The sequence below is a fragment of the Ruditapes philippinarum genome, unplaced genomic scaffold (assembly GCF_026571515.1).
Source record: "Ruditapes philippinarum isolate M1 unplaced genomic scaffold, ASM2657151v2 ctg3770_1_1_1_1, whole genome shotgun sequence".
Taxonomy (NCBI): domain Eukaryota; kingdom Metazoa; phylum Mollusca; class Bivalvia; order Venerida; family Veneridae; genus Ruditapes; species Ruditapes philippinarum.
In genome coordinates, this window is record NW_026858656.1 from 52,771 (window position 1) to 124,859 (window position 72,089).

At 31.6% G+C, this 72,089-nt stretch overlaps 2 protein-coding genes across 2 annotated transcripts; one reads left to right on the plus strand and one right to left on the minus strand.

Moving 5' to 3' along the window:
- Nucleotides 1-225: 225 nt before the first annotated feature.
- LOC132753861 (uncharacterized) lies at nt 226-46,805 on the plus strand. The gene is made up of 8 exons (XM_060744400.1): nt 226-341; nt 38,967-39,384; nt 40,575-41,581; nt 42,383-42,586; nt 42,849-42,976; nt 43,676-43,818; nt 45,123-45,205; nt 45,802-46,805. Exons 2-8 carry the CDS (start codon nt 39,282-39,284, stop codon nt 46,087-46,089), a joined length of 1,956 nt encoding a protein of 651 aa, XP_060600383.1. The 5' UTR covers nt 226-341; nt 38,967-39,281; the 3' UTR covers nt 46,090-46,805.
- A 3,547-nt stretch (nt 46,806-50,352) lies between these two features.
- LOC132753863 (protein FAM234A-like) lies at nt 50,353-66,007 on the minus strand. The gene is made up of 15 exons (XM_060744401.1): nt 65,852-66,007; nt 64,113-64,535; nt 63,648-63,782; nt 59,646-59,837; nt 59,089-59,231; nt 58,278-58,452; nt 57,526-57,670; nt 56,979-57,143; nt 55,915-56,008; nt 54,772-54,966; nt 54,214-54,345; nt 53,540-53,660; nt 53,008-53,178; nt 51,728-51,815; nt 50,353-50,657 (listed from the first exon to the last, which is right to left on the minus strand). Exons 1-15 carry the CDS (start codon nt 65,856-65,858, stop codon nt 50,441-50,443), a joined length of 2,403 nt encoding a protein of 800 aa, XP_060600384.1. The 5' UTR covers nt 65,859-66,007; the 3' UTR covers nt 50,353-50,440.
- Between the last annotated feature and the right edge of the window lie 6,082 nt (nt 66,008-72,089).

Here is a 72,089-nt window from a genome sequence, read left to right on the forward strand (position 1 = left end):
TGCAGCCATAAACGTGTTACCTTTTCTTTTATGTATTTCAGTTCAAGTTGCTCTAGTTAACCAATCACAAAGTATTTATGTTCTAACTTTCTTTTTCGACATTTCTTTATTTTAGCGTTTACACTAGCATTGTTTGAAGTTTCGGTACATAAACACTTGAATGTATAAGGAAGTGATTTGTGTAACCGACTACTTGTGGGGATTATAAAACTATACCCATTTATATGACCTGACATAGTTAAATGATAAGGGATTGTAAAGTTTCAAACGTTATTATTTCTTTGGGTGGACTAATTTAAACAATGAATAGCATTTTGACAACAGACTTGCATGGCATGAAGGTAAGTCTTCTTTATGTGATGTATTCTATATTTGATTTTAATAATTTTTACAGTTTGACCTGAATAATTGGAATGCATTTTTGAAGTCGGTGAATGAATAAATTGTTGTATTTGCATTGCAGATAATGGAAGAGTGAGATTAATTAACGTACGTCAACTTGTGTTTTCCTTCGTTTATAGTATGATGAAACTTCACACCTTTTGCTTGGGTATACTTTAGATAAAATGTGTTTATAACCATTCTCACTCTATTTCACATTATTTTAGTTCAAAATATCTGGATGAAAGAATGACACATACACACACGAAGTAACGAAGTACTATAGTTTTTTACGATTGTATTTTTACTGTTAAACATTTGAAATTATTACATAAGTTAATTACTGAAAGGGTAACTCGTCAATTCAACTGGGGAAGCATTTTAGAATTTCGTTTTTGAATGACATATACTTGACGTTTTGACTTGTATTTTTTCATACATGCTAACATATAACGCTAGGAAGATGTGTGTTGAACTGGGAGCATTGTGTTATTTGCATTTTTTCCAATATTGGTTTTAATTGTTTCAACAGCATTCAGTCTAATGATATAAACGAAAAGCTAATTTTACGTTAAACAGTCACTGTGCTATTGTTTGACAAAAATAGTTATTATGCCCCCACAAAGTGGGGAGCATATAGCGTTGCACTTGTCCGTCCGTCCGTCCGTACGTCTGTCCATGCCGTTTTGAAGGGAAGTGTGCGCGTTTCACTACAGTATCTTAAACAATAATTCCGTCAGCCGTCGAAGTCACTTGTGGACACGCAACTCCTCTGAAACCGAGACTGAGCAAAGTTTGTGCACTTGAAACTTCAGGTAATGAGACAACGCTGTAATGTGTAGATGGTGAGGTACAAGAACCGGAATGTTGTCGCTGCGACAGACCACTCTAATTAACCAGAATCTATATGGCTGCGGTGGTTGTTTGATGTTTTACTATATTACTATGTAGATAATTTTGTGAACAGACATACTGCACTCTAAAACCGGTGGCTAGCTCGTACAGATTTTGCTTAAACTTCCAGGGATGAACAACCTTAATGATCAAATTTAACAGAATTATGACCCTTTGTTTAGTTTTTTCACTATATACCATATAAATAATTGTACATATAAATTTTACATTTGTAATTTAATTTAACATGTACATAAGGTTACCTGTAGATCATTTTAGGTATATGTACAGAAATGAAACAGTGGAATGAAAATGTTCCACGTAAAAATCTTGCATACAGATATGCATGCTCTTGTTTACGAGCACATCTGCACAGTGGGGGGCATCCGTGTCCTTTGGACACAGTTCTAGTTTGTCTCATTTTTAGAGTTATTAACAAATGTCGATTTTTATACTTGTGTTATATTAAAAATTGTATTATACATTTTATATTAATTATTTTATTGTTAATATCTGAAACATATACATTGTATTTTTAATTTCGGAAAGGAAAAGCTTGGTTACTTAATTACAAGTTTGATTTTAAGCAAGATAGTTATATTCCCAAATGTATAGATCAAATGAAATGAATTATATTCAATATTATACTTTCAATACAAAATTCTATATTCAAAAAGTACTTTGATTCCATTTGATAAATTACATTGTATGAAATACATTTATAACTTAAAGAAAAATTCACATTAGAGTGTTAGTTGCATAAATACCTAGTAATCCGCAACATATACGAGGGTGGGTTAATATGTAATGTAATATGGCCAAAACATTTAACAAAAGAGCAATATTTTACAAAATAATCAATACAGGCCTTTCAAACCAGTCGACGGACAAATTTTTTTGAAGTGTTTTTTACATGAAGTTACTCGTGTAAGGTATTTTTGAATGTGAATAGAATTCTTTATAGGTTGACTACACCCATGACTTTGGAATCATTTGAAAGTAGATTGTTTAAAAGCATAAAATAGTTTAAACAAAGACAAGAAGAACGACGTTGATAAGAAATATACTTCATATTGCATAACATATTGACCCATCTTCGTATTTAGTATCTCATCTACAAGGGAGTTAAAAATTTGAAAATGGTAAGGAAAAAACCACTGCTTGTCACCCAACACGCAAAATATAATATACACTTTGCCAATCATACTACAGTAGTTGTAAATGTCTGCTTTGGTAGTGGTAAATGTCTGACAAATGCAAGCTCCAGTAGTGATAAATGTTAGCTTAGGTAGTCTATGAACATGCATAAGTCTACATAAGCAAAACCTAACATCATAATTAGAATTTGCTACAAGTTCAGGCATGATATATGAAAAACTGTAAGTATTATATACTAGATATCTCAGATAACACAATTATTCATTTTAATTATCTACAATTAAACAAAAAATCAAGGAGATGGTCATTTTTCTTATAAAGTTCATGATAAAGGCATTAAGGCATTTATCTATTTAAAATTCCTAGTTAATTTACCACCAATAGTTATCTCAATAATTCAATAATTCCTTTATGTTCCTCGTTTGAAATAAACTAAATTAGGGATGAACTTGTCCTTTACTGTGACAGATGTTACTGCTGCATGTTTTGTGATGTCTACCTTATTAAATTGTCGTTAACGGTAACCGTTATTATTTTCCCACCCCTTCTCCCATTTATGACCCCCACCTTTTCACCCTTATAATTCCCATATGGGCCCGGTTTATTTTTTATTATCTCAAACATAACTTGTCCCTCTCCTCCTTTCGTCGCCTTTATGTCCACTCCCGATTTTGGTTTGGTGCCTTCTGGGTGTCCTGCTGTGGTGGCTTGGGTATGCCTGGGCTTGCATTCTGTGAACGTTGCCTTTGCCTTGTTAATCTGTATTCTCGTCTTTACGTGACTCTGTTCAGAAGGTTCTCTTGCTGTTGTAGATACATACGGCTTTGAAATCCAAATGCATTGATTTTTTGTTATACACACGTGACGTCAAAATGATTTCTTTACAACGTCTAACAAGCTAGTAATCATAATTGTCAATACACAATGTGTCAATGTTAAAGTTTACAATGCGAGAAAAGATTTATTAAAAGCATTAAACATAGGCTAACTAGTATTGATAAATATTTACCTGTTTGTGTCATATATGAAGACAGATGTTGCGTCAATTGTTAATGCAAGTTCGTGAGAACTATGTCGGAAAAAGGGTTAACAAGTCTACACAGGCAATGAGTTACAATAAAGGTGGATATAAAGTGTAACAATTGATTTAAAAAGGTGAATATAAATATTTTAGTAAGGAAATTAAACTGATCTATTCCTTGTATTTCAAACTCTTGATTCAGAATGTTATTTGGTGCAAATTTAGCATAATTCTTAACAGCAAACTTTGACCATTGGCATCGTATGATGTTTCACTACTAGAATGTACAAACCTTTAATCTGGCGACGGCAACTAAATATACCCAGTTGGCCAGTGCTGACCAAAATTAGCCCGAACACTTTGTTATAGTAAGTCAGTAAATTTTTTTTTTCATTTATTTATTTACTTTTTTCACTGAAATATATAATGATGACCGCGTTCCAGATTAACAGGTTGACAAGTTCATTAAGATATTTAGCTTTGTAAGGGCAATACAATAAAACAATATAATATTATACGATAGCACTGCCTCATGGTTATATGTTCATAAAACATACATGTTATATTAATATTTTGCGAAAAATTCCCAGTAGCATAAAAAATATATTTTGTATACGGTTCTTCTTTCAGAAATGTATTCAAAAACAATGTGTATGATTTCCGCCGGACAACCCTTTCATTTTAGTTTCTTGTCATTATGCTTAAAACAAGAATTCACTTATTTATTAATCCTCTTACGCTTATGTTAACATTTGATATTCATTTTTTACATGGCATCAACGGCCATGGTTTATGTACTTTAATGTAAAAGTCAGTATGGAAAATAAAAGTTATTGTGTATCTCTAGAAATGAAATCTTATGTAGTCAAATATTCAAATGACACAAGGGAGATTAAATGCTATTTGAAACGTGGGTATCAAATAACATAAATCAATCCTAAGCGTCTTGAAGTTTCCATATAAAAAACAATAAACGTATCATTTGAAAAAAATGCTTATATACATAAAATGGTTTGCTTACTTAGGAGTCATTGATTTCAGCACTTTAAGGTTTTGAGCACGGTTCAAGCCGGTGCTAGTGGGTGTGAGGGATGTTGCACCTTTTCATTATTCCTCATGAACAAACTCAATCAAACCGAATCTACAATTTTCATGTTATTTAGCTAATTTTAATGCTTCGGAGGGATCACTTTTTCCAGATATTGTTAACAGATGATGCGTGTAAAAATATACATTGTATTCGTTATCTACGGTATATTTAGCAGTTCTGAATAAGAGAAAATAAAACGATATAATTATAATTTATATGCTTTCTTTATTAGGGTTTCTATATCGGAACATGGCCCAGCTGTTAATATAGCACATGCTTGAATGTTTATAATGCTCTATATGACATTGAATTCGAGTGTAAACTAAATCGCAGATGGTGTAAGAAAATCCCTTTTCATATCTTTAAATCATAAGAATATTTGATATTCATATTTCATAGATATGGAGGAGCTCTTAAAACGTAACACACAAAAACATTCACTACACGGAACTGCATCGGATTTTTTTACTTTAAAATTTGATTTTTTCAAAATGCTAGAAACAAAAAGAAATGGATGTTAGACCATTTAGAATATATGTTAAGTTAAAAAAAAACACATTAGAAACACAACACGCCCACATTTATTCTATCATTCCATATAAACTGGAATAGTTTATTTTATAACTTGCATTAACTTTAGCTTTCTGAAGTTAAATATTTTCATTAAACTTGGCACTTGGTATTTTATTATCATTCCATTGTATATAGATACCATTTGGTTAAATGTACAATGTCTCAAAAATATAATTTTGAACTTCCCCGTTGAATGTTTGAAGCGAACTTGGGGTTATAGCTTTATCATTTATTTTCTGTAAAATGATCACACAGATGAAATACAATAAAACAGAGAAAACGGAATCTCTAAAGAACGCACAAAACGTTACAATTGAACATGTTGCAGACTAGGTTTATGAGTCTGTTCATGGACGGTTCTGGAATGTGCTACGCTCCCTAGCACCGGCTTAAGCAGAATTCAACATTTAAACATGAAAATGGTAAAATTCTAAATTTCAAAACATCTGCAGATGTGCTCATACGGTGGTTATCATCGAACCGTCAATGTAAAACTTTCGTGCCATTCCATGAAAAGCGGTGTATGGTCCCCAAGTAATATAGAAAGTGTGTGCCCTAAACGAGAAAACAATGGGCCGGAATAATTGTAATAATAAATTAGTCTATGTTCTATAAAATCCATTAAAATTGAGTTCTACCTGTTTCAAAGAATCAAGTTTATTAAAGTTGTTAGACGTGTTTTTCTCTCTGTGAGACAAAGCATAATTTATTTTGTACAAATTGGATAATTTTACATATAATTTTCTCCATGTCTACTAATGAAACAATATCGAAATGTCAAACTTAAGACTTAAAAAAGCAGGAAAACGTAAAGCTTTTAGTTTACCAGGATCACAGAATCAATTACCCCTTGAGAATCTTGAGTGTGCACAGCCATATTTCATATCTACTTTTAAATACAATAAAGTAAGGAATATGTATTATACAAACAGTCATAAATGATATATCACCAGGTAATTTAATTATAATGACCAATACACGACCATGAGGCGCGCGGAGCAGTTACTCCTGTGTTCGCTTACTCAGCCTATCTCCACAGAATCATGGGTGATCTCATTAATTAAACATGATATCAAAAGGATTAAATAGACGTTACCTGAATTATACAAAATAGAACAATTTGTCACAGAGAACTAATACTTGCAATACGACGTGCAAACTATTGTACATGATTAAGAGGGAAAGGTAAATAGTTTGGAAATGGGCTCTCTTACATAAACAAAGGTCACATGATTAGACAAGAAAAAAAAACATTCAAGAACTGAAACAAAAAATATGTATACAATCTCCCCATATGTACAGAGACGCACGAAAAGTTCAGCAGGATCACGAAACAAAAATAGTTGGAAATAAACTTGTATTGAATAACAAACCATTCAAGAGATACACCAACGGAAAAGTGCAAACTATTAACCACGAAAGAAGACACTAATAGGTCATGTGAATGATATAAAACTGTTATTATGGAATATACAAGAATAAGAGCGACAAATTCAGACTCAGATTTCATCGTAATACTTAATAATTATAATATCATATTTTACAAGAGACATAAGTCATTCAATACTTACAATGTTTGAAATGCTAAACGTGGTTTAGTGCGTAGTTTAGCAGCGGTGATATTGAAACGGGGACAAACAAACAACTCGTATAGTCATTTACATACGCGTTGCAAAAGGTGTACAATGTTTATTAACATTTTACATTCTTTTGAATTTTTTTGACTTCTGTTATTACGGAAACACTTTCGCCGGGGAAGACAGTAAATTGTTTTGATAAGTTAGAAATATCGTAATATTCATTAAGCTTATCCAAGACAATGTCAGTTCTAGATTTGTTAAGGCGATCCAAATCCAAGAAAATGTCAGTTCTAGATTTGTTAAGGCGATCCAAAGTATGTAAATGTCTGTAAATGTGGCAATTAAATATATGTACAAAAATTCTGTATAAATACATGTACAAAGAGAGATTAATTTTTCTTTACTTCGTCAATGATTTTGTTATTAATATAAATAATAATATTGCAGGATCGTTTACCATCAAGAAATAAAACAGTTTGTTATTTTGTATACAGACGACGCAGTATTTTTTGCGTAAACGCTGAAAGCCTTACATATCAATGCTCGATGACTTACAACTATACTGTTTTAACTTGGGTATAAAACGTACAAAAAAGACTAAAATAATGATTTTTGAACAAAGTATGATTTCAAGGTAAATGACGAGTTATGAGAAATAGTAACAGAATTTAAATATCTAGCAGTGACGCTATTCAGGAACGACGATCATTGGAATCGCACCCTTTTCCCCTTCTTCCTTCTCTTGAGGAAGCAAAAGATATTTAAATGTTTACGAAAGGTACTTAATGTTATGAATATTGTTTACTTAAGAAAATATACAACATCCTGAAAATTTACGCTACTAACGAAAATTCATAGAAAGGGAGAAAATAGGGCCTACCATAATAAATCTATTCTTCATGATATAGAGATGTCTAATCTATGGTTAACTCATAATGATAATAAAATTAATTACATTTCCATAAAAAGAACAGAATATTGGACATATTTATACAGTGCATTTAAATAATACACATTAGAATCCATTTATGAATAAACTGAAAAATATGTAACTTAAGAGGTTAATATTTCGAAATGTTGATTGTTTGCCATTGAATTTTGTCTGTAAATTGCTAATCATTGGACATCTTTTGCAACACATATGTAAATGACTATGCGAGTTGTTTGTTTGATTGTTATCGTTTGAATATTACTTTTGCTTAACCCTGCCCTTAACCTCGTTTAGCATTACAAACATTGTAAGATCTTAAGCAGTATTAATGACGTTGATGTTTACCTTTTCCACTTTTTTGTAAAAGATGATAATTTACAAAATATATAAGAATGTAGGGCTTTTTTAAATTAACGTTTAAAAGTATGTATAGTAATATTGAATAGTGTTTATATATGTAATAACTGTTTTTCTTTCTTCTTTACAATGTAGTTTTTTAAATTTTAAGACATATAATATTTTATCATTACGTAAACGTTAAATCGAATTATGTATTGATGTGTTCACATTCAGATGTGCATTCTCACAATACTATGCCATCAATTATATCCTTTTTAAGAATATTTAAATACATCAATTAACTCTTTTATGACAAAATTTGATTTTTTTTGAAAACGAATCGTATAAATATCATTCAGTTTGATTAAATGGATTAATACATTTCGAACTTTGTCGAGGTATCTCATTTTTATTATGCCTACAAAATAGGTTGCACTTGAAATTGTCCTAGTCGATCCATGCATGCGTATGTGCATGCGTGCGTGTGTGCGTTCCCATGTTGTTTCAAATATGTAGCTGTACAAGATCTTAAGCTAGAGTCAACAAATTGTACAGGAATGTTGATCATCATGTAGAATTGTGCATCTTGGGGTTTTGCTTCTGGATTTATTCAGTATTTTTGATATAGTACAATCTTAAATTTTTCAAATTCTGTCGCGCACAGCCAAATAAAGTATTTGACCTAGAGTCATGAAACTTTGCAGAAATGTTACTCAGTTTGTGTATAGTTAGTGTCATTGACATAAAAAGAACATGCAAGTTTCAACTTGTGTCGCGTGTACTCCAAAAAGTATTTGGCATGGAGTCATGAAATTTTACCATAATACTGAGCAGCATATGTGGTTTTGCTTGTTTTAATTTTCTTTTAAGCAAACTTTAGAATATATAGTTGCGATTTAAATTCTTACAGCTCATTATTAATTAATTTTTGATATTGGACACGTTTTCACTTCAAATGTAAGGCTAATATGAAATTCACCACGACATTATGAACATAAAACAAGGCAATTATGCAAAAAGTACGGCCTTTTTAAGAAAACTTGGCTTTTATGAGATTAGAGAATTTGGATTGGCTCTCAAGCTCGGCTATTATGAATCTTCTTTTCTTTTTATTGAAAAAGTCGCCATCATTTTGAATTGCTGCAAGGTAGGTTTCCGATACACTTTTAAAACAAGAATCTCTTTGGAAGTGAAACATGACTGTGTTAAGTAGGGACTGTTAGCTGTTGTATTTTTTGTTCAACATTCTTGTTTGTTAAAATGTTATATTGATACTATACACATATAGAAATGGCATTTTCTTAGTAACACTCTTCTTCATGGTCTTAATGAACAATAAATTTTATTTCATTAAAAATTTTTACATTAGTTATTATTTGTTCACCACTGCAGTAACTACTTAACCTTTTTAGATTATGTGTAGTTAATTTAAAAAAAGTGTCAATAATTAAGGGTTTAATGATGGCCATTATAAAAACACTTAATTATTAACATTATAATATTGGGCAAAACCAAGATGTCAACATTGGAAAAATCAGATGTTGTTTTTTATCCCAACCACTTGTGGGGGGGGGGGGTCATGTAGATTTCGCCTGTCGTACTGTCCTGCTGTACTGTGAATTAATTTCCTATGAACACATTTCTAGTTGTTATTATTATTATTATTATTATGATAATTATAATCTCTATCATGATGATAATAATAAATGAAAATAATATTAATAATAATGATGATAATAATATTTTCTATATTTACAACTGAAGATATGATTAAACCATAGTTTTGTAACTTTCATGCTGTTATGTATATCATATCAAGTTTATCTAGTTAACATGAAGTCATTATGTTATAACTTTCTTTATTTGGACATTACTCATTATTAGCCTTAACAAGCGTTTTACGTTTCAGGTATATATCCGTCTATAGGGAGGCATTTTGTTTAACCGACTTTTTATCGTTTTTACATGTAAATATACAAATTCTCGACCTGATATAGATATGAGATAATGGGTTATAAAGTTTCAGACGTTTTAAAATAAAACTTTTATTTGCTGGATAAATTAAGACAATTAATACCATTTTGATAACAAACTCGTATGATATGAAATTAAGTCTTAATGTGCAGTAATCTATAACTTCATTTTTAACCTAGATTTTTGAATTGGGTGAATGCATATATGGTTGTATCGGTAGATGTTATATGTATATGGCTATAATTTATTGTATGATGAAGCATTTTATATAAACATGAATTCAAAATTCATAACTACATGTAACTACACATGCGTTCGTTTTGTTTTGCTTTGTTCCATATGAATCTCTGTTTTCAAATAGTCTACTTATGACAATGTTTAAAGTCGACACCAGCGTATTATATATGTAAATTTAGTTTTGACCGATTTTTAAGGACGTATCATATTGCATTAAAAATGGCTATATTTAGCATGAGTGTGTTATATTTCTAAACATTACCATTCAGGAATTATGTAAGGAAACTTTATAGCTTTTGAAGATAGTGTATTGTTACAACGAGATAACCCACATGAAAAAGCTCGGTTCATAGCTGCTTAATTCAAACGTTTGATGACAAACTTGAAACATATGTTATATATATCAGAAAGTACAAAATAGGCCATACAATCACAATTTTGTTTCTAAGTACTATATGTGTGGATCTTCTCAATGTTGAAATCATTTGAAAATAATTATATACAATATAATGTTTTTTAACTCGGTTTTAAAACTAACTGCAAGAAAAACGAGGTGAAAACCAAGCTATCTGAATACTTATGACAATGTGCTTAACAACGATAAGACATTTCGTTACAGAGTACAATGTGCGTAATGTTTAGCGTTCCTGAATGATAATATGACACTTAGGAGTTGAACAAGACACTATTATTCATGTAGAATATCCAATAACCACAGGCATTAGCAAAACTCAACATAATAGATATTATGAGGTATTTTACATTGTTGAGTAAAATACAATTTTATTTGACAAGTACACAGCTGTCATACCTATAAAGGATGATGCACTAGCCGAGTATGGCTGTGTACGAGTCCAATAGAATCAATTTTGTTCTCAACAATATATATTGACCTGTTTATGTCACATTTTTTACAAATTTTGACAAAACTTTGTTACTTCAAATACAATATGGAATTTGTATGAATCTTTTTTACCCTGAAAATGAAAATGAGGCTACATGAAGTATATTTTGTAATTTGATTTAAATATTTGGACACTGAAGCTATATAGGATACGACATGCATTTGATAAAGATATGTTTGACTCTGAAAATGAAAATGAGGCGATATGATGTTATCAACTGGCATTGTTCATTTTATATAGATTTTTTTCTCTAGAAATAGAAACTATAAGATTGAATCCGATAATGATTTCTATTGACCATCACACGCTGAATGTTCATTAATTATACTGGAAATATTGTGGAGAAAATATGTTACAAGACAACACATAATAAATGGCTTAATACAAGTGTTATGATAAGATACACGGTACATTCAATAACACGAACACTTTTTATTTTATTTTTTATCTTAGACTCAAAAAACGTTAAGAGTAGCAGTTTTATTTGTTAAATTCATGATTGAGGCCTTACACATTTAGGAAATATTTTAAACTGTTATTAAAACCTTTAAATAAATAACAATTAAAAAGGAATTAATTGAAAGAAGATTGGCCACTTTAAAATTCCTGGTTACTTATTAAGTTTAAGAAGATTCTACCACTTAGATTTTTCAATTAATTCCTATATCTTTTTCTATTCAAATGGACATAATTAGGCATGAACTGGTCGTGTTCCGTGCGAAATGTGATGTCTTCATGTGATTCTATATAACTTGATCTCGTGCGATTTTGAAAAAGAAATATGTTTTTAATGTTTTTTGTATACAAAATTTGTGTCAAAATGATTTCTTTATCAGGTTTTAATAACTTACAATGACAATTAACCGAGTCTGCAATTCTTATGTTATTTTGTTGTGATTAATGCTTCCGAGGGATCACTTTGTTTCCAGAATTTTCATTGCACATCTTGAAAACTTGCAATGCGAGGAAATATATTGATTACAACGTAGGAAACAATACAACAATGACTTGCTTGTTTTGAGAAGTATATTCGCAAAAGTCATATAAGAGGACAGAAGCTACTTCAATTGTTATAGCAAGTTAGTGATTATTACTGAAAACATACGGTTGACAAGTATACCGAGACAAATAGTTAGAGTAAAAGATAAATATAGCGTGTAGTAACGGATTGATATTCGTACAAAGTGGATATAACTATTTTAGTAAGAAAATTAAACTTATTCTTGTTCTAGTATTCCAACAGCTTGATTAAGAATGCCATTTAGTGCATATTTGACTCAAACTTTTAAAACAAACTTTGACCAACCCTATTGACATCTGAATATACATACATATATGATGGCATTATCACCTGTTTAAATGTTTATAATACATGCATGTTGTATTAATATATCAAGATTAAGAATTACAATTATCAAGATATGGTCAGCAAACCCCATTTTAATATAACACTTCACATAAAATGTATTTTTTTTTAAATGCATGAATTTTTTTTGACGATCCTCTCATGTACGTTAAAGAACTAACTTTTTGTAGCAATGTGCAGTTTAGTTTCATCTTATGCATTGCCTTATTTAACATTTGATATAGATGTTGAAATAAAAGCAACGTCCATAGTCCGTGAACTTCAAAGCCCGTCTTAGAGTGGGAAATATGAAAACAATTGTCCGTATTTTGAAATGACTTCAATTGTATTATTTGATAAAATTGTCAGTTGCACCAGAAACATAGTAAAGCTTGACTATAAAGACAGAGTAACTAAACTTACTTACAAATCGTCTATGTAAAAATATAATCGTACAACATATACGAGAATATAAAATGTTAGTGTTCTATAAATACATGTTATCTATATAAAATCATTGATGAGCTGTTACATACAGCATATGTTTGACGGTTATTGAGGTAAGGAAACTTGTCCTTATTTAGAAATGACTTACATTAAGGTTTTTTAAAATACAATAAGTGACACTATAAACATAGTAAACATCATTGTAACGTCTGAGTATATAAACTAACAAACATATCGGCTATGTAAAATATATAAGAGAAACAAAATGCATGTTTCCTTGAATAGCAAGTTATCTAACGACTAACATATAGTCTATGTTAAAAAAATTCGTACAACATATTCATCACTAAAACTAAGAGAAAGCAAAATGATAGTATTCTTCAAATGTATATATAGACACTCATTGGTCGACTGTAACTTACTAGAGCATATGTTTCACTTTTACAGAGGCAATGACACGATGGTTTTCGATAACAAATCAACTTAAGTGCATATGGTTTAAAATCCTTTTTCATTATATTATTAGTGTAAATTATAAGCATATATACTATACATATTTCACAGAAACAATAATGTCCTGAACTCTTGGCTTGGCCGTACCGTCTGATCATGGTCTGCACTATTCGTTTTTCCGTTAGTACATATGTTAGGGATTCTGCTAAATTGATATACGTGACAGATAGACAAGCCAATTAAGGATACATGTTAGTTAAGGGTTTAAAATAAAATTTAATATCGCATGTAAGTGCATGTACACTCTTTAGTTAAATAACATTTCATTTTGCTTGGTAGCGAATACAAATGTGTTTACTCGTGACATAAATATTTTTTCTCCTCTGTATATGAAAAGTATATGTAAAGACTTGTTTTAACAATAAACAGTAAAGATTTTTTCTCAATTTCTATTACCTTTAAGGTAATAAGGTTCTATTATAACTAAAACATTTAAAAGTATGTCATAAATACTCTTTCACACTTGTAAACGAGACGATAAAGCTGGGGATTTCTTTGTTTTTAGGGGGTGTTTGTGTGTGTCTACTGCCTTAATTGTCATTTTTATAATTTATCTAGTTAGAACTGGTATAAGAATTCGACTTCTTCAAGTCAGAGATAAAAAAAACACGTGTTTAACCTAATTGTTGGATTATATAATTTGGGTTAAGCGTTAACAAAGTATCTTAAACATTACATTTAAGTGCATGTAAACTCTAGGTTAGGTTGCATTTTATTCTGTCTCGGTTTGCAGTGAATGTAAATCGGTTAAAAAAAGACCTTGGTCCTTTGTTTTGAAATATTCATGAACTTGTAAAGACTTATTGTGCAACAAATCGCTATATTGATTATAGTATTTTCCACTTGCATTAACTTATGCATTATGTCGTTTAATAAGAATCATAAAACTAGACACTTGATGACCCGTTTTACCTGAAATAAGCCAATTCCCCTCTCTTTTATTATATATTTTTTTACAATGAACTTATTTAAGATATCTGCATATCATACGACAGACATACAAATCGTACCAAATTTTCATAATTGTGTTTTCATCAATATCAATTCAACATTTAGAATTGTTACATTAAATATATATAGATAGAGATATATATTTAGATATAGATATATCCAGATATATTTATATATATATATAATGAATACGGTAACATGTTTTATGTTTTCAATACAATAGTTATTTATATTATAAAATTAGACCATTTTCATATTTTTTTGTGTTTAAAATTCAGGTTTTGTAATTAGTACATTTAAGTTACATAATTGTTATATGATTAAATGTATAACTTTACCTTAAGTCCTTCAAAGAGTTCAGTTTACGGAAAACGAATATTGTTATTTTGTATCAAACATCTTGTAAGTTTCACAGATGTCAGACATTAATATTTAATTTTGTATTTAAAATGGCCCTATTTAAACTGTATGTCATCTGTTCAGAAATTGTCCATAGGTCATTCAAAACATATTGTTCGAAAGCTTTATTGTACATATATGTGTTATCATTATCTTGGTAATCAATCCGTATTATCTATTTTTGTCTCGGCCCGGTGAATTTTTGTATCTTTATTCTATAGTAAATCAGTCACATTTGAGGCTTAATTCTGGATTTCACTGTTCTTAATGAATTATATACTGTCTTCAACTTTAAACATTAACACTATCTAAGTCAAATGAGGCCCAAAATGTAATAGGTTAGCCATCTACTTTTTTCAGAAATGTTCATTCTGTTGTAACACTGTTTAAATTCACCACTTTAAAAACTCCTGACTGCTGGTGGGTAGTACATCTTTAATCCTTTTAGAGAATACACAAAAAAAACTTTTAAAGTCATCATATAACACACAAATCTACACACATGCAATAAATACACTTTAATTATGACCAATCTAACTAGAGATGACTTAAATTGGGCCACTTTAAAAAAAATAAAGAATATTTTCAAGACTACAACGGGTAGGGTCTAATTTCGTACCGGGTTGAGACCTTAAAGATTTCAAATATCCAGACATGCAATTGAGTGACAAACGTCTCTTAGATGTTTTATACAAATCATAACTTAGATAACTTTTAAATATCCATGCCAGCAATTGATTAGAAAACTACTTTGTTTAGACTTTAATTGACGTGTTCGAAATTATACTGTACATGTATAGTTGTGTAAGAAGACCTTTATCTTTTAGTTCCAATCAGATTCCAGTTCTTTCATTCATTTAGATTGACGGCCGCTTTCATCTCGGTGCCAGGTGGCACAATTTGTTGTCTTTTATTCACATATCCGATAGCATTTATGCTTTCTCACAACACTATTGTGAGCACCGGTCGTTATCTCTTTATAGATTTCAAAAATACCGCAATTTATTGTTTTATATCATAATCTATGCACACTTTGAAAATTTGTGAAAATCAATCGGTTGAATATCTCGACAGATATTACTTTAAATAGTTTCAAAAATGTAAAATTATTTAAAAGATATTGAAATTTGTTGGGGTCACGCATTATTATTATCATTATTATTATTATTATTGATTCTATCATTAGTATGATGATGATGATGACAACGATGGTAGCATTGATAGAATTTTCTTAATCTCTCATTTTCATTCATTTAAACATAGGCTATTTTCACATCTTCTGATTGTGATATAAAACATATTTTTGGTAACTTTCACGCTGTTATGTATCATATCAATTTTATCCAATTAACCAGACAAGTATCAAATATGTTTTAACTCTATTTATTTGGAGATATCTTTATGTTGGCCTTTAACAAACGTTTAAAGTTTGGGGTATACAAACACGTGTAAAGGGAAGCATTTTGTTTAACCGACTTTTTATCGGATCGTTATATATAACAATCTTGACCTGATATAGTTGGCAAATAATGGGTTGTGATGATACAGACGTTTTTAAAAAACGTTTATAGGAAAAATGAAAAGGATTTAGAAAGCAAACCCTCATGATATGTAAAGTAAGTCTTTATGTGCTTTTATCTATAACTTCAACTTTTACCTAGATAAATTAAATGAATACATTGTTGACTTTAGTAGATAGATTTAAGCTATAATGTATTGTTTAGATGTTTCAGACATTTTATGTTTTATAATGAATCTTTGTCTTTCACTCAAAAATCAAGTAAAATGGTATTTATGCATGTTTGTTTTGTGGTTAAGGCCTTACACCTTTTAAAATAAATTTTTGCACGCCTGTAATTATGACCTTGAACTGAAATAATAAAAACATATTAATTATGTGTGCACGAACCACTTCCTAGTTAATTCATTTTTCCCTTATTCAATTATGAAAGAAATTACCACTCAGAGATTTTTATTAATTCCTTAATATTTACTATTCAAATGGACATTATTAGGAATGAGCTCGTCGTGTTCCGTGATAAATATGACTGCTTCAAGTGACTGTATAGCTTGATGAAAAACAAATGTATTAAATTTTATTGCTATACAAACGTGGCGACAAAAATGATTTCTTTATTATGTTTAAATAACTTAAAATGACAATTTGTTCACACATTGTATCATATATGTAAAAGCTTGCAATGTGAGAAGGTATTGATTTCATCGTATGAAACAATAACATACTAGTTTTGAGACATATATTTGTTGATGTCATGTAAGAGGACAAAAGATATGTCAGTTGTTAAAGCAAATTTATGAAGACTACGGATATTATACGTTTGACAAGTGTAGTGAGACAAATAGTTAGAATAAAAGATGAATGTTGCGTGCGATAACAGGTCGATATAGTATTTTTAGTGTTAAGAATGCCATTTAGTGCATGTTTGACTCAGATTTTAAAAGCAAAATTTGACTAACCCGGTTGAAAACTTAGAATGTCTAATGTGTCACTGCAAGAGACGATTAACACTTGGCAGGCTGGCAACTCATTAAACATTAGCAGACCTCTGATTCTTTTCTCTTTTTTTTCATTATGTTCAAACAAATTTTCTTTTAATATTTTGATAAATTGTTTAAGGGAAATATATTAAAATATGACTGTACAGGCTGAGTATATAACCTTACTGGAAGATCGTCTTTGATAAACAATATTTGAACAATATACAGGCGAATGTACTATAATGATATTTTTATCTATAGAATCATGCCTACAGCACATGTTTGATTGTTATTGAGAAAATGACTACGCACTGAATGACAGTGATTCTGTTCAATAATAAGTTAAAGCGCGTATGGTGCATAACATCTCTTATGAAAAATAACAAATCATAAGCATATCTGATCATTTACAAATGAAGTTCTTAACCCTAAGTCTGTCTTCCCGTCTGATCATGACATGTGCTGTTCGCTATTCTGTCAGTACTTATTTGAAATATTTTCGAAAATAATATGTATTCCTGTCTAGATTGAAAGATTAACAAGTCAATTAACCCATTACTTCATGAGCATTTTGTGAAAAATGGCTGTTTTCATTGAAAAGTCTCCCGTTACAAGTTCAAATTGCTATAATACTATAAAAACTGCTTCAACACTAATCAAACTTGGCACAAATGTTGACTGGACCATTGTCCTTGCAACAACATGCTCAGGCTTAAATTTTCTGTTACCATGGCAACGAGGGGACATCTCAAAATTGCCAAAAATCACTATTTTGCGTTGATTTTTTCCATCAAAATTGATTTCAAAGTGCTGCAACTTCTCAATGGATTGAGATAGAGTCAAATGCTTTTCAGCGTTGGTTACACGTTACCTTATGATCAATCTGGGGTCATTTACAGCCTCTCACAAGTCCAAATTTTCTTGGCGATGAGGGGGACTCCGCCCCCCTTCAAACCCCCCAAAACAGAAGGGGGCACATCCCCCTTCTGGCAACCCCCTGATGTATCTTTTGGTTGGGGGGGCCGCGCCGAAAAAGAAGTCACTTTTTTTAACAACATTTCTCAAAACAAAAACAAAGTGTTGGGGGCCTAAATAAGGCATTTTTTCATCATTTTGAGACAACAAAAAGGGGGGGGGGGGTGTGAAAAAGGCGTTTAAAAGGCGTGTATATGAAGTAATGGGTTAACAGAAAATGATGAAAATACTTGAAATTACCCTAAATCGCGTTTTTTCATGTTTAAACATGGCCTGTCATATAAATTTGAAGAAAAAGTGTTGTTTTGTAGATTTTTTTTTTTTTTTTTCATTAACCCATTACTTCATGAGCATTTTGTGAAAAATGGCTGTTTTCATTGAAAAGTCTCCCGTTACAAGTTCAAATTGCTATAATACTATAAAAACTGCTTCAACACTAATCAAACTTGGCACAAATGTTGACTGGTCCATTGTCCTTGCAACAACATGCTCAGGCTTAAATTTTCTGTTACCATGGCAACGAGGGGACATCTCAAAATTGCCAAAAATCACTATTTTGCGTTGATTTTTTCCATCAAAATTGATTTCAAAGTGCTGCAACTTCTCAATGGATTGAGATAGAGTCAAATGCTTTTCAGCGTTGGTTACACGTTACCTTATGATCAATCTGGGGTCATTTACAGCCTCTCACAAGTCCAAAATTTTCTTGGCGATGAGGGGGACTCCGCCCCCCCTTCAAACCCCCCAAAACAGAAGGGGGCACATCCCCCTTCTGGCAACCCCCTGATGTATCTTTTGGTTGGGGGCCGCGCCGAAAAAGAAGTCACTTTTTTTAACAACATTTCTCAAACAAAAACAAGTGTTGGGGGCCTAAATAAGGCATTTTTTCATCATTTGAGACAACAAAAAGGGGGGGGGGTGAAAAAGGCGTTAAAAGGCGTGTATATGAAGTAATGGGTTAAGGATATGTGTCAGATTGCAAGTGAAGACAACATTTTGAACATTATGTTTGAGTGCATATAAATTAAAGGTTGCATTACCTGTCATGTACTCCCTTGATGATACTGATAGATTTTCTCGTGTAATAAATATTTATTCCTCATATTTTCAATGTCTGTTTAGGAAAAGAAACAGCATATTGCGAGGCTGAACATTCATTATAAGGTCACATCGGAAAAGTTAACAATAAACAAAGAAAATGAATGTAAAATGTAAATAATTTATCTTCCTTTTCAAATGAATATACATTGTTGGTGTCTTGGTTTTGAATTGAATGATATTTATTTTAAATGTGTAATATATTTACATTCTCATTTTTAGAGTGATCATCTTGACTTTTCCAGCAAATTATCTCAAGGTCAGGTTGTTTATAGTAAAGCAAAACCAAGTTTCCAAATTGTATTATAATATTCTTTTCAATGAGAAGGCTATGGAATTACCTTCAACAAGTATGTCAGAGCGTCAGTTTGCATAGTAAAAATTTAATCTTGAGATGCCATATGTTGAACAAAGTGATGGATTTAATATAAACGCGACTGGAATACAATGATAATGGGATCCCCTGATCAGCAAATGATAACGTTCAAGCTATGTATTTCATATTTATTTAAACAATACTTTACCAACATACAAAGTAAGTTATCTATTTCATTGTTGATATTAATTTATTAATTAATTAATTAATTAATTAATTAATTTATTTATTTATTTATTTATTTTTACTTATTTATTTATTTTTTTCTTTTTATTTATTTAATTATTTATATATTTATTTATAAAAATCTGTGAAATTTTCGTACGAAACGATAATGACCATTTTCTTCCACATATTTATTATATAGTCAAACACATGTTATACATTATAGAACCGTTTCACTTTGTAAGGACTTATAATGCAACTCTTGTCAAACTTTTATATTTAAAAGAGTTAATGAATTTTTCCATAACTGACTGACAGCAAGCCTTATTGATAAAACAAATTATAAATAACATATTATTGCATGATAATTGTAAATAAATATATATTGCCTGTATTTATGCAAACAATAAAATTCTATAATAGCAATATTTCACAGTTTGGAGTAATGACAAACTAAATTACCCTGTTATATCAAGCCAAGTAGATAAAAGTTGACTTGTTATACCATTATTATTATTATTATTATTATTATTATTATTATTATGTTGTTGTTGTTGTTTTTCTACTTCTTCTTTTCTTCTTCTTCTTCTTGTTATCATCATTATTATTGTAAACTTATTATTAACCTATCCATTTCATTTAAGGTATTACCATCCTAATGCATTACCTCCGCTTTGAAGAGTATTCAGATAGGCTAGAACTACTGTTAACTACATTGAAAATGAGGGCCGTGGGTTCAATCCCCAGAAGGGTCAACTTTTTTTTCTTTCTTTTTTCCTTTTAACAGTATTTATGTAACTCTCATGTTCCATTTGGAAAGAAAAAAGTGTTTAATTTTGATTTTTTAATTTATTGGCTAAATTATGCTACATCTAGTAATAAATATGGTACCTGATATTTTCAAAGTGTAATAAAATCAAAACTAGACGGTAAAAGTATTTCATATTTTACAAGATCAACCAATATACTTTTTTAAAAATTTAGTGAAACTTTGAAAACAGGCACTCATTTGGGTAAATTTTAAGGATTTTTTAAATAAGGCTCCCTAAGTAGGAAAATGGTCAGACACGTGGTAAAAATGGATGGGGTAGGGTAAAATTTTTTAAACAGATTTCATAAATTTTGAGTAGAAACCATAATTTTGCCAACTTGAATTGTTAGCTGAATGGTACTATTTGTTTCTTACCAAAAATTAATGGGAAAACATTTTTCATTAGAATGTTATTGCAGATTATTTAAAGGTTTCTCATTTCTAAAAAAAGGGCCCTCATAACATCCTAGCTTGAGTTCAGAAAAGTGGCCATAACTTGATTTCCGTACGGTAAACTTTGTTTAAATTTTGCATACAGGTGTATTTTAAGGTATATATCTGACCTATAATGTCAATTTTTTAGTTCCTTATAGTGCCCATTAGGGTAGTAATACCTTAATGAACATGTGAGAGTAGTGCACTTTCTTATGTCATTGAAGTAATACTTTTGTAACTGTAACAAGTTTAATACAGTTGTATGAGTAAAACGAAAAATGAAGATGATAAATAATGTGTTCACTACCTTGACTATCATTAGTCATAATTAACCTAGTCATGGTACTAGTAGGTGAACTTATAAACCAGATTTCTCTAGTTAGGGTTAGACAACACGTGTTTAAGGAAGCGTTACTAACCTTTTATATAGGAATGTTACAAATATTTTTAAATATCAGGTCCTTGACACAGAATATATATCAGATATAATGTTGTTACGTTTTGTTCAAGCATTTACTCAAAATGTGCAGTTCATGTGTACTAATTGTTTTATAAACCAGTCATTTATTTAAGACATTTAATACTTTATTTTATTAAATGTATGCCGCTATTTTTTTAGAGCATGACATTATAACCAGGATATTTCATTTTATCACTTGCGTAACTTGAGCTTTCTGTTGTTTAGTATTATCATGAAACAAAAGAAAATCAAAGCATCGGAAATTGTAAATTTTCCACCGATTTCAAATATCCATGTATGTTGTTGCAGTGAAAACCGAGCCTACAACAATTCCAATTTTAACGTTTTGGAATTCCTTTCTCATTATGTAAAGATCGATTTCTTGCTGTTGTTTGCGGGCTTTGAAAAATAAATGTTTTGAATTTTCTTGTTATACACATGTGACGTTAAAATGATCTCTTTGTCAGGTTTAAAAAGATAAGATGGAATTAAACACATGGTGCGTCCTTACAAGAATGTATTGATAATATAAAGCATTGAGTGACTAGACTTGAGACATTTATGTCATAAAAGAGGACATAAGCTACGTCATTGTTACAGCAAGTTCTTCATGAGAACGGTTAACATATGGTTTACCAGTCTATCGAAAGAAATAATTACAAAAAGAAAAAAGAAAAATAAAGTGTTTGATTACGAATCTGAAAATGAATTTAATTTAAATTCAATTTATCTGCTTTTAGTGTTCTTAAATCGTATTTCAGAATGTCATTAAGTGCAAATTGACTTGTATCTTGAAAGCAAATTATGACTTGTCCTGTTATCATTGGAAACGCCGCAGCTGCACAGCCAAATATATGGCAAATTTGCCTTATTTAATATTTTAACTTAAATTTTGATATTAACATAAAAACAAAGTCAATCGTTCGGGCACATCAATGTCCATAAAAGTTAAAAGCCATTTATCCATTTTAAGAAATACGATTTTTTTTTCTAGTTACATATCTAAAAGATATTAAAGAGATAGACTGTTATTCGAAACGTTGGTATAAGATAACTTAAAGATAAATTGAGCTTCTCAATCATGATTTTTTGAGATCAAAAAACCAAATCGTTTATAAAAGATTGCTTGTAAATTAACTCTGTTACTTTCTCTTTATGTTAAAAACAATTTTGCGAATACATTTTATAAAATGGTTTCCATTAAAATATTTTGATAATAGTATAAGTTGCACCGGAAATATTTTAAAATATTATTACTTATTGTACTGTGTATATAAAGTTGCCAACAGGTCGTCTCTGTAACACAATATAAGTACAATGCAGTAAGCTGTTAAAATGAGAGAAAATAAAATGAGAGAAACAATAAAATGATGGTGCGCTTTTATGCCAGGTTTAATTTATAAAATCTTTGCCCAGCTGCACATGTTTGACTTATTTATATATTGAATTTGCTTGAAATAACACTGATAATGTTCAATAACAATTAAAGTTATATGAATTAGACACTCTCTAAAATAATATGATATTTAATCATAAGCATCAGGCATTCTTATTTTACAAATACATAGATGATGTTGAATTAGAATAGATTTAATACAAATTTATTTACCAAGATGGATGAAATCATATCATGCGAACCTCTGGCGAGCATAAGATGTTTAATTAATGAGTTCAAAAATTTAAATATCAAATCTACACACTACTGTCTAATATAATTTTCTATTTTTAATATGTATACAAAATAAGAACGGTTTATCGTTAAAAAAGAGTCATTTTTGTTGACGTGACATCGAAGTGTTATTATAGAAGTGTAAAATCGTCTTATTAAATGGTCTCGTTACACGCCCGCGCCATGGTTTATGTGAAACCATAAGGTTGTTAAAGCTTCATTAACAATGTTACTTGCAAAAACGACTTCCTAATTACCGGAACATTTACGTAAGTATTGAGTACATATCAACTCTAGGTGAAATAAAATCTCATTATGCTTTTAATTGTAGCTAATACAGATTGTTTTTTTTATTTTAAAGATGTCTATGTAAAAAGAAACATTATATTTTACAAAAAAAAATGAAAATATTCATTATACGAACTAGCGTCTTTCAATTCAGATTATTTTAAATTATCTAGAACATTCATGAAATGAATTCATTATATATCAAGCTGATTGTTTGCATAGTACTATTCTAGACTTGAGATACCATGTGCTGAGAAACTTATTGACCTTTATATGCTGTGGAACTTGTTGGCTTTACATGCTGCAAAACTAATTGGACTTTATATTAAAGACACCTTGAGTTACATAAATTCAAATCCTACGTTTAACAAATAACAATCTTTTAGTTATTTAGTTTATGTTAATTTATACACTACAATAATATTCCAGCATACATTTATTTCATTGTTTATATTTCATATTTGATTTATTTTTATAAGGTTTGCTTATTTCCTTTGCCTGTTACATAGGAACAGTGTTGTAGCAGTAATTGTACAAAATATTTAAAGTATATATTTACATATAGCTCTGAATTCTACATTATTTTCTACATTTGATAGAAATGTATTTCTAAAAGGTATATTTTCAAGTATAAGTGAAACTATATTATATATATATATATATATATATATATAATATATATATATATATATATATATATATATATATATATATATATATATATATATATATATATATATATATATATATTATATATATATATATATATATATATATAATTTAGTTCAATTGTGTAGGAAGCTATAAACTTGTAACCACACTCTTGAATCCGTTCCTAGAACCAACGAATAAGCGAAGAGTTTAAATTTGCGCAACGAAAATAAAGGTTTGCCTCTGCCGGTCTTTGACCCTCGCGGCTAAATGTCCTTTAGACTTTAAAAAGTTTCATATGAGAATGGTTTTCTTGCAGCGTCTGTATTAACCGACATTTACATGATTAACATTTTTTAATATTTTTTTTCAAAATGAAATAGAAATGATACTTAATATGGGAAGCATGACCTAAATGTATAAAGTTTGTCATAGTGGCATAAACGCTGTGTCTGACCAACCATGAAGTTCACTGAGTTATTACTATAAATACGTTTTATATTGCGAGAATGAGGAAACTGTGAATCTAATTATAATACGACAATGAACATTCTTTTACACATTTAATTATAATGTCATACACGAGTTATACATTATAGGAACGATTTTTTTTATTTAGAAAAATACTGCAACTTTACTCGGCTTTCCATTTCAAGCGATCATATTTAAAGGGTTCATGATTAGTTTACAACATATTAGCAGCAATGTGTTATTGTTTAATTAATGATAACCTATTTAAATATAATTATATTAACTACATTTGTCCAAACACTAAAATGAAATTATTTAATTATTTGTTTTAATCAGATTTGAGTATTGACGAATTGAAAACACATGTTATGATTATCCAAGTTAATATATGCTTAATAGTAAAAATGTTGTTGTTGCTGCTGCTGCTGCTGCTGCTGCTGCTGCTGCTACTATTGTGTTGTTGTTGTAAACGTATCATAGTCCTATCAAATTCTTTAAATAAATTAGATGTTTTTTCACAATTTTTAATTCTATTTAAGTTGTACTTTTGTGACGTATGTCATACTCAAGTTTCATACAAGTATATCAGACAATCAAGCAAATAAATAATGTGTTACTGCCTTTACGGCCATTTGTAATAATTTATCTGGTCATAACTGGTACTGAGTGGTAGGTTAACTTTAAAATAGGACTTTTCAGATGTGAGACCATTACTGGGATATTTTAGTATATACTCAGGGCATTGACACAATTATACAGTTATCAGAAAATAGGTTATAAAGTTTCGTGTTTAATGGGGCTGATTGATTATGCAACGAATATCATTATTTTTTTCTTTCAAACAAAACTACGAATAACCTATGTTTGGCAAGTCTACCGAAACAAACAGTTACAATCAATAAAAAGGTACAGTGTATATGGATTTAAAAAGGTAAATATATATAACAAAACGAAAAGTCCGTAAATGTTCTTATAGTATGTCATTTAGTGCAAATTATACTTACATCTTAAAAGCCAACTTTAGCCAACGCTAGTGGCATCGATGTTGGGAGATTATATGATACGCTGCGAAAATGGATTGCTGGTAGCAACTGAATTTGGTAAATGTGACATGTGCAGCCCAAACAAGATCAGCTGGCACAGTCTTGCCACCTGGTCATGGTTTGTACCACCTGTAACTCTATCAGCATTTATACGAAATTGTCCCTAAAACGTTGAATGGTTTTGTCCAGATTTAAAGATTAACAAGTCCATTAAGATATTTATCAAGTTATTGGTTAAAGAGCATTTTAAACGATATATATATAAAACAACAAACTTATTACCTGCACTATAGCACATATAGTGTTGGGTGCATGTAAACTCCAGGTCATATTACATTTCATTTTGTTTTTTGTTTTTTTGTTTTTTTTTAATAGTAGCGACTGAATATAGGTTTTCTCATGAAATAAATATTTTTTTTTATCTATTTCAATATCTTGGTGTAAAAAAACAACAGTTTTTTAGCAGTAAAATGTTATGTTGAAAAATATTCTTTATATGAATGTTGATCGATCTTGTTAAATCAATTTTACAGAATAAATATAAAATAGTAATAACTAATCCGAGTGCATGCATGGGCATTTGAACGGTCTCTAAATTTGATAGATGAATGAATATTTTATTTATTTATATTTTTTGGTGTCACCTATATCTTCCTATATTGTCATTCGACTTTTAAAGTGAAATTATCTTGAAATCCGACCAATTTATTTTAAAGTTCAAATTTAGTTATGACAAAGTAAAATTAAGTTTTCGAAATGTTGTTTTAATTTAGAATGCTTTAGAATTATATAGTCAAACTTAAAGCGTATTAAAGGAATGTTTACAAATCATGCTGATATGTTTACATAATAACATTCTTCAATGGATATGCCATGTTCTGTTTGCCTTGTTGTACCTATTATTTATTATAAAAGAGTATAATTTTAAATCAAAGGCTCCAATTCCAGCAAATAGAAAAACTTATGTTATTTAGTTAATGTTTAATTATAAAACACCAATTTACCAAACAAGTTATTTATTTCATAGTATATCTCTATCAATGATTTATTTTTATATTTTCTCTGCAAACTTGTTTTCTTCTGTCGTCTTCACAATACGGTAACTGTATATGGACAAACAACTTTATAGCTCAGTATTATTAATTCGATTTTTTTTTCTTTAAAAAAAACGGTATAATTCAATGACAAGAATCCTAATTTTAAATCGGAGCAGTTATATCACTTCAGTTCATAAAGACTTTATTTTAATCAATTGTGAAAGAGGTTGATAACTTATACACATACTCAAAGAATAACGGATTGACCTAGACATGGTTTGAGCCTAGACAGCAAGCAATCCTTAGATTACTTGTCCGACGTTTTAACCAAAATTTTAATGTCCGTTTTTATTTAAAATAATGTAAATTATCATGATAATAATCATTAATATCATTACGCTATAATCATTATAAACCCATGTACATAATTCTATGATATCATTGCACTTTATTTTGCTATTGAAGAAAAAGTTTTGTAATTGTAAGATATAGGAGTCTGTCAGAATCACGTTACACACGAGTAAACCAGACGATCTGATAAATAAGTTGTTTACTGCCTTTACTGTCATTGGTTATCATTAATCTAGTCATAACTAGTATTTATAGGTTACTTGTAAACCAGATTTTTAAAATTAGGCTTAAAAAACTTATGTTTAAGGAAGCATAACTAGCCGTTTATAAAGGAACGTTATACTCATTTATGTACACAGAGCCTTGACACGATAAAGTGTTATCCGAAAATTGGGTCAGTTTATTTTTTGTTTAAATTCATTTTTTAAATTTAACTTTGGATTTATTATGTACGTGATTTATATAATGATACTATTTTGAAATCAATCTTGCACGACATTTAGGTAAGTTTTTAAGTTTTAATATATAAAGTTTTTATATCTTTCCTATATTACCTAAATACTTGTAATCATTCCATATTTCATAGATACTGGTATTCTATAGGTAAATTACTTAGTTATTTTATCTTATTCAAGAAGACATTTGATTCAAGTATGCATATTTAAAAATGGACAGCTTATGTATACAATTTGTTTTAAATAGATTAGTCGCTTTTTAATACTTTACATGTATATTAAATACATGTAGTTCATGAAATTCATGAAAAATCGCCCATACTTTTACTAGGATTTTCTTATTTAACCTAAATATTGCACCACTTTCGATAACTTGAGCTATCATGAAATTTAGTACTCTATTGTATGTTTTTGTGACCAAAAATATGCTCTATCTTTATGCATAGAATCATTTTTTATTTGATTTGAAATGTCTTCATAAAAAGTGAAATGTTCAATTCCAAATACGTACGTAAGAAAATGTGCTTATTAACGACATAACCTGCATCGAGCGTGTATAAAAAAGTTGTCAATCTTGTAGACTATGTTAATTTTGTAGATTATTTTAATTATATTTCAGTTTGATACATTGTATTATATGAAGCATATAATTATGAGAGACTTTCATTCTAGACTTCGAAATACATAATAAACAAGTTATACAAGTACTATGTATAGGCCAATATGTTTCCTATCTCATGTTGTATAAGGGAAAGTGCATATGTAATGTATTTTTATTCATATATCAATAGAAAAATATGTCCTCCATGTACCATCCTACGACCTGCAAAACAAAACTTGACAGTGCAAAAAGAAAATGATACATTGTCATTGATTGTAACCGTTATATCAAAATACTCGATATTTTTGCTTAACACGAAACTTTACAATGCACCTTTATCAGTGATACAAAATATCAAGAAGATATTGATTCCTTATACCTTATTATTTATACGCCAGAAATTATGACATTTACCAGCAATAATAAGATATTAATTGTAAGCAATTATACCAGTAAATTCAATAATCTTTCCCTTTTCTATTCTAAATGTTTTTTACCACTTGAGAGTATTCTCATTTGTCTTTATTTTTTCTATTCAAATGAACTAAATTTGCGATGAACTGATCTTGTTCCGTAACAAATGGGACTACTTTATTTGATTCATTATTACGGAAACGTATAGCGACCACCCCTTTATGATATATATCAAATGACATTTTTAATAGTTTTACAGTATGTTTGTTATATGTTAATATGATTTGAGGAAAGAAATACATATTTAAAAAGATGTAAGTGTATTATTTTTTCATTTTGTCAGAAAGTTAAAATAAGTTAATCTTGCATTATAAGATAAAAAAACGTACGATAGATTACGAAAAAATTCGTATTGTATATGATTTACAACATAACTTGATTTTATTGCTTCCTTTATATATTGCGTGGGATTTTTCTGTCCTTATTATATTTAAACTGTAAAATATGTTATATTATGATAAAAAAAAACTCAAATATATATAACTTATACATATAAATGAACAGAAAAAAACTCACATAAATTTTAATCGAGCAATATTAACAGCAGATCGAGTAAAAAATATATATTCAATATCAAATAACAATTAAAATATCGGTCAAATATATATCATGTGTTAAATAAATTGTCTAAAATTCTGTTTCACTAACATTCAAAGACGGTTAATATTATAGGGTTAACGCACGTTTTTCCGTGTTATAACGTCTGCAGAGTCCCGAGGAACGGTTGGTGCCCGAGCCCGGTAGGGCGAGGGCTCCAACAGTTCCGAGGGACTCTGCAGACTTTATAACACGAAATAAACGTGCGTTGACGCTATTATAGCATAAAATTTTAAAACAGATTCATGATGTCGATTTAATACAAAGCACATACATTAAATCCTTGTGCTTGGACGGTATTTATCCAATTCTACATGTTTTACGTATGCGTTTTATTTTTCCGGGGCCAACATCTTTGGAAATACAAATGCTCAGAACCGAACGAAATTTCGAATTTTAATTGATTTAAAAAAGCTTAACATTGGAGATTTATTAACTTAAGAAAAAATACACATTAAATTACTCTACACAAGACAAAACATGACCCTCAGAAATTCCTAGAATTATTTCTGATTGACGGTAGAAAAAAGATCAATGACATCAGAATCGTTTTTTTTTTTTTCAAGCACACAAGTTTATAAAATAAACCAGGCACTAAACATTATTCTCTCAAAGAAATATAAAGAGCATTTATCAATATAAACGTCAATAAAACAACATTTTCTCATATTCATTTTGTGTTATCTTGTTTTGTAAGTTACTCGGAGGGTTTGTTTACATTGACAACGGTTCGTTTCTTAGAAAGGGCGACAACTAAGATTAACGGCGATGTCTATAGGGCCTACGCCGTATTTCCGGCATAGTTACTTGAATGCTGCTCGCCGTTACTTATGCGATTGATGCCCTCGAATCAATAATTTCAATATAACAAAAGCGCATGACTCTTTGGCAAACAAGGCCAAATCGTCATTTTTTTGTTTGTTTACTGGGCCCTGTATGTATTGCGCATAGGTAAAACTGGGCTATAACAAGAGCGCGTGACTATGTTAACACATGGTTTTGGTCCCGTTATAACATGGGCAAAAGAGGGAAAAATAGCCGATTTTATGCTATAATACTAGATACATATTTCAGATCAAGTAAGTTTGTAAAAATTGGTTAAGTAAATAATATGTATTAAATAAATTGTCAAAAATTCTGTTTTTACTAACATATAGGGGTGGTCGCTATACGTTTCCGTACATTATAGCTCAATCTGTTGCTTCTGTTTACGCCTTTTTTAATATATGTGAACAAATGGATTTTCTCGCGAAATGGTTTTTGTCTATATATTTTATATCATATTGTAGCAATAAATTATAAGGTTGAAAAACATTCATTATACGCATAGGCGTTGGCGTTTTTATCTATACGATATTAAATAGATATCAAGTTAAGGCAGTATATCTAAATGCATTGAACATTGTCGGTATATAATTATCATGGGATTTATATGAATTATTTTCTGTGTGTTTTATGTTCGTACCTAACTATATATTACCATTTCATTTCATTTGCGTGATAATGTTTATTTTTTTTCTAGAAAATTCTCTGAAGTTCAATTTTTTTTATTTTAACACATTCTCTGAAATGTTCTAGACTATTTTTAATAAATAATTTTACTGTAAAGAATAATCTAAAACATTCTTAAAATGTATAAAAGTTATGCAATAAATGCCATGCTGATAGTTTACTTAATGACTTCAGATACTAGATGCTGAGAAACGTTTGGATTTAATATAAAAGACAACTGGAATATAATTTTAATCAAAAAATCATTCTGTGTTAACTTTTTTAATTATTTCACTAATGGGTACAATAAAATACCAAAATACCAAGTAAGTCATTTATTTAATTGTAATTTTTTTTCTTGTAATTTTTTTTATCTGTAAAACTTCTATGTATTGTTTTCTTTACGATAAAATACTGCAGCAGTAAAAGTACAAAGGTTTTTAGCACAAAATCTTCATATAGTTTTGTACTTTTTAAATTCGAGGTTAAAATATTCTATAAGGTACATGTTTAAATTCAAGGACAATAAGTTTATGCGTAATCGGAACCTTATTAAGAAAGAACTCATTTTAGTTCGATTTTGTAAGAAGTTATTAACCTTTAGACACAATTTGAGTATGTGCTATGCAAGGTGTAACAAGTCACAAATTTGTAAGTTTCATATGAGGTAGCTCTTCTTGAAACTAGCTTATAAAATATCCGTGTTTTACTGAGATGTCGATTTCTATATGAATAAGTGACACTTAAAGGTATACTATGCTCATCCTTGAGTGAAATATTTTAATGACAGAAAATTGTAGAAGTCTATGAAATTCTTACTGAATATGACTTAACTTGAAAAACAAATGACTACACTATTCATGAGAAGCTTCATTCCCTATTACAGGTAAAGAAAGTTAGTATTTTCTTTAAAAAAATATACATTCATTTTGTAATTATTATAGGAAATAAGACCTACATGTATTCATATATTTTTTCGATGTGACTTAAACATAAAAGGCATTTTATACTTTAGATACGAACATCTCTTACAACTCTTAACAAAGGACAAACATGATTTTTATAACGTTTAAATAATGGTTTTAGAGCAAGTTGTATCGTTTTTACCTGAAGAAAGAAGCAATGAATGTGAAACTGAGTGTCATGAAAGTAGCCAAATGTAAACATAGTGGTATTTTGGCTTCCGTACAATATACTTAATCACTATAACTGCAGTAATTGCCAAAAGCAACTGAAGTCAAATATGGCTGAGGTTGAGGTAATTGGCCAATGAGTGTTGAGGTGATTGGTCAATGAGTGTTAAGGTAATTGGTCAATGAGTGTTGAGGTAATTGGTCAATGAGTAACATTTTGGAAACCATTGGACACCATAAATAAAGAAATTCTGAGAAATGGGAAAAAAAGAAATATTTGTTAGACTTAATTGGCCTTTAAGATACGTTCAATCAATCAAGAAAGTCACTAACTTATTACGCTATTCATCAGTTTTATATGGTATGGTATGGTAAGAATGAGAAATCTGTGAAATTTTCTTACAGTATGTTCATGTCCAGTCTTTCACATATCTATCATACTAGCATACAAATGATATACTTCAAGGGCCGACTTATGTCCTTAAGGGAAAGTTTTATAACTCTGCTTGGTGTTTAATTTGAAACGTTAATATTCTAAAGGGTCTATGGTTGATGTGATAAATAACTGATAAATACCACATCATTGCGTCATTTTTAACATGATATAAATATATATAGACAACATTTATGCGAACACTAAAGTCAAATAATTTTATTTTATTATTTTAAAAATTGATTAAAACTGTTGAAAGATAATGAGTTTTGGCACATTGAGGCATGTGTAACAAATAAGCGAGGTAAACTTTGGCTAACTAGTAAATTATTATGTTATTGTTGTTGCTCTTCTTATATCATTACAGTTATGATAAATAATTAAACACCTATCATTTTAGTTGAATTAACAGATACTAGTTTCACAATATCTTATGTCATTGGAGTAATACTTGTGTAACTGTACCAATTAAATGTATAGATCATAATTATGTTACACACACGTATATTAGACGATAAAGCTGATAAATAGTGTGTTTACTGCCTTTATTGTCATAAGTCATAATTAATCTAGTCCTAACTAGTACTAATAGGTTAACTTGTTAACCAGATTTTTCAAGTTAGGGTAAAAAACACGTTTAAGGAAGCATTACTAACCTTTTATAAAGGAACGTTATACATATATTCATTTATATACATCTGACCTTGACACGATTAAGTTATCAGATAAAACGGTTGTAAAATTTTAGTTTTTTTTTCTTATTGTGTGGATAAATTATGCAGGTGATTTAGAAATGTTGATAACGAACTCTCATAACAGGAAGGTAAGTTTTTATTTGCTGTATTATTTTCATATAAAATTATTTTAATGCATTCATAATTTGTTAAATATTGGTAGAGTTAAAATACTCAGCATTATTATATGAGATAGGAAGACATTATTTTATTCAAGTTTAGATTAAAAATTTACATGTTATGTATCCTAATCGTTTTAAAAATTAGTCATTTATTTTTCATATTTTATTGTTTACAAAATTAAAATGCATCAAATTATATTAATTCTAGCATTTCGTTTTCACTGAAAAATATTTTATTTTAGCACTTGCTTTAACTTGAGCTGTCTGTCGTTTAAACTAGTGAACAAAATGTTAAAGAATAATACCAAAGTGCCTGTATGAAAGAAATACATTAAATATTCATATATTTCCATTTTAGCTTATGTTCTTGCACAAAATCATTGCTAAATGGTTGAAAACCGTTCTTAAAATAGCAGCATAATATTTTGTTCCGAAACACTTTACTATGTTTACGTACAGTTTTCGTGTATGTTAGATAACAGAAACTCTATTGCAACCCTTTGATAATCGAAACAACATAAGTTTACGATTTTTAAATTTTACCAATATATTTCATTAGATAAAGCTTTATACCCTTTAACATTATCATAAAATTGAACACTCGATTGACTTTCTGAATAAAGTAAATGAAGTTCTGTACGGAAACGCACCTACAAAGATTACCATATTCATGATTTTTTTCAGAGCATTAAAAAATTTATATGCCATATACTGAACTTGTCATCGATGTCGAATATTTTCGTATGCTATTGCATTAGAAATGATTATATTTGGCCTTTAAGTGACATGTTCGTCAAGAATTATGGATGAAAATTTCTTTTTTTTTTGTACATAGCATAATATTATATTGAGGTAACCAATATTGCCAGTATTATTGAAGAAATAATGAGCATCTGTTGCACAATATGTTAAAGTTAGAATTAATTTATGAGATACAGACATGTGATGATAATAATAAGCGGAAAATGAAAAACATTTCTTTTGAATGTGTTAATTAATTATTTGTATTTGATAAATTTTGAATTTCAGAAAGAAAAAACCTAGGCATATGATAAGAATTTTGAGATTAAAATAAATGTGTTGGTTTTCTTAAATGTTTATATCAATGAAAAAGAGTTGTTTTCGTTTTCAATAAAATATTTTAATCATGGCAAGGAAAAGTTAGAGAGAAGTGAAACCCATCTGGGCGAGAAGTTAATTGCCATATTATACATTTGAATTTTGATCTTTATGTCGACATGAAAGCAATGTCCATGGATGGACGAATACCATTTTGTGTTAATATGTCCAATTCATTTTAGAAAACGTTTCATTAAGCCGTATTTTTAAAATAGACCAAGTGTTCATAAGTTTGTTAAATTGATGCAATCTTCTAATAGGCATACACTGCTAAATCTTAGAAAATTTATATATGAAGCTTTGGCCTTGCGCAAGACGCTAGTTTATTGGTGATAGTATATTTTGTAACGTATTTTGTTCAATCTATTTCCGTTTTTGCATTTCGATATATTCTTGCAGAATTAAAACAATCTTTTGTTTTCACTTTAACTATACAACTTAAATGAAGAGCAATCTTAATTAAATATATGATATTATTGCAATTCTGTATGTACTGTATGATGGAAGGAATTTATATTTACAATGTTCAACCTCCATTTAACTCTCATCGAGCGATACTTATCAATATTTTTGTATCTTTTTTTTATTATCTATTTTTCACTTCTACTTTCACGTATACATGTATGTCAATGTAATTTGTATGATGATGATCTATAACTGGTCAAATCAATAAAATGTATTGTTGTTGTTATAAATGAATTTTGTTCCTAGTCAAATGTTCAAATGAAATATAAGAGATTAAGTATTTTTTGAATGTTTTGAAGTGTCCGTATAAGATTGGATAATGTAAGCATATCCGTTTTGAAGTAAAGAGAATCGCTAACACGGCAAATTGAAAATGTTGCAGCCTCGGTTTTATCGAAAGCTTCTGTCCATGTAAAACTTGCGCTTCATAAAACGAATGTTTGTATTAGTGTTGCGCTTTTGTTTCAATGTTAAAAGTACTTTACGCACACATATGACTTCAGTGACAAAACAACTTAAGTGGATCTGGTGAAAAGAAAAAGCTTTTACGGGGATTGCAATCATTAGCAAATCATGTGTTCTTATTTTGCAATAACATCCTTAAAACAACATTTTTAAAGTACATACAAAAATAACTTCCTAATTACCTTTACTTTAATAACAATAGAATTGAGTTCAATATATAACATTTCATTTTGTCGGATAAGCAATGGGTTTTCTCGTGAAATTACTTTTTCTCTCTGTATTTTCAATATTTGGATATGAAAAGAAACACCGTGTTTTATCAATAAAAGGTTACATTAATAATCATTCACATTACTCATTTGCGTCAGGATATTTTTTATATAAATTATATTTAAAGGAGCTCCGCTGAGGTCAAAAAGCCTAAAAAAATAAAGATTTTAAAGCGGAACATTTCCTGTAGATTTATATAGGTATTTATTATATTCTTGGCGTTACATGTACCCGTCGATATACCCTTTATATTTTAGAGTGATTGTCTTGACTTTTAAAGGTCAAAATGATTTATTTCATGCTCAATATCTATATAATTGATTTAATCTCTGTAAAACTGCTTTATGGTTGTTTTCTTCTTTCCTCTGTCCGTCACATAGGACAATAAATGGACCATAGATTTTTACTACAATTTATAATTTCAATCTCATTCAGCTTTTGTTAAATGGAAATCTCCTTAAGACTATTATTTAGGTTCCGATTGTGTAGTAAGTTTTTGCATAAGGAAACAACGGCTTGCCCCGGACGGATTTTGAACCCTTCTCGGCCAGCAATTTTTAGATAACCCCTTTGTCACGCCGCCACAAGTCGCGTAGACTTTAAATATATTCGTTTGAGAAAACTTTTCGTGCAGCTGGCTAATGAATTGTTTGTGACTCACCGAGGTGTCCATTTTATTTCAATGTAATGTGAAGAGACGACACTTAATTATTATTAGTTATTTATTTTAATGAGAAGCATGACCTACGTTTACATTATTCGGTTGTTTCCTTCAAGTTATTTTATTAATACCTTTTGCATTTTTATTGATATAAAAGTGTATGTACACGTAAATCCGAGTAGCTTAGTGGTTAAAGCGGTCACCTTAAGTTTGCGGCCTATCGAGTTCAAATCTGCAATCAAGTATGTGTTTGTTTTATTATTTTTTATAAACCAATTTATTCTTATTACATATTTAAATTTTTATAAACTTAATTATTTTAGGTTAACTTATATTCTTTTCACACATGAAATTAATACCAAGAACGAATAGGAGAAATTGAATGCGTTTGGAAATATTAAGAATTTTTATATCATCTTTTATTCCACTTGAATCTTAGAATTTCATAAGCAAATCTTCGTCATAACAATTTGCGTTCACTTGTAGTTAGTATATATCTATTTTTTCATTGCTTATTTATTCAGTCATCTATAAGGCACCTTAGTTATCAGATGTGAAGTTTACTTTAATTCTGTCGAATATAGATAATTTTATATTTAAAACTTAATTTTCTACACTACACTTGTGTGTCTGAAAATTCAAAAAGTTAAAAGAAAAAGTAAAATAACGACAAACAATTTAAAAAATATATATCTTTCCGGGATACTAACCAGAGTATCTCCAGTAATTAAGTGAATACAACCTCTGCGCTATTAAGTGCTGGAATTGTACAGGTTGTAGAAGATTTGGATGATAAACAGTATGCTTTTATATCAGAATTTTCTACACCCCTCTGTTTCAATATTGACATGAACAGATATTAAAATGAAATGCGACTTTGGGATGTGACATAAACGTTAAATTGTGTCCAACCCACTAAGAAGTTTTCTGACTTATTGCTACATATCAGTTTTACATGGCATAAATGTGAAATCTGTGAAATTTCCCAGCAATACGATTTTGTCCATTCTTTCACATCTTTATTGCCATACATAAGTTACACCTTAAAGGACGACACAAATGTTTTAGACAAAACATTACAACTTCTCGCGGTTTTCAATATCAGAACATTTATAATTATGATTATTGTAATAATAAGAAGTGTACTAGATTTAATAAATTTCTTCAATAAAAAGTATTTTACCCAAAGATGAGCATAGTATATATTTAAACATGATTATTGACTACCAATATAATTATATTGACTACATTTACGTATTTTCATCTTTCACAAGCGGTATCTTTTAATATCATGTTCAATCTTTTTAATTTCATCCCTAAAGTTTTTGCACTTTCGTTACATAATAATGCTTCAATTACAATAACTATTTATTATGGCAAATGCGTGTGACACTTCTACTAAATAAAAGAAACAGGTGACATGATTTATGACAATAAACACAAATGTCACGAAATCAGTCCAAGATATTTGGTAATGTTCGAATATGTACTTTATGTTAATGTGTGTTATATTTCCAAGGTCTATATTCATGTGTAGCCAAAGGCAATGTTCTGCCGAATCAAGCTTTGGAAAATGATGCGAATACGTTACATGATTTTTTTTATGAATTCACACGTTATACAGTGTATTTGCTTTTGTTTTGTTTTTTTCACTTGAGATCTAGTTTCCACAATTATGCGGTCCATTATGATGCATTTATTAGTTATTTCTGCTGTTTAATGTTATGATGCTATCAGTGCCATCTTTTTTCTATTTCGTTTTACTTTTCTTTGTAAAAAGGTAATGTATTGATGCGACAACAGTTTGGTGATTTGTAGCTTATATTGCCTACGATGCATGCACTCATGTGAACATTCACTGTTATGTGTCCTAGTGAAATAGATGTTTAAAAATAACATTTTTTTTTAATTTATATTTGTCTTGCCATATTATATACCATTACAAAATCAAATATTAAAAAAATATATATTGAAGCTAAGAGAGTAACATATTCACGTGAAATTTAAAATGAGAAAATAATTGTCTGAGTTGATAAACTTAAAATTCAATTGATGTTTAAATACTTATGGATTGGATGGTATGAATAACCAGCATTTCGTTTTAAGTCAAACTAAAATATATTTGTCATGACATTATCATATTACAACAAAAGTAGTGACCATGATGATTTGTTAAGCAAAGCCATAGCAACTGGCTAAATTAACCTAGAAATTGTACTTATGTAGGGTGATTTTAGTTACTTTGTGTACGAAACAAATTATTCGTATAAGCATTTGTAGAGTACTTACGCTCGTCTTCATCCGACTTACTTCTTGAAACGTTTATATATTCACTTTTATAGAGAGGTGAAAATTCTCCGTGACAGCGAGTCTAATGGCCGTTTGTCTTTCACCGCTTATTAAGTAGTTATGTTGCTTGCTTAGAAATTTATGAGTATTGGTTAGTTATCCAGGAAAGTCAGTTAGGTGGACCGACAAATAATAATAATAATAATAATGATAATAATGATAATAAAAATAATAATAAGACCAAATTGAGTTGAAATCCGCATTAAAAAAACACAAAAAAACTTATCAAATTCAACTAACAAAGTGTTGTAAATGGTCTGTACAAGTTTGGGAAACTTTTACTATGCTTTATACATTTAACATGTTGTCCTGGATGGTTCGTATATCGAGCTATTTTAAAGGATTATTTGTAAAAATGTATTCATTTACGATGTATTATTTAGTTTACTTGTTGCACTGAATGACACATAGATATCATCTTTCTTGCAATGATACATATTTATTATTGCTAATATCAACTCAGTTTGCAAATTATCCTGAGTGAATGATAGATTTATTTTGTGTATAATAATATATTTATTCTATTTAAGGGTAAACCGAATGGGATCAGCATTAACAAGACATGGAAATGACATCTCATCTACCTACCTACATTTACATACAAAATAGTCGTTATTGGACGGGTTTATTCAACATAAATCTATTTTAAGGGAATTACTTTTTACAACTGTTTGATACAGGCTTGACATACATGATTAAAACAGCAGCGATTTATGGATATATAAATCGGATACATTTACATTTTGCTACATTAGTTGAATATGGTATTTGTAACTTGAACGATATGTGGGATAATTTCCTGCAAGTTATAAGTGTTAGGAATATTGTGTTTAAAAGAGGGAAAAATGAATGTCATTGATAAATTCAAGCTGTGTGGATTTAATATAGGTGGATTCATTTTGTTTAGATGGATTTATCAAATTTATTGGCAAAACAGGTTATTGCCAGGTGAGTAAAATTATATTTTTTTTTAAAACTATCCCCCACACACATAGGAATACTTAGTTTTTTGCAAATTTTGTACGATAGTCTTGAACTCATAGAAATTTTCTCATTTTATACCCCCGAAAAAAAGACTTGTAGTGATGATACACTGTCCTTCCGTATGGCTGTTTGTATATCTGTTGTCTGCCTTGTTAAGTCTTCATATACACTACCTCAAGTTTCACTTCTTCGATGCAACCAACATTAAAGTGATTGTCATCAAGTCATGTTATGCCTATTGCTTGAACGTGTATGTTTTAATTTGGATTAAATCATTTTGATAAATGGCCATTTTTATAGCACACACTTTATTTCCTTAATTAGTAGTAAGTTTTGATTGAAATATTATATCATTATCAACAGAGAAGGGCGTTGTTCAATGAATGCAGCAACACAGGACCGCCGACACTTAAGAGATTGTCATCCAGACTAGTTTTGTACTGCGTTATCCGATCGTCCGTCCGTCTGTCTGTATGTCTATTCGGTACAATCTTGTCCGAACCACTTGTCAAAATTGAATGAAGCCTTGATTTTGATTTTATTATCTTGATTTTAAATTTTTCTTGTATTCACTTAATTGAAGTTTTAAAATCCAAATAAAAGAAAGTGTTTTACTTTCAGATGATCGTTTCGCAGTATAAAGCGACATACATTCAAGGTCTCATTATGTCAAAGAAATGATTTTATTTTTAATTCTAAAAAGGTTTCAAATTTTGGTGTGTTGTTAAAGTTACGAAAAAAGTTACTCATTGGTCTATTAATGAACTATGCTTTTTTGTCAATAAGTGCATTTATAGTGATTTAGTAATTTATATGACAGTTAAAATAATACTTTTTTTACATTTTGGTACTGTTATTATAAATAATTTCTCATTTCATGTATTTCCTTCAGGATATAAGCATCTAACATGCTGTAAAACTATTACATGTATTTAAACTTTCTAAAACCAATATTTTACATTTTAAATGAATGAAACATTTATTCATTTTAAGGCATAATGGGCCTTTAAGTAAATGGTTTATTACTTCATTACAAAATGAATATCGTAACTTGTATTAAAATTACTCTGAAAACGAAGTGACACAGGCACATGCGCTAGCCATTCATTATTATAATGTGTAAGAATATTATTTGTATTTTTCATCCCTTACAGACATATATATGTTATTTGGGCTTGTGGCATTGCTCGTGGTACTTGACATTATTCGGCTGCGACCAGGCAAAAGTCTTAACATTCAGGGAATTCTTCTTCAATACATTGTACAAAAAGTGCTTTCTTTGTTTGGCTACTTTATTCAAAAGCGTCTGGAGTCAATGAGCGCAAATATTCAGGATCACCAAGATAAATTACTTTTAAATATTTTAAAACAACAGTCTGAAACTGATGTGGGGAAAATGCTTCGGATTGGCGAGATAAAAAGTGTAGATGACTTTCGTAAATCAATTCCTTTGACGATGTATGATGATTATGAACCATTCGTAAACATAATAGAGGAATCTGGATGCAGCAATGTGTTCTTTCCGGGAAAAGTCGATTACATTGCATGTACTTCCGGTACAACTTCCGGAAGTAGCAAAAAATTCCCGAAATCTTTTTCAATTTTACGAAAAACTAGTGGCAAGTGGCTGATTTTGGCACAAAAGTGCTTTACCAATTTGCCAAGAAATCAATTTATACGAAAATGGCTTGCAGTGAGGTGTACTTCAAATATTTGGCTATCTAAGTCTGGAATAAAATGTGGACCTATATCCGGTTTAGCATCAAATTTTTCTCTAAACTTTTACGTCGTTCCAAATATTGCCAAGGATTTGAAAGACGATGAAACAGTGATATATTTAAATCTTGTATTTGGGTTAAAGCACCCTGATATTTGCAATTTATTTTTCTCCACTGCCCAAATGGCGCTTTCATTTTTTCAAGTACTTGAACGAAAATGGCCGAGTATATGTAATGACATTGAGCATGGAACACTATCATCTCTAAATGGGTTAACAATAAACGAAAGGAATAGTCTTATTCAATCATTAGGAGGGGGTGATTCAGACAGAGCGGAGTTTCTCAGAAAAGAGTTTGAGAATGGTTTTATTGGAATAGTTCCGAGGGTTTGGCCAGAATGCCCAGGGATGTTTTGTTTGGCAACCGGTTCTTTCATGACACAGGTATGTTTTTATAACATTTTCTTATGAGCATTTAACGCATGCTCTAATTGTACACATTTGTTACTAGATGTAACCATAGGGAAAGGGTTCTTATGTTATTCAATACTATTAGGTGGGGTGTTTCTTATATTTGGTCATTTATCATATGATGTGTTACGGCTGCTCCTTACGATATTTACTACTGATTAGTGGTACCAGACAACTGATAATTGACTCTGCTTGCCAATATTGCAAAACAATTTAGACACACCCAAATCAAAGTGTGTAGATGACAGAGAGCAAGGAATGCAAAATATAACACATGTTTCTGAAATCATGTCATTTGTTTTTCTTTAAACAAAGTAGTTACTTATTTTTCAATCTTTCACAATAATTGGTCATGTAAAATACATAAGGTAAAAATGAGTTACCTGTGTACACGTGACGAAACACTAGTATGCAATTTAAGAAAAGTACAGTAAACCGCATGCTTGCTAAGCAATAGTACAAATTTGATGTGCTAAATCACTTTATTGCATATTATTAATTCAATAACATATTGACATATACTTGATAAAATATGCTAAATAATAAAAGTCACGTTTTAAGCATTACAAAGCATTTTAACTTAAGGGAAACGAAGGGGATTATTTCAGTAACTTTTATGCTCACTCGCGTCTGAAACTGATGAGCATCTTTGGATTTCCCTCACTAAAAGTCGTCATATGATGTTTAAAGTGTGAAATTTAACCCAAAGGAACAGACGAGGAAGAAGTAAAATATGTTAAATAAAATAGTATATGTGTTTTCTGTTTCATTAAGGCTGATGTTGTCAAGAAACGATATTTAGACTCTGTACCTATATTTTCACCGTTCCATGCAGGCACGGAAACGTTTTACGGCATAAATCTTCATCTTGGAGAACAGGAAGTGACGTATACATTAATGATGCCATTTAACTATTTTGAATTCATACCCGTCGAAAATACAGTGGAAGAAAACCCACAAACTTTGCAGTGTAATCAGGTGAAATAGTTTTTTCTTTGTACTTGTACATTTTGATAATTCATTGAATTAGACAACACCAAGTTAGGAGATAGGGTGATCTCTCTCATTAAATTTGGCCTTTTTTTCTTTTATTCTCTTTTTCTTGACAGCATAATGATTAAACCTATTATATTAATTTCCCAAATGTTAGAGGCTATCTTTTCAATACCAGTCTATACTTAAAACCTTTTATTGTCATAACATTTATAATAAATTTACATTTTTCGCATTTCTTGTGTAGTTATCTATTGGTGAAAAATACGAATTAGTAGTCACAACATGGGAAGGGTTGTATCGGTACAGAACAGAAGATATTGTGGAAATTGTTGGCTTCTACGGGACGATTCCTCGCTACAAATTTGTCCGAAGGTAAGTTTGCAATAAAAACTTTGAGCCACTATAGGCCAAAACTTGCTTACGAATTCCTGTTTAATGTTAAAACAAAATTTCCGGATAACTGATTACTTAATAAACTGTTCTCATATTTAATTTTCGGATTTGTAGAACGGAATTTTCGTCGTAATAAAGTGGCATGTTTAGATTGCACATAACCAAATTAGATTTTAATATTTTCACATACAAATGGTCTCTGTTTATTTTTTTTCATCTTTCAGCATTTTTAAATGGCTGTTGTTATTTCCGTATGGTTAAAGGTGAAAAAGTGCTAAGTTACATTAAATCTCCATCATCTTGATACAATTTAATATGCACTCTGTGACCACTTTGAGCAAGTGTTTTGAATTTCTCATCACGGACAATGACCCAGCTCACATTCCCATTGTCAAGTGATACTTAATTATATGTTTAATTTTGAGAACCTGTGATTTAGATAGATGTGTTTTACAAATGTCATGCACTCATATAAACTTTGAAGTTAAACTTACGATGAAACCTGCAGAGAAATATTCTGAATCATGAAACTTTCAAAACATTTAACTTACAAACAAACAAATATCTTAAAAATAACTTCCAGCACTTTTGTTACAACGCAATACTTGTTTTATCTTTTTATCGTCTTATTTCTATTTTTATTTTGTTCGGTAGATAATTTATGTTCCAATTTTTAAGGAGGAATGATATATTAAGTGCTACGACAGAACATGTTCCGGAAACTTTGGTGTCGGAAGCAATCCGAAAAGAAGCAGTCACGTGGGACAATGATTTAGTTGATTTTGTTACGACAGAAAACATTTACATAAATAAAGTGTTAGGTACGTGAACAGTGTATGTCAGCGTGTTCTTTTTAAGTGATATGGCTAAGCATATTACATTTAGATCAAACATTCTATATATTGTCTAATCGTCAATCTTGGATAACAATAAGCAAATTTCGGAGTTTTTTTAATCATATTTATTGCTTGAAGAAGGTCAACATGATACAGTGACATAACTTTCTTTATTTCTTTATCCCATGATAAATTGACTCTTATATGACAATGAAATTGACTTTATATTAAAGTACAATTTTATAATGAATGTATTGCCATGAAATACATAACATTTCAAAATGTCTTTCTTCAAATTATTTCCAATTTCAATACCTTAAGTTTAATACATGTACGCAACTTGAGTTTGTATGTAGCTATGGCTCTAAGCCTGGCATAGGCTACGGACTAAGATTGGACGAATGTTATTAACTGATGCAATAAAAATCCTGACAGTTCACATTCTACACATACATGTTTTATTTGTTGGTCTTTTTCGATAAAAGTCGAGCTATTATGATCTATGGGTCGTCGGTGTCGTCATGCAACAAACATCATTGTAGCCCATTACTCGAACACTTTTACGAAACTTGCTTATAATGACAAGCCTTAGGCACAGGTGCCGGACATAGCTTTGAAAGCTATACTTTTAGAGTTATGCTCCTTTTAACTAGAATGTCTGTAAAAATTGCTAATTATGTAGAATAATTCAAATAATGTAAAAAGAATACTTGATTACCATGACAATGTACATTTGAACGACCAGCAGGGCATTGGTTTGGAGTTATACCTCATTTTATGTTAGAATTGTTGATGAAATTAGTTATTAATGGGAAATTTTAAATACCGTCAAAATAATATACTTATTCTTTGGAGATAAGTTGCATCTGAAAGGCATAAGGTATAACTAAGTGATCAGTTTCTATTTTTAGAGTAATGCACTATTTTCACATAGAAAATATATCATATGTAAACTTTTCTATCTTGAACATTCATAATAATAAAGTTATTCAACTTTTGAGAATGAGCGAATAACAGCCAAAGCACTTTGTCCGTCCCTAATATAAATCGACGAGCGCTGTGCTCTCATTATGAATAAATGATGGAAAACTCTGGAAAACAATAATTAAGCAAATGATTTCAAACATCACACGGGTTTACACTTAAACTATCGTCATTGTCATATTCAGTTTAGTTGGTCTTAATTAAATTAATAAGCCAATCAAATATTATGTTAATTACACTTCTTATTTCAATCATTCACAGTGCATGTTTCAATTAGTTTTACAATTATGTTATATATTTTACAGGCCATATAACAGAGGAACACTACTATACTGTATTTATTGAGCTAGAACATGACGATATTCTGGTGGAAAATGAAAGTGAAAAGGTAAGTTACAAGGGTACAAGTATAATAAACATATACTTAAGTTTGTACTTAATATCAAAGTAAAAAAGACGTGCAACCGATTGTCATATGCAAATTGGTTGTTTAACATTGGAATTAGCCAATGAATGTTAAGATTGTATTTGAGCCGCTTCATGACAAAACCAACATAATGGGTTTGCGACCAGCATGGATCCAGACCAGCCTGCGCATCCGCGCGGTCTGATCAGGATCCATGCTGTTCGCTATCAGTTTCTCTACTTGTTATTGAGTTTGTAAGCGAACAGCATGGATCCTGATCAGACTGCGCGGATGCTGATTGCAATAGAGATTTTAACTAAACCAAAACAAACAAGGAGAAAAATGTCTGAATTTTGAGAACGACACATTTTGCTTTGATAAACAAGGAAAAAAAGATTTTATAAAAATGAAATATACAAAAAATAATAAATTTTGCGCAAATGATAACTTTTTCCTGACGCAAATACCATGAATAGTTCGCTCATTTGTTATGTAAGTTGGTGCAAATGAATGTCGCTGCTTTGCATTTGCTTCCTTTTGCTCGAATATGTCACAAATTGCTTTGGTTCTTTTTACAGGTTGATTTACATTTACAATCATTGCATGAAATGTACCAGAGATTCCGGGATAGCGGTCGTCTGCAGTCTTTGAAAATAGTTCTAGTACGCGGAGGAACGTTTCAAAATATCGGTCGTCTGATCCGGACACTAAACAAAACTACATCGCTTATGCAATACAAACTTCCGAGAATCATGAGGAATGAGAAACTCGTACAATATCTTTTAGACAATCGTTTAAATACCCATGACATAAAAAAGGATAGTTGTAATTCTGTAAGTGATCATCCTCCAAACCCTCAGGGATAGATAATAAAATATTAGTGAACATTATTATTATTATCATTATTATCATCAATGTATTGAAGTGTTAATTTCTTCAAAATCGTGAAGTGTAACGCAATAACTAGTTGCCGGGCGTTTCTAGTTTGTTTGTTTACTTTAACGGCGCTACAACACAGATTATGTCACATATTTCCGAAACAGGAAAGATGATTTTTGCTAACCTCGGGTGTTGCAATCTTCAAAGCAACACCAGGGGTGAAAAACAACCCACCTGCTCGAGCTCAGAGAATCATAGATTCCAGTGATTCAATCTCTTTTAGCCGCCTCTTACGATTACGCAGGGATAAACGGTGGCCTCAACTATTAAAAGCAACCCCTCAGCTACACGGGGTTCCTAACGTTTCAAAAGTTTCCACAGCGTTAGGTTGTGTTTAAACTGTGTTCGTTCACACGTTATTGTTGACTTTTGTGAACTCTCTGCTTTTATTGAACAAAATTGTCATGAAATACGTTAGTATTTATCAATTTAAGTGAAATTCCTACAGATGATGTTTATGATAATGGTTTTTATTAGTTCAAAGTGTCATAATAACATTTTATTATTATTTAATGTTAAAATAGTCAACAAGCATACGTTGCGTTTTTAAATTGTTCTGTGTACGAATGTATTAACAATGTGAGCTATTGAAGAGTTCGCACATAACTTTAATAAATGCCAATATTAAACCAGTGTTAAATAACTTGTTTGTTGGTGTTTCTTTTGCGTGTTTTTTTCTTCTTTCTCCTCCACTTCTTCTTCTTCTTCACACACATATCCCACTTAATACAGTGCCGAAGGTCATGCTTATGAAAATAATTTTGGGTCATAGACGCAAGTTTAAAGAAACGTTTGGCTAAGAGGATATCAGTATCCAAAAATTATTTGTTGCCCATTATTTACATCATTTATTGTTTGTTTCTTACAAATGTTAAGAGGATTTCACTATAAAATTCGAATAAATTTCAAAACCACAGGCATTAATAACTTTTTTAATAATAGATCGAGATTACGGACACTATAACCTACAAGTTTTTACCGACAACCTTTTTGTACTTGATATATTTTACGAGTCTTTATAAGCTATAGAACATATTTTATTGAGGCTATAAAATAGTAATGACTAGATCTATACTCGTTTGACCTTGGTAAAGTTCACGGTTAAACAAAGGTGAACAAACTTTATTCATAAGCTCACAGTGGGACGATAAATTTGTTTTACGGCCTTCAGTAAATTTATTCTTTTGAATTTATGAAAAAATAAGGAAGAATTTTAATTTAAAGTTACATACATTCAATTAAATTGAGGAATTTTAAGCGATTTTTTTTTCAATTTCATTTCAACTTCAATATTGAATAAATCAATATCAATTGATCAATCAATATCAATTGATCGCTTTTATTGTCTCACTGAGTATTTTCCCATTTGGTTGTAACTATTAAATTGAGAAACTTTGGGCAAATCTTTGCATAATTCTTTTCATAGTTATTAAAAAAAAGACGTAAAAAACAACATTTTTGATGGCATGGAAAAAAAAACAAATCTAAATAATGTCGGATATTACGTGTGTTTTCTTGCAATACATTGTATTTGTGTACTTCGTAGTGCTTTCGGACACCAAAAAACTGGCAAATTTGCCCTAAAAGATTCTGTGGTCCTTTTCAGTAAATGTTATCCTAAATCGACAAATGTGGGTTTATCCAAAATAATCCAACTGTACGAACATTTACCTTTTGCACTTATTTTCGAAGCTGTAACTGTAGAAGTTTGTTCCTTGGAAAACCAAATTTACGGACGACAGCGACAAAAAATAATTTCTTTTATAAACGTCCTCTTCTCGTTGATCAACAAACGGATCTTTATCAAACTTGGTATTTCGCACGCTGCAGTATGATAGTATTGAATGAGAGAAAAAAAACAGATTGCATCAACGGATGTTGTTCAATTCATATTAAAGTATGGGAGGACAAAAATCAAACCTAATTTTCATTTAAGACGGTTTATTACTATTTGCCAGGAGTATGTAAATTAATTTGTAATTTGTGTAAGTTGTTAAAATGAAGCAAAATTTAATTCAAAGGTTAAATCAAAACGAAACTTAGTATAGAAATATGTGTCTGTATGGTACACCGAACGTGCAAAATGTAACGTATTTTATATACTACTCAAAATTTGCTAAGGATCACTTTTTCTACAGTGCGTTACTTTTGTGTATTTGTAATAAATGTGAAAATTGATTGAAATGAATAAAATATAATTAGTAACGAATTAATTTTTATGACAATAATGACAATGAAAGTGTTCCTTGATGTGTGCCTGTTGTGAGAAGAGTGTGCTGGACGAAAATCAACATTTTGGAGATCACATAGTGGAATAAAAAAATCTTGCAAATTAGGAAATGGTTGGCGTCGCGTGTTTAATACCGAGTAGGGTTTCCGCGGGCTTTAATTACGGTCTAACACCGCCGCCGCATGTTGCTGATGAGCCTGCTGACCTTGTGATGAGAAATCTTGGCCCATTCCTCTATTATTGCATGTCTTAGCTCCTGAACTGTTGTTGGTTGGACATGGTGTGAACAAATGCCTTTCTGCAGCATATCCCAAGCTTGCTCAATTGGATTTAAATTCAGTGACCTCGCTGGCCAATACATGCGGACTATAGTTGCTTCCTCAAGATATCGGTTTGTGATGTAGGCTCTGTGTGCACGGGCGTTGTCATCCATAAGAATGAAATCAGGGCCGACTGCGCCAGCGTACGTGCGTACATGGACGTCTAAGATTTCATTGACGTACCTTACTGCCGTCAGTGTACCGTTTTCAATGATGTGTAGGTCCGTTTTCCCCTGAGCGCTTATTCCCGCCCACACCATGACTGAACCCCCGCCAAAACGGTCGTGTTCTGCAACGCATGCTGGAGCTAAGCGTTCATTTGGACTTCTCCAAACCCTAGCCCGTCTGTCCGTGAATTCCACATAAAACCTTGACTCATCAGTGAAGAGGACCGGGGTCCAATCATTAACTGTCCATGTGACATGAATCTGCGCCCATGGCAAACGCTCTTGAATATGGCATTGTGTCAAAGGAATGCATGCGAATTGCTGGCCTCCGTGACCTCAACCCAGCATCATGCAACCTATTTCTAACAGTGTGTGTGCTCACACGCACACCAGTTGCATTCTGGAAGTCGTTACATAAGCTCGTAGCATTCGAGGACCGTTGGCGCCTGGCCTGAAGGACAATAAATCGGTCATGGGCTTGAGTCGTTGAACGTTCCCGACCTCCGGCGTGGCCCTGCAAGATATTTCCAGTCGTTTAGAATCGGTTCCACATCCTGGAGACAACGCTCTGTGATACCCAAGGATATGGGGAACGTCCAGCCTCCAACATTCCAATACCCATGTTCATCTCATCTTCACTAAGACGACGTCTAACCTGTCGATTTGCCATAGTTTGTTAATTTCGAACACAGGTTTACAATAAAATGAGAGAAGTCTTGCTGCTTGTGCACGTTTTGCATAAAACACCAAATTTCACGGGTAGTCTTTTCCAAAAGCTTATTGTGCAAAGTGTACATGACAAATCGATAACTTATGTACACGATTATGAGGTCCCAGTACAGGTGTATCGTTAGCGGAAATATGATTTTAATTTTGAACTGTATGTATTTAAATTGTTCAGATAATATTCTGTTTATTGTTTATTTGTTTTAATATTGTCTTTTTTTAATTGACAAAAAAATGAAACAAGATCTAAATGAGCGTAGTCTCGTGTCAGTCGGGCTCCTGAGATGCTTGCAAAAAAAAGAGAAAAACTAAAACTATGTTACATTTACAAAAGTATTTTAATTTACTAAGAGCCAGCAAACAATATCCATACGTCACATGACCTAAAATACAATAGTATGATTGTCGCCGATAGCTCAGTGACCCATTAATTACAAAAGTCACTCGTGTACCAATATTTAATCAACAACGTTGTAGGTTAATGTTTAGTAAGACAAACGTTTTCTTGTAAAAGCGTTAATAACTTCCGGTCGCATCATAAATTAGAATTTGACAGCACTTCAACCTAATGTCTAAGTTATTTGCTTATTCATTCTTGTCAAAAAAGAAGTAAGTTAAACATGAAAATATACATAACAATTAACTAAATTCTAAGGTCAAGTGGTCAAACTTATGTCATTCATGCATACCGGAAAATAGCAGTCTAAAATCGGTTTAGACCAAATTTTCAGACAAGGTGAACACCAATAAATGTTTTATATTTTATTTGATTTAGATTTATAAGAATATCATAATATCAAAAAGGGACACAGTTTCAAATCAAGTACATTATTTCTCAAATATGGTAAATACTGTCTCCGCGTGTTCCCATATATCCGCCCCACGGTTGTTTTTCCATCGGTAGAAATTTTAAAGTTGTGATTTTGTTCTCGTTATCAACCCATGCCATTTTCTCGTGCACCGTCACGTTAACTGGGACATAGAGTTCTTTTTTAATTGCATCCTCTAAACTCAGTTTGAAAATATCGACAGTAAACTTCATTTTGACGTACCTGTAAATGAAAAAAATAAAAATGTAGGACGACAGTATGCTTATTTTGTTCATTTAAAATAATAGAAGTAAATGGCTAAATATCAATTAGGTAAACTATTACGAAACTATTTCCCTTATATTTAAAAACTAAATAACGATCTAAACAAATGTGAAATAAACACTTCAGATAACAAAAACCTTTTGCAAATATCATTTTTAGTTTGTTACATTATGCTGTGAATTTTAATAACATAAAGAAAGGTTGTCTAATAACCAGAGGTAATATTCGGTATATATAATGTTACATTACTCTACAAAACGTATGTTAATGATTCACCTTATAATATATCATTCAAACTTTAGATTCATTGACCTGAAAATTATCAACAACTTAGCTGAACCTATTGCAAAAGTAGAGTTAAAGTCAAAAGTTTATGACAAGATGTTTAAATGGTTCTACACCGCACGTCTAAGTTAACGGAAAAACAAACGATTTTTTTATTAATTTTAAAGGAGGAGTGATAGTTAGTATTATAAACTCTATGTCTATAGCCTCTATCAGGTTTTTAAGGCTTCAGCTGTCATTTACATTGTGGTTAAATAAATACAAGACTAAAGTGAGAGAAAACTACTAATGATTCGACTGTTTTACGGTTTCTTTGTTTTGATTAAAAATTTACTAATCACAAAAAAGATGCCAAGATGCCAACTCTTTAACTTCTTCAATTTATGTTTAGTGGTTTGCAAAACTTTGAATTTACAACAGTTCTTTTACAATGTTTTAAGAAGGGTTTAAATATCCAAATTCAAAAATTAAGTTACCAACAGAACAGAGCCGGATATATAGGCGTCTTGCCTTAACTAAACTAGCGGCAATGGTGCGCTCCCTTAGCACCCAATTGAATACACTACCATTACGTCAAACGAGTGAACGGTAGAGAAACGTTCGGCCGATGCACAGGGGAGTAAGGCAACGACTGATCACTAATGGTTCCAGTAAACGGACGGTTAAGTTTTGGACTTGCAAAACGCGCCTCCTTTCACCCCACCAAATAAAACAATGAGAACCAGTTTGAATTAAATGCTTACCTGGCATATTCGTCACGTAAGACGCCAACAGATACCAGATTTACTATAACGTCAAGTTTGCCGTCACCATCGACGTCACCAACAGCACCTTGAGTGATGAAATAATAAGACTTTTATTTGTACATGAAACTAGGTTGCATGTGTTTTGTAGCGTCAATCAAAGAACGTACAAGTGACACGTTTATCCTAGACTGAATTTTTCATTTCAAGACCGATGTGTGAGCACGCGCATCTGCATGTGTGTGCGTGCGCGTGCGCGCGTGTGTGTGAATGCGTGCGTGTGCGTTTTTTTCACTTAAATTTATCTTGTCATTTATGTTATGGCATTGACTTTTACCAGTACATTTGTCCGCACCGCACCATCAATCTATATAAACATTCAATATTGAAAAGGATTACACTTTAGATTTCTACTTAAATATTTCATTAATCATACAATGTATTTATAGCACACGTGATTATAACGATATGTCTTAATTAACAAATTTGTGGTTTTATGTAAACACGTAAATGTGTGTGAGGTCTTGTTCTAAGTTTGAACTTTATATCGGACATTAAAGGCAACATTTTCATTATAAATTGACAATTTCAAAAAAGTAAACGATCAAATGAACTGAATTTTCCAACGGATTATTTAAAGGGATACTCAGGCAAATTAATGACAAAAATATTGAAATGATCTTATGTACTCAAATCACGCTAAAATGACATTTTTTAAAGTCCCAGCATGAATTTCTGTATAAATTCTATATATTTTGGGTTTGAAGCGTAAATATATCTCAATATGTTGAACGAAATTTAGAATCCGACAGAATCACCGAGTAGTTTTAAATCATTTGACAGATTAACGTTTCCAGAGATCACTGTGACAACTTTTGTGAAAACGTGGGTCAAGTTAGAAAACCACCATTTTATTTATTCTTTATAAGGAGAAAGGTTATGTTCCAGTGACTGTTCTTTGCATTCTTTTTGAGGACATTTGCAGAATAATGAATGAAAAAATCAAAATGAAGACATGAAAATTTTGCCTGTGTCTCCCTCTGACATGTATGTGATTGACCTAGCATTGTGATATAAGATATAATCGACGCCGGAAACCAATACATGCATTTTGTCCATGTAAACTGTTATTTTAGTAGTACATGTACTTACAGACACAAAAAAACATCGGTAGCTGTGATAGAAAAAAACATTCATTGAAAAACAACTGATATCTTTATATACAGAAACATATCAGAGGTGGAAAAAAAACATACAAAAATAGTTATAATATAACAAACCTGTTGTGCGTTCATCTGGTTGTGTTAAAATACAAAATGAATCTTTTGTGTTTCCGGTTTGTTTTTCTCGTTTGCCACGAGACCACGGTACTTCATTTTCAGTCATAGTATGATTAGCGCCATATTTCTTTATTGTTTCTTTTACCGCGATCTTGTCCTTCTCTGTTAATTCTAAAAAAAAAAATTTGTTTTGTTGGGGGTTTTGTTTAAAAAAAAAATTCATAGGATAAAAAAACTGTTTTGAGAAGCCTAAATCTAAAAAATACTTTGGATTATATATTTATTTCGTATTGGTATTTCTTCTAAAGAATTTGTGTTATCTTATTATTATTCCGAACATAGTTGTTTTTGGACTTAAAGATTCGTAGGAAAAAACGACAAAATCATGTATGACATAGAGATTTTAAACTCACTTAGACCATTCATAGATTTTAAATTGAAAGAAAGTGTGAACGCCAAAAGAAGCTGCATAAAAGAAAAAGAATTAAAAACATAATACAGAATATGATAGAAGAGTGAGCACACTACTCACTATAAAAATATTTTTCTGATCCTCGTTGCCATAGTTTGATAGGTTTTTTCATCACTGTTCTATCAAGAGCAAATAACTCTGCAAGAAATACTCTCTGATCGCTTTCACATTCTACATAATCCTGAAAAAAATGTAGAAATTAAACATACAAACGTGTACGTGTTTTTGCATATATTAATTATCATTAAAGTAATTTAACCACATCTTAATCTGTAAAATATAACTAAGCCGAACAGTAACAGAGTAAGCCGGCCGTTTTTAAATGGGAAAGTTGAACGTGCGAATACGCAACACAGATATCCAGTTTATTTTTCGCCAAATTATGATCTCGCCAGTCAAAGGTCTTGAAGGTCAGATTTGTCGCTCAAGACATTTCAAAATGAGTGTCCATAATAGCATTTAGCTTTATCTATTCCAAAAATGAGACAACGCCTGCTTGGGCTCACTCTAGCCAGCTAACTATCAAAGATCGAGTTCAACTAGTTAAAATTATTCATAAATAGAAACTTTACAAATCTGCGTCTCTAGGTAGTAAGACTGAAAAATGGCTATAAAATTCTTGGCAATCTCGAACTTGATCAAAGTACATTAGATCTAAGAATTGTTGAACTTCAAACTTGCTTCTAGAATGATCTTTCCATTAAAATGAGTATTCATCTGCAACAATGTTGTACCTTGTCAATAACTGCACGGTTATATCTAAAATGACTATCCTGAAGTAAAATTCCCTCTTGATCTTCATTCTCCGCCGTGATTTCGGTGTCCTCGAGTGTCCAGTCTCCATTATCAGTCACTCTCTTGTTTATCTATTACGAAAGAAAATTAATTTGTGGAAAATAACAGATGATTAAGACTTTATGCTAATGAATAACACTAAATGGTATTTTTTCAATATCTTAAAAACGAACGGTATGCGCAACAGAAGATAAATTTTAACATAATGTGACACGTCATTAATATATAGTTATACATTTCACTGTAATTATTATGTTATTAAAATTACAAAAAAATGAAGTACAAAAATTCATACAAATGTACTGAACTGAAATACATAAACATAAGATCTATATTATTCTCATTGAATAGGTCGTCTTTTGTATCTCTCAGAGATCCTGAGCTGTAGAGATCCAGGCTGTAAAGATTTCACACAATTGACGAATTGTAGCTGTAAAAATAAGTGGTTCAAAGTGAATTATGACGGTGCATTGATTTCTTCCTTCCTCACAACTTACAATTCTTTGTATTCCCGTGGCCCCATGAATGGCCCCTGTGTTTCTTAGGTCATGGCCCTCTCTACCCTGTGCCCTAAATATAAATACATCTCTATTTCTTGCAGTGGTTCTAGCCACAAGATCCGACGACACGTCATATTTGTTTGTCGTTAAATTCCACAAAATACTGCCGTCACGACCATCTATGATAACTGTCTGTGTAAAATAATGTGTAGAACATCGTCAATTTATACTTCATGGACATAAACGTGTACATAATATAAATTTATTTAAAACGGAATAAGAAAACAAAATAATCACAAAGTGAAACAAGCGACATTAATTGTCACAAACAAGGTTCCCGCCAATAATAGGTTGAATTGGTTTAATTAGAATTATTGGACATACTGAACTCAGAATGGTATTCCACTATTATTTACAAATAAAAAATAGTTTCCTCAAATATCAAATCACAAAACTATAACAAATAATTATGTGCCGTGGAATTTAAAAGACAACGAAAAATGAAATGAATGAAATGAATAGAAAAATTGTACACAAAGAGTATTTCTCTATATATCACACCTGTAAAAAGTGCCAAATTTCGGCAAAACAATAATGACCGAATCACAAAACCCTGATAATATGCACTATTCACTTTGTGAAATTTTTCAGTGAAAGTTTTGGTGAAATGCCTTGAAAATTGCGCACACTATAGTTTTTCTCAATATGAAACATGTGTGAAAAAAAGTGCCAAAAATAATAAAATCACTAAACACCGACAATACGCGCATAAAGACATGGTACTCCACCTGACAACACTTGTGTGAATGTTTGGTAGAAATGTAGAAAAATTTCCGACGGCGGACAGTTTCCAATTTAATATCCAGTACATTTGATTTTCTTTTAGAAAACCCCTTGTATAAAATCGTAATTATCATATTAATAGACAAGAATAAATATGAAGACTAATAAGGATCACATATACTAAAATACTAGTTTGTATGAAGGAAAATCAATTCGGATACCCGAACATATCTGTATAATAGATAAAAAAAAATCGAAACAAAAACCGAAGTCATCTCTTCAAACTTGTGTTAGTACTTGCATGTAAATATTGCTCATGCCATAAGAAATACTTGTGATAAGTTTAAAAATAGTTACATCTGTTGAGTTATAAAACGGCCATGCTCCGACACTCCAATGAACCATGAAATCTATGACGTCATCGTCGTTAAAATATCCCGGCGCAGGCGTACTGGTTACAATAAATAAATATTTATAGATAGTGTAATATTATTTTAACATTTTAATAAAAAAAATCATTCTGAAAGTGTGAATATTTTATTGAAGACACACTAGGTACTTTTACATAAGTAAGCTGGTACACTGTTATATGTAGTATAATTGAAATAAAATAGTAACAATGCACGGAAGGGCACCTGAGGTCTTCCCCCTCCAGTAAGACTGGAGCATCGCCATATGACCTATACTGTGTCGGTGCGACGGAAATCCAAAATCAAACAAACTGAATGTATTATTTTTCGATTCAATATACTAAAAATAAAACAAATTCTGGGTTTTCTTTTTTCTTTTTTAAAAACAACATACATGAAAAGACATTCCATATATTGCACACTTATGTGTCATTTGAATCAACTGAACAACCCATTCTTTCCCTATTCTGAGCGATACATTTATTTATAATCAGCAAGGCTACAATTTATTGTTCGTTAAAACGTATTCAAATAAGTCATATTTTAGTCATAAATATGTAAAACTTAAAGATTCACAAATCTTTATTTGACGCCATAACTTTGTTCAAGAATCAATATGGATTTACCACGACTCACTAAATAAATACAAAGAATTCTTTTTTATTGAAAACCATAGTTATAAACATATTTGCAGAATTGTAAGAGAAATTTTATTTTTATAATTTCAGTGTCAGTTATTATAGAAAAACCTGTTAGCTGATCGGAAAGTGGCAGTACGGGGATACCAATTCCAATAATTTTTATTAGAGATTGACTCATAGCAAATGCCTTCCCTTCGCATCTGATTGGTTGCATTTTGCACATATAAATTGACAACTGATCATGATATGACACACTTATCACACAGGTGCTCTATCTCTGATTCACTGCAAACAACCCATTCTTATAACCCCATATCTCTGAGCGATAATATATATTTATTAAACTCAGCAGAGAGAAACTGACAATTACCTATATGATTCCCTGTCCTCGAACTGTATTTTCCACATAGGTGCTAGTGTTTCACCGTCATACAATATCATAATACCATTAAAAGAATTCACCAAAATATCATTGACGCCATCTTTGTTCATGTCAATCAATACTGGAGGTACCATCACTCCCTTTCTCTCACTCCTGAATAAAATACATAAGAAATACAATGAAATTGTATAGAAGTAGAATTTTTTCATAGTATTTTGGAAATAAGTGCACATAAAATTATTTGAATACATTTTAATCGTTTAAGTGTCATTTTTTTTTTCAAAAATTTATATATTGTCATCCTTTCCACCAGATTTTTCACGCAATTGAAAGAACTTAAGCTTCGTTGAGGAGGGCGCAATGTTAAACCGAGACAAGGACTCGAACTTGTATAAATTCTACGTTCTCGAATTTCCTAACATTCGGCTAAATTGACAAACACATTTACAATAAGGCTAATAAGTATTACATTTTATTATTCTTTTATATTAATTCATTTAAAAAAAGGGAAAACAACTATAACGCAATAATTTACTTTAATAACATTATGGAACCATCTGCATTCGGTTTTTTGAATCCCCACTGAGTATATTGTCCTTGAGTATTCGGAACGGGATGATCACGTGACAAACCTCTGACGTGACGATAGAAATCCGGAAGTGACATGGCCAATAGCTCACCTTTGAAAACAAAGTGTTTTGTTTTTAACTTTGCAAGCTGACACCGTGATTGGACATTCAAACAAAATATATCAGTAAAACAGGTTACCGACTGATAGCTTAATTGTGTTTTTCGTTAGGAGTTCTGTGAGCTCAAATAATGAATGACAAGATGCATGGGCGTTGATTTATAATTAATTAACAAATATGTCTTAACTAATTAGGAAAGGTTCAATATAAAGCACCATGGTCGTAAACACACAATAAACTCGAACTCCCATTCCTTAAAATGAGAGACAGGCAGGTACACAGATAGGACCACGAGAGAACAATCTCCTGAAGTTCATCTAAATTATACACAAGTCTGACATGGCAAGCAAGAATTGGTAAATTCGCACATTGCACAATTTCATTATCCCTCGTGTACAAATTCCATTAAACCGAGTCTGCAATTTTCATGTTATTTTGCTGTTATTAATATTTCAGAGGCATCACCTTTTTCAGTTCTTAAGTTTTGTTATTATTATTATGTTATCTAATAACTGCACTGATTCAGGACGTACTCTACTCGTTAACAGCAGATGTGTAAAGAAAAGAAAACATAAAATTAGACCGAATGAGAACCTACCATCGACTGTCTCACCACCAGTCCCTATCAACACGTATTGTGATCCGTCTTTACGCTTATGTATAACCGGTGACATGTAGGATTCCTTTTCGTTAGGAGTTTTGAAGTACGTGCCGATAGCTTTTCCAGTTCTGCCTGACACCAAAATGATATGGTTTGACTTTCTGTGAGTTATCTAGGAATAAAAACAACATTAAGACTGCTTTAAAAATAGAAATTTGTCTGATAATTGATACATGTATATCTATAGGATGTGTATTTAAATAATATCAAAGTTATAATTATAAAAAATAGATGTACTTTTGTATAATGTTTTGGGATATATTTGTCCATTTGGTTTTGCATATATTCAATATAGAACCTAATACGAGTTCCAAACAGAAAATGATTGTAAAAGTGATGCGTGATCCATCTGCAGAAAAATGAGTACATGTATGAATTAGTACTTCAAAAATATGTTATTATTAAATCAAGTGTGTATTTACGTTTTTTTTGCTGTAGATATTTGCCAAATAAAATTATTGCGTTGAAACATTCGTCCACATTTTTTAAATTAGAAACAAGGAACCTTTTTGATAATATAAAACCAGTTAAATATCTTTATATAGCACAATTACTTCAATAATTCTTCATGATGCTAAACCTAGCAGATCTTCAAATACCATATCAGCAAAATGCCAAGCTTCAATCTTTAACAAAATTTAAGCCAGTATGTGGCAATTTAGATATTATTTCATTCAAAAGCCTTTACTATGTTGAATAAATCGGTTTTGGCTCGATAACAAATTTTATCCGGTAAAGGGCTACTCACTTCTGCAGCGACAGTAGGGTCGCCGCCATGGGCGATAATTAAGTCTGCCACCCCATCATCATCGAGGTCTGGGACGGCAGCGGGTGCGTATATATTCCAACCACGATTAACATAACGTTCGTCACCAACCCATAATGTTTTACCTGTGAGATAAAGACAAGGGTCACGAAATTTATCCCATTAATCGAGGAATATATGATACTCTTTTATAATGATTTAATTGGTAGAAGATGTTGCAGTAAATCAAGTATAAAACACACTCAACTGAATAAAAACCAAATTTTGAAAAAGCATTTATGTCAAACACAATGAACGTTTTTTTTTAAATCAACTCACTTAGTTTGGTCAACGTTTAACATGACTGCAGAAAGATATCTATATTTATAGCAAAACTTTAAAAAAAAAACTCAAGGTAAATGCAAACAAGCTGTGAATACCAACTCAAAAATTGGAACAACTGGGAAAAGGGGTTTATTTGGGTAGATGACTGAAACTTGACAAATAAGAAAATAATTGCACAGCTATACAACATGCAGTAACTTATAATGGATTTATACCATTCAGAGGATCAATGGCACTGATAGAGCCAAGTCTGCCTGTTGCTATACAATCATCTTTCCCGTCCTGATTGACATCGATGCCGTGACATAGAAGTTCGAACACCTCGGCGTAGGCGGAGGCTTTCCAGAGGAGTTTGCCGTCCCTGCCACGTAGCGCGACAACAGCCCCGGCACATGGAAGTTTCATGCCTAATATGAACAGAGGTTAAGGAATTAGATGCCTAATGCAGAAGCTCTTTTCTGAAGAGTATTAGTTTTCAGTGAGTTAGCCTGGCTCTACTGGAAGCAATTTTTTATGCCACCGCAGCATCTGCGATGCGGTGGCATATAGCGATTCACCTGTGTGTGTGTGTGTTGGTGTGTGTGTTTGTGTGTGTGTTATATAGATTATATAGTGAACTTAAAAAATCTTCTTGTGAAAAACCACTAGTCCAATTTCAACCAAACTTGGCAGGATTGTTCCTTGGGTGAAAGGCTTCCAAAGTTGTTCAAAGAATTTCATTCCATGCAGAAATCTGGTTGCCATGGCAACCAAAAGGAATTATAAGAATAAATTTAAAAAATCTTCTTGTAAAGACCCAAAAGGCCTAGAGCTTAGATATTTTGCATAAGTCATTGTCTGGTAGACCTCTAACAAGATTGTTCAAATTATAGCCCTGGGGTCAAAATTGGCCCCGCCCCAGGGGTGATTGATTTTCAATATGTACACATAGTAAAAACTTTAAATACCTTCTTGTAAAAGCCCAAAAGGCCTAGAGCTTAGATATTTTGCATAAGGCATCGACTGGAAGATCCTTACCAAGATTGTTCAAATTATAGCCCTTGGGTCAAAATCGGCCCCGCCCCGGGGTCATTGATTTTCACTATATGTACATATAGTAAAAACTTAAAACACCTTCTTGTAAAGACCCAAAAGGCCTAGAGCTTAGATATTTTGTATAAGGCATTGTCTGGTAGACCTCTACCAAGATTGCTCAAATTAATAGCCCTTGGTAAAAATCGGCCCGCACCGGGGGTCATTGGTTTCCTTATATGTATATAGTAAAAAATTATAGTAAAAACTTCAAAAAAAAATTCTTCTAGCAATTGACAAATGCTAGAGGTTAGATATTTTGCATGAAACATTGTGTAGTAAAACCTCTAGCAAGATTGTTCAAATTATAGCCCTGGGGTCAAAATTGCCCCTGCCCTGGGGGTCATTGATTTCAATTGATACATATAGTGAAAAATCAAAAAAATCTTATTGTCTGAAGGTACAAGGCTTAGAGCTTAATATTTGTTAAATAATATCATCTAAAGGTACTTTACAAAAGTTATTCAAATTTTGCCTCTTGTGTCTAAATTAGCCCCGCCCCCGGGGGCCATGGGTTTTCCTTATATGTATATAGTAAAAACCTAAAAAATCATCTTCTCTAAATTTACAAAGGCTAGAGTTAAGATATTTTGCATGAAACATTGTGTAGTGAACCTCTTGCAAGATTGTTCCAATTATAGCCCAAGGGGTCAAAATTGGTTCCGCCCCGGGGGTCATTGATGTTCATTATGTACATATAGTGAAAAAATAAAAAAAAAAATTGTCTGAAGGTACAAGGCATAGAGCTTTGATGTTTGATATATAATATCATTTATAGGTCCTCCACCAAAGTTGTTCAAATTTTTCCCCTGGTGTCAAAATTGGCCCTGCCCGGGACAGTGATTTTCATTATGTACACATAGTAAAAACAGAAAATAAAACAAATGTTTTCTGAATGTGAGAAAGCTATAGCTTAGATATTTGACTTGAAATGTTGTTTGGTGGACCTGTATCAAGATTGTTTTGAATTAAAGCCTTGGGTCAAAATTATGCCTTGCCCAAGGGGACAGTGACCTACTTTCTTGTCCTTTGATGTACAGCAATGACATTTTGACCATGTGCACAGTTTTAGTTGTAAAATTGAACTTTGATATCAGGTGACCTAGATTTTGATGATGTGACCTACTTTCTTGTCCTTTGATGTACAGCTATAAAATTTGAACCATGCGGTGGCATAGCATTTTTTCTCAAATGCAATCTTGTTTTTTTTTTTTTTTTTTTTTTTTGGTTCTTTGGTTCCCTTTTATTCCTTTTGACTGGTCAGAAAATGGTTTTCATTTTTTATCTTTTTTTTTTCTTTTTTAATTTTGATTTAAGATATATTTGCACAATTATATGTAACTTTTTAGTGGTAAAGTTAGTGAAAATAGGGTAGTTTTACAAATTTAAATGTTTATAATTCTAAATCTGGACGGTAAAATCCTCCTTATTTTTCTATAAATTGGTTCGGAATTGTATCTTGATAATCATTGTATGAGCCGTGTCACGACAATACCAACATAATGCGTTTGCGACCAGCATGGATCCAGACCAGCCTGCGCATCCGCGCAGTCTGATCAGGATCCATGCTGTTCGCTTACCAACCCTATAACAAGTAGAGAAACTGATAGCGAACAGCATGGATCCTGATCAGACTGCGCGGATGCAAACCTATTATGTTTGCAAACCTATTATGTTGGTTTTGTCGTGACGCGGCTCATATGAAGATATTAGGATGCCCCCATTGATAGATGACAAATATGACAGATTTTTTGAACCCACCCTCTTTTTTTCATCAAATTTGACACATATCTGTATCGATTAACCTTTTATTCAAATATGCTTTTCGTTGGGTTTGTTTCTTTTCATTTTAAAACTATGGGTGTTTCTTACCAATTCTTAAAGGTACATAAAGATGAAATAAGTAACTCTGTTCTTTAACTCATGAAAACAAACAAGTTTGTTTTTGTAATTTTATATAACTGAAACTAAATTCATGAATATCTTACAAAACAAGATTGTAAACGTTTGTTCTTTTTTCTTCTTTTTATTTAATTTATCAAAAATTTGATAATGTTTAATTATGTAAAGATTTAAATATATTTTGAAACATTGTCAATTATACATCTTATACCTTAAAATAATTACAGTGTATATAATTAAACTTCTTCGGAAGATCACCTCGCAAGAAAGACATGTTTAGAAAATCATCACTAAGACTTAACAAATTAACCGGTTTTTCTGTCATTCAGGTTTCTCTTCAGGATATTAAACCAACGTTTTTAATGGGTTTTTTTTCCTCTTGAGAAGTCTTTTATAATATTTGAAATTAGGTTTAAAAAGTATACGATGCTTATAACCGGAAAAGTGCTGGATGGGAAATAATCTGTCAGAAATGTAGCAAAATGTTAACAAAGTGGCATTTTCACTTCCATACAATATACTAAATCACTACAAGTGTACTAATTTCCTAACAGCAAAGGGAAAAAAAGATGGTTCAGTTACATGGCCAATTAGTGCTTTTAAAGGCCCAATATGCCTCAGAAATGCAATCATTTTTTGTTTTCTCAAAAACTTCTTTTTTGTTTTGGTGTCTTGTTACAGTTTCCAAACAAATACTTTTTTCCACATATATGAATTGCTTTCTTTGCTCTGTTTGCAATTAGTATAATTACAGTGAATAAGTGTTTGTATAGGAGTCAAAATACTGTTTTGTTTACATTGTACTAACTTTATGACACGTCCAGTGCTACTTTCTTTAGTTGTAAAACATCTTACATACTCTAAATCCATTATTATAACATTATTAAACACATGTTTAACATTTTCAAACAATTTTAAAAAATATGCATTACTGAGGCATAATGTGACTTGTTACATTATATCAAAACCAAAATGTTTTGTTAATGAAATACAAATGTATTTATAATAGCATTTTGGGGATAATTGGCCCTTTACCTTGCAGGAACTGAAAATGGTCAGTATAGAGCTAGACAAGCCTGCGCATCCAAGCTCTAAACTGTTGGGTGCCTGACTTTAATATTTTCTTTTTTAATTACAAAAAATTGAAAGAGGTCATTTCAAAACATTTCAAAAATGAATCTAAAGAAGTCCATTTAAGAAATTCTGCAGACTTGAATATTGAAATATATTCATCATATGTTTACCGTTATTCCTGCAGAATTCTGCCATATCTGATTCCGTCACCATCGTAGTGACGTCTTTACCAAGTGCTATTCCCGCCACAATATCCAGAACGCCGTCCTGATCCACGTCCACCAGACGAATACATGATTCGGTACCTGCAATACACAATTTGGATGTATACTTATAAATGTAGAAATATTGTATGAAATAAAATATTGTTACTTACACAAACTAATAACTATTTTCTTAACGTATAACTTATATTTTTGTGAATAGTAAAAATACTTAATGCCTGAATAATGTACGATTCTGCTACAACGAAATGTGAGTACGATACGTAAAGTTCAGCGTTATTTCATTACGTGAATTATTTAGTAGGTACTCGCATAAATTAATGCAATACCACTTGTTGTCTTCTGCGTAACAATGATATGCCTGTTAATGTAAAATCTTGCTAACATTTACAGATAAAATAATATGTATACCCCAATCCGTCATTTTCGTTCTCCAATTTTCAGATCTTTTTCGAAATGATACATCAGGCTTAACTTCCACAACACTTGTCATTGTTGTACCTTTGCCAAATGGAGTCATAAACCCAACAAAATAACCAACTCCAAATAACAAGAGCATAGAGGCAAAAAATACAGCTGCACGTGTTGGTGTACACAGCGTTCCATCTGAATCTCGGCGTCTGTTTCTGGACCTGGAATATTCATAAGGTGTTCCATTGCGCACTTTTCTCTTTTTATTCAACAAAGCGTCAGTGTCATGAATTTCAACATCGGGCGCGTTCATACCGGAAGTGGGAATTGTCGGCTGATACATGGACGGATCTTCGTCGTCTGCGTTCCAGTCTTCATCGCTATTTTCACCCATAGGCAGCAGATGGTTATATTGTGTGGCGTCTGAATTTACATGTGCATTGTAATGAGGTATGATTCTTTTTATGTAGTTAGACAAAATTTGATATATAGAGGATGTTCAAGTTTCTTCTATAAATACAGGATTGATTTTAATCGAGTGGAATAAAAATATGATAATTTTCATACCACAAGAAAAAAACTTGAATTTTCTGTTTATTATATATTCTTTTTCTCTTTTTTAACCCAATGAATAGGAAGAATTGCCTTTTAATTTTGTGTATTGGCTGAATTGAGAAGAAAGTAGTCCGGCAAGACATCAGTGAAAATACGGAAAATATGTTTCACTGCAGTGAAAAATAATCTTTTACAGTGTATATACGGAAAAAAATAATGCATTTGATTCCATCATTTCATTTATAAGTATATGATAAAAAGCTATTTTCCGTCTAGAGTTTACAAATTTTTTCTTTTATTTATGACGAAGAAAACTTCTAAAATGCCTGTTTGGAAGAACTATTTTTGATTTTTTCTTTAAGGATAATAGCGGATGCAAAACACCATTGCTAAACTATTATAACCGTACTTGAAATAGCAGAATTATGTTTTTATATTTTGCTCTTGAACAACATTTAATTCGGTTCACGTACAATATTCGTGCACATTCTATGTTTCAACCCTTTCCAGAATAACATGGAAACAAGTAAAAAAAAAAGGAAACTGGATCACAGCCGCTATTAGGCTACATTTACAAGACACCAAATCGAGAATGAACACTTTTTTATTCATGTACATATTGTTGCTAAAATTATACTTTACGAATATGTGCATGGATCGAGGAAAATGAACTTGAAATTAATTAAATGGCAAAATATGTATCCCTTTTCTAGTAATGGAGTTAACAATCATTTGAGCCGTGTCATGTCAAAACCAACATAGTGCGTTTGCGACCAGCATGGATGCAGACCAGCCTGCGCATCCGCGCAGTCTGATCAGGATCCATGCTGTTCGCTTACAATCCCTATTACAAGTAGAGAAACTGAAAGCGAACAGCATGGATCCTGATCAGACTGCGCGGAGGCGCAGACTGTTCTGGATCCATGCTGGTCGCAAATCCACTATGTTGGTTTTGTCATGACGCGGCTCATTTGTATTACAAGTAATTTCTGTCCTTTCGCCTATAAATAGATTAGCTTTTATGTCGTTTTTAACTAAATTAAATCAATTTCAGTACACGACAAATGGACATATCAAACTTAAAAATTAAAATGCGTGTGTATTTCAAAATGGAAATACAAATTATTTTTAAGAAATAACAAAGAAAACAGTAAAAACAATTACATTTTAAGAAAGTGGCTTACCTGTCATAGTGGGTTAGGTCATTAAAAAAATCTCACTCGTCAATTTGTCCGTATTTCTCAATAATTTATGTAAGCAATTATATTATGTATCGTATATTTAGCGTTGAACCCTGAAATCTAGATTGCAGATACATATTAGGACCAAATACAGAACGAGATAAACTTTGACTTTTCACCTCTACCATCTGTTTCATTCCCATAGTTCAAAATCTGATTATGTGTTCACGGACATCATTAACCAAATCTTGCACTCAGTGTTTTCATAAGAGCTTTGAGTTTTAATCCTTAACCTGGCGGGATCGGAGATGATCGGTCTTTTACATTATAATTGTAATTCCTTAAACATTGAATGATTACATATATACTCGTGTATATCTCGAATACACTGGACAGTTAATTGACATTGCTCAAGATGATGACTTTTTTCTCTGTAGATGTTAAATGACAAGAAATTTTGTTGTTTCTGATCACTAAAAACCGACATTTGAGCTGCGTCACGACAAAACCAACATAATGGGTTTGCGACCAGCATGGATCCAGACCAGCCTGCGCATCTGCGCAGTCTGATCAGGATCCATAGTCTGATCAGGATCCATGCTGTTCGCTATCAGTTTCTTTACTGTAAGCGAAAAGCATGGATCCTGATCAGACTGCGCGGATGCGCAGGCTGGTCTGGATACATGCTGGTCGCAAACGCACTATGTTGGTTTTGTCGTGACGCGGCTCATTTATAACAAGAACGTGTTTGTTAAACACAAATGCACCCGGCTCAGATTCTTGTCAGTAACAATATTTAAAATAAAGGCTGTATGGGCAAAAGTGTAAAAAATCTATTTTTAGCACTGGTGACCTTGACCCAACTGACCCCTAACTCCATCCAAAGGAAGAATATCATGCAACTTATTTCCTACCAAAAGTGAAATAAACCTGTCAATATATAAAGGCTGTATGGGCAAAAGTGAAAAAATCTATTTTTAGCACTGTTGACCTTGACCCAACTGACCCCTAACTCCATCCAAAGGAAGAATACCATGTAAGTTATCTTCCTACCAATTATAATACAAATTTGTCAATAAATAAAGGCTGTATGAGCAAAAGTGTAAAAATCTATATTTAGCACTGGTGACCTTGACCCAACTGAACCCTACCTCCATCCAAATGACAATACCTCAATTTTATGTTCCTACAAAATATACAAGACATTTGTCAATAGAATAAGGTTAATACACCTGTAAAAATGTGTAAAAAAATCTATTTTTGACATTGGTGACTTTGACCCAAATGACCCCTTACTAAAGAAAAAGGAAGAGGACCTCCCTTGGTATGAGAAAGACATTAACTTAAAAATAAAGACTGTATGAGCAGAAATGTTTAGATTTATTTTTTTACACAAGTGACCTTGACCTAGAGACGCCTAACGCCACAAAAAACTAGAACTGCCACTATCATGGCGTGAATACCCCCGCATACCACTTTGTCAGAATCAACAGTGGCCATTTAGAGCTCAAGGACAACCTCCCTGCCAAATCTGAGGTTACTAAGCCAGTGCATTGCTAAGTTATGTATTCTACATGCTTCAAATGTGAAAATCAATACATTGCGGACAGGACATTCTTGAGCAATTGAGAAGAAAAGCTTTTTTTGTCAAGGTCCCTGTGACCTTGACCTTTGACCTAGTGACCTCAAAATCAATAGGGGTCATCTACTAATCATGACTAACCTCCATGCCAAATATGAAGACTAAGGGTCAAAGGAATCTTAAGTTATTGGGCGGACAAGAAAAAACCGACGGACGGACGGCGGACGGACGGACGGACAGCCGGACGGACGGACAAGCTGATTCCAGTATACCCCCCTTACAACTTTGTTGTGCGGGGGTATAATTAGAGGACCTTTAAAGGTATCCACCTACCAAATATGAAAGATATCATTAAATAAATTAAGTAATTAGGTGAAATTTTTTTATAAATCCAACTTGGCGGAATAGGTTAACCATACAAGGCCCTATTTTCAAAGTGATAAAAATGGAATTACTGGGAAAATGGATGGCACATTTATAAAACTTGGCAATATCATGTACATTGTATTGATAAGTAAGTATGAAAATTATTAAGCCATTAGTTCAGATAGAACATAAGATATTTCCAACTTGCCGGTTTAGGTTAACCATTATTCATTTTCTAAGTGCTGAAAAGGGCCATAACTTGGTGCAAATGGAAGCCATAGTTATGTAACTTGCCCAGATCATATACTTTGTATGGATTAGTAAGTGTGTAAATTATGAAGCCATTGGTACAGGTAGAGCTTAAGAAAAATCCAACTTGCCGTTCTAGGTTAACCTCGTACGGACAGACTGACGCACAGACGTTCCAACATTTTGGGTTTAGGGGCTATTTTCTTTGTTTTCATTAGGGCTAATAGCCCATAAATGCTTTGATCACGGAATGAACCTATTGTTCTCTTTTATTCTCTTTACTGTTATATAGCCCCTAAACCCAAAATGTTTGCTCGGATAGACTGACGGACGTTCCAACATTTTGGGTATAGGGGCTATTTTCTTTGTTATTTTCTTCGTTTTCTTAAGGGTTACTAGCCAATAAACCCTTTGATCACTGAATGAACCTTTTGTTCTCTTTACTGTTATATAGCCTCTAAACCCAAAATGTTTGCTCGGACGGACAGATGGACGGACGGTTCAATTACTATATGCCCGTGGGCATAAACATAATTATTATGTGTGTATGGCTGTAGTTCTTTTGTACAGTCGACATTTTGTTTAAGCATTCTAGCAAAGTATTGACGGTATGTTTACCAAACCTGTATCAACAAAACTAAACCGAATTTCAGAAATTCAGCAACGACTTACATATACTGTCATCAAACAATGGATAGAAGTACTTAATCCTGGAGCGCCTGGGATTCGGACTTTAATCCATTGTCAAAAATCTGGAAACAAAGTGATCCCTCGAAAGCATTAATCACAACAAAATTACAAGAGAATTGCAGACTCGGTTTGATTGAGGGATAATGAATAAGTGCAACATCCTTCACGCCAGTCTTACTGGTATTTTGCCTGTGATTATCAATAGCAATAACAAAAAGGGTATTTCAACAGTGAAACCTGTGCAACAAGTGAAGTAACTAACAAAGCAAGAAAGTCAACATTGTAAACTTTAATATTATAATGTTGCAAAAAAATCAACATAAAATTTATTCAGAAATTATAAAATTGGTAGGTTTACAAAGCGTAAATAGTATATCAACAAATAAAGCAACCCAGGTCCAAGGTAATGACAAAAACTTGCAGACCAGTCTAATAATGAAACAAATCAACAACCAATCAAATGCTTGGAAATCTAGACTGGACTATAAATTTTAAACAAGAGGGCCATGATGGCCCTGAGGTCGCTCACCTGTATATAGCCCCCCCCCCACACCCATAAGAAGATGTTTCATGCTAAACATCTAAGCTCTAGCTCATTGGGCTTTTTAAAAGAAGATTTTTTTAAGTTTTTACTATAAACATATAATTAAAAACAATGACACCCCTGGGGAGGGGCCAGTTTTGACCCCCAGGGCTTTTATTTGAACAAACTTTGTAGACACTTACTAGAAGATGTTTCATGCTTAATATCTAAACTCTAGCTATTTGGGTTTTTTCAAAGAAGATTTTAAGTTTTTGCTATACACATTTAAGGAAAATTGCTATTTGGGTTTTTTCAAAGAAGATTTCTTTAAGTTTTTGCTATACACATATAAGGAAAATCAATGACCCCCGGGGCGGGGCCAATTTTGACCCCAGGGCTTTAATTTGAACAAATTTCGTAGACACCTATTAAACATGTTTGATGCTAAATATCTTAGCTCTAGCCCTTTGAGTTCTTTAAAAGATGATTTTTTAAGTTTTTACTATATGCATATAGGGAAAATCAATGACCCCCCTGGGGCGGGGCCAATTTTGACCCCAGGGCTTTTTACTTGAACAAACTTGGTAGACACCCATAAGAAGATGTTTCATGCTAAACATCTAAGCTCTAGCTCATTGGGCTTTTTAAAAGAAGATTTTTTTAAGTTTTTACTATACACATATAGTTAAAAACAATGACACCCCTGGGGCGGGGCCAGCTTTGACCCCAGGGCTTTTATTTGCACAAACTTTGTAGACACTTACTAGAAGATGTTTCATGCTTAATATCTAAACTCTAGCTATTTGGGTTTTTTCAAAGAAGATTTTAAGTTTTTGCTATACACATATAAGGAAAATCAATGACCCCGGAGTGGGGCCAATTTTGACCCCAGGTCTTTTATTTGAACAAACTTTGTAGACACTCACTAGAAGATGTTTCATGCTTAATATCTAAACTCTAGCTATTTGGGTTTTTTCAAAGAAGATTTCTTTAAGTTTTTGCTATACACATATAAGGAAAATCAATGACCCCCGGGGCGGGGCCAATTTTGACCCCAGGGCTTTTATTTGAACAAACTTGGTAGACACCTATTAGAACATGTTTGATGCTAAATATCTTAGCTCTAGCTCTTTGAGTTCTTTAAAAGAAGATTTTTTAAGATTTTACTATATGCATATAGGGAAAATCAATGACCCCCTGGGGCGGGGCCAATTTTGACCCCAGGGCTTTTATTTGAACAAACTTGGTAGACACTCATTAGAACATGTTTGATGCTAAATATCTTAGCTCTAGCTCTTTGGGATTGTTAAAAGAAGATTTTTTAAGTTTTTACTATATGCATATAGGGAAAATCAATGACCCCCTGGGGCGGGGCCAATTTTGACCCCAGGGCTTTATTTGAACAAACTTGGTAGACACTCACTAGAAGATATTTTATGCCAACTATCTAGCTCTAGCTCTTAGGGTTTTTTAAAAGAAGATATTTAAAGTTTTTTCTTTCGGTTGCCATGGCAACCAGAGTTCTGCATGGAATTAAATTCTTTGAACAATTTTTAAAGGTGACCACCAAAGGAACATTCCTGTGAAGTTTGGATGAAATTGGCCTTGTGGTTTATGAGGAGATGTCATTTAAAGTAAAAGTTTACGGACGGCGGACGGACGATGGACGGACGGACGCCGGACGAAAAGCGATCACAAAAGCTCACCCTGTCACTTTGTGACAGGTGAGCTAAAAAAGGGTTTCTTTCATTACCTTGACACATGCAGACAAATGAACGTTTGGTTTACAAATTTGGTGGTTAGCACAAGCATAATGCATATAATATGTATATGTATTGCAAAGTTAAGTAAATCCCTCAATTTTTGAAAACCATTTCACATAAAAATTTCCACAAATTATGAAAGAAAATCTACATCTTACTCATACATAGCCACTTACTATAACAGGATTCAATGAATAATTCTGTTACTAGTATGCTCAAACATAAATGAATGCACACTGAAAAACACTGTGCTCACAGGGAAATAACTCTAGAATCTGAAAAAACACGCATTCTTTATTTACCTCAAGAATTTATAAATAAATATATAAACTATGCTAAGTAATGAAAAAAGGTTTTATTAGGCCCTAATTTTTCATTAGTTTCACTGGGTAAGTCATCAAACACTTAGCTTGAGGGGACACAAGATCCTACCTAAGCAACCAGTGCATACCAAGATCACCCAGCACATCCATGACCTGCACTGTTTGCTATTCAGTCGGTGCTTATATTTGAGCCGTGTCATGACAAAACCAACATAATGGGTTTGCGACCAGCATGGATCCAGACCAGCCTACGCATCCGCGCAGTCTGATCAGGATCCATGCTGTTCGCTATCAGTTTCTCTACTTGTAATTGGGTTTTTAAGCGAACAGCATGGATCATGATCAGACTGTGCGGATGCACAGGCTGGTCTGGATCCATGCTGGTCACAAACCCATTATGTTGGTTTTGTCGTGACGCGGCTCATTTAAATTTTCCCTACAAATGATGAATGGTCTTGTCCAGTTTGAAAGGTGGACAAGTTCATTTTGGATATATATGGGAGTCAGTAATGAGGCAGGCAGCAATAATAATGATGTATGTCAGATGGGTTTCAATATGTTGCAAAGTAAAACAAAAAATAATATATTAAAGCATGTATCTGCTGTAAGAATAAAAGCATACATGTATATAAATATTATATATATTGGTAGGCCAGTTTACTAATTATTCTACAAAAATACAAAACATACGGTTTCTTAAACAATGTATTACATAAATTTTCAATCAAAATTGTTCAATGAAATT

Bases quoted from the DNA above. Each gene is read 5' to 3' on its own strand.
- LOC132753861 (XM_060744400.1), top strand. From the start codon at position 39,282: ATGAATGTCATTGATAAATTCAAGCTGTGTGGATTTAATATAGGTGGA. The intron at 39,385-40,574 runs GTGAGTAAAATT...CATCCCTTACAG, and splicing joins GCAAAACAGGTTATTGCCAG to ACATATATATGTTATTTGGG. The intron at 43,819-45,122 runs GTACGTGAACAG...TATATTTTACAG, and splicing joins TTACATAAATAAAGTGTTAG to GCCATATAACAGAGGAACAC.
- LOC132753863 (XM_060744401.1), bottom strand. The intron at 59,232-59,645 runs GTATAAATCCAT...TTTATCTCACAG, and splicing joins TGCCATTGATCCTCTGAATG to GTAAAACATTATGGGTTGGT. The intron at 54,346-54,771 runs GTAAGTTGTGAG...CTTTCGTAATAG, and splicing joins CCACGGGAATACAAAGAATT to ATAAACAAGAGAGTGACTGA.